The following is a 67,209-nucleotide window of genomic DNA, read 5'->3' as shown; positions in this document are numbered from 1 at the left end:
AGTCTAGTCTATAGTCTAGTCTCTAGTCTAGTCTATAGTCTAGTCTATAGTCTAGTCTATAGTCTAGTCTATAGTCTAGTCTATAGTCTAGTCTATAGTCTAGTCTATAGTCTAGTCTATAGTCTAGTCTATAGTCTAGTCTATAGTCTAGTCTATAGTCTAGTCTATAGTCTAGTCTATAGTGTAGTCTATAGTCTAGTCTATAGTCTAGTCTATAGTCTAGTCTATAGTCTAGTCTATAGTCTAGTCTATAGTCTAGGTCTATAGTCTATCTATAGTCAAGTCTATAGTCTAGTCTATAGTCTAGTCTATAGTCTAGTCTATAGTCTAAGTCTATAGTCTAGTCTATAGTCTAGTCTATAGTCTAGTCTATAGTCTAGTCTATTGTTAGTCTATAATCTAGTCTATATTCTAGCCTATAGTGTAGTCTACAGTCTACTCTATGGACTAGTCTATAGTCCGGTCTAAATTCTTAGTTTAGTCTAAAGTCAAGTCTATATTCTAGTCTATTGTCTTAATTAATTTAGTACTTTTTACTTCAATTTTCCATGACTGATTCATATATTATTATTGTTGTTATTGGTTTATTTTGTACTTATTTTTCTAAAGAGTTTAAGTAGGTATTTCTTTTACTCTCTGTCGCTTGCTTTGCTCTTACTTTGTTGTTTGATAAGATAAGGTTTCATGAAAGTGAATGAATTTAATGCTATAACAAAAATAACGTATTTTTTATTGATTATTTTCTGATGATCTATAAAATTTTATAAAAGTGATTGGACTCATGGTAACTTAAAAGTCAAATAGAAATGAACAAAGTTTGGCCAAGATATAAAGAATTTAATCATTTAATGAAATATTTTCTGGCAAAACTATCAATTTAAAACGAAATTGCTCTTTGGATTATTGGATCATTTTTCAAATATATAATAAAATTTATTAACAATTGCAAAATATTAAACGCTTTAGTATTGAGTAATAATAAAATGGAACTAAAGGAATTTCTTAAAAAAAAAAAAATTAAAAACTTGTAATCACAACCTTTTGCATAACATAATAATTAATATTGGTTTCATTGAGTCTGTAAGAATCCCCTTTCATTTAAAATCTAAATTTTAGATACATATCGTAGCTTTTATTCCTAAGTTTTAGTATATTTTTGTGGAATTTTTATTTAAGTTAAATTTAAAAATTATGAATGCACTCATTTTCGCAGTTTAGCAATGTCCAATGTACAAAATAAACTGGATTCTTTTTGACAGCCCACGCTTGAAATAAAATATCACATGTAAATGAAAAACCCAAGTTTCCCCAAATGAAGTTTTGTCGTTTGTTGTTTAATATTTCTGAAATGAAAGCAAATATGAAAACATCAACAATGGTGGAGCAAACAAAAAAGTGTTGGCAGAGTACATTGTTTGAATACACTGAGCTTTTATATAGTCAAATCTATAGTCTAATGTCTAGTCTAGATTATTGTCTAGTCTATAGTCTAGTCTATAGTCTAGTCTATAGTCTAGTCTATAGTCTAGTCTATAGTCTAGTCTATAGTCTAGTCTAGTCTATAGTCTAGTCTAGTCTAGTCTAGTCTAGTCTAGTCTAGTCTAGTCTAGTCTAGTCTAGTCTAGTCTAGTCTAGTCTATAGTCTAGTCTAGTCTATAGTCTAGTCTAGTCTAGTCTAGTCTAGTCTAGTCTAGTCTAGTCTAGTCTAGTCTAGTCTAGTCTAGTCTAGTCTAGTCTAGTCTAGTCTAGTCTAGTCTAGTCTAGTCTAGTCTAGTCTATTCTATAGTCTAGTCTAGTCTATAGTCTAGTCTATAGTCTAGTCTAGTCTATAGTCCAGTCTAGTCTATAGTCTAGTCTAGTCTATAGTCCAGTCTAGTCTATAGTCTAGTCTAGTCTAGTCTAGTCTAGTCTATAGTCTAGTCTATAGTCTAGTCTATAGTCTAGTCTATAGTCTAGTCTATAGTTTAGTCTATAGTCTAGTCTATAGTCTAGTCTATAGTCTAGTCTATAGTCTAGTCTATAGTCTAGTCTATAGTCTAGTCTATAGTCTAGTCTATAGTCTAGCCTATAGTCTAGCCTATAGTCTAGTCTATAGTCTAGTCTATAGTCTAGTCTATAGTCTAGTCTATAGTCTAGTCTATAGTCTAGTCTATAGTCTAGTCTACAGTCTAGTCTATGGTCTATAGTCTAGTCTATAGTCTAGTCTATAGTTTAGTCTATAGTCTAGTCTATAGTCTAGCCTATAGTCTAGTCTATAGTCTAGTCCTATAGTCTAGTCTATAGTCTAGTCTATAGTCTAGTCTATAGTCTAGTCTATAGTCTAGTCTATAGTCTAGTCTATAGTCTAGTCATAGTCTAGTCTATAGTCTAGTCTATAGTCTAGTCTTTAGTCTAGTCTACAGTCTAGTCTATAGTATAGTCTATAGTCTAGTCTAGTCTATAGTTTAGTCTATAGTATAGCTATAGTATAGTCTATAGTCTAGTCTATAGTCTAGTCTATAGTTTAGTCTATAGTCTAGTCTATAGTCTAGTCTATAGTCTAGTCTATAGTCTAGTCTATAGTCTAGTCTATAATCTAGTCTATAGTCTAGTCTATAGTCTAGTCTATAGTCTAGTCTATAGTCTAGTCTCTAGTCTAGCCTATAGTCTAGTATATAGTCTAGCCTATAGTCTATTTAGTCTAGTCTATAGTCTAGTCTATAGTCTAGTCCCCTATAGTCTAGTCTATAGTCTAGTCTATAGTCTAGTCTATAGTCTAGTCTATAGTCTAGTCTTAGTCTAGTCTAGTCTATAGTCTAGTCTATAGTCTAGTCTATAGTCTAGTCTATAGTCTAGTCTATAGTCTAGTCTATAGTCTAGTCTATAGTCTAGTCTATAGTCTAGTCTATAGTCTAGTCTATAGTCTAGTCTATAGTCTAGTCTATAGTCTAGTCTATAGTCTAGTCTATAGTCTAGTCTATAGTCTAGTCTATAGTCTAGTCTATAGTCTAGTCTATAGTCTAGTCTATAGTCTAGTTCTATAGTCTAGTCTATAGTCTAGTCTATAGTCTAGTCTATAGTCTAGTCTATAGTCTAGTCTATAGTCTAGTCTATAGTCTAGTCTATAGTCTAGTCTATAGTCTAGTCTATAGTCTAGTCTATAGTCTAGTCTATAGTCTAGTCTATAGTCTAGTCTATAGTCTAGTCTATAGTCTAGTCTATAGTCTAGTCTATAGTCTAGTCTATAGTCTAGTCTATAGTCTAGTCTATAGTCTAGTCTATGTAGTCTAGTCTACAGTCTAGTCTATAGTCTAGTCTATAGTCTAGTCTACAGTCTAGTCTATAGTCTAGTCTATAGTCTAGTCTATAGTATAGTCTATAGTCTAGTCTATAGTATTAGTCTATAGTCTAGTCTATAGTCTAGTCTATAGTCTAGTCTATAGTCTAGTCTATAGTCTAGTCTATAGTCTAGTCTATAGTCTAGTCTATAGTATAGTCTATAGTATAGTCTATAGTCTAGTCTATAGTCTAGTCTATAGTCTAGTCTATAGTCTAGTCTATAGTCTAGTCTATAGTCTAGTCTATAGTCTAGTCTATAGTCTAGTCTATAGTCTAGTCTATGTCTAGTCTATAGTCTAGTCTATAGTCTAGTCTATAGTCTAGTCTATAGTCTAGTCTATAGTCTAGTCTATAGTCTAGTCTATAGTCTAGTCTGTAGTCTAGTCTATAGTCTAGTCTATAGTCTAGTCTATAGTCTAGTATATAGCCTAGCCTACAGTCTAGTCTATAGTCTAGTCTAGTCTATAGTCTTGTTTATAGTCTAGTCTATAATCTAGTCTATAGTCTAGTCTATAGTCTAGTCTATAGTCTAGTCTATAGTCTAGTCTATAGTCTAGTCTATAGTCTAGTCTATAGTCTAGTCTATAGTCTAGTCTATAGTCTAGTCTATAGTCTAGTATATAGCCTAGTCTATAGTCTAGTCTATAGTCTAGTCTACAGTTTAGTCTACAGTCTAGTCTATAGTCTAGTCTATAGTCTAGTCTATAGTCTAGTCTATAGTCTAGTCTATAGTCTAGTCTATAGTCTAGTCTATAGTCTAGTCTATAGTCTAGTCTATAGTCTAGTATATAGTCTAGTCTATAGTCTAGTCTATAGTCTAGTCTATAGTCTAGTCTATAGTCTAGTCTATAGTCTAGTCTATAGTCTAGTCTATAGTCTAGTCTATAGTCTAGTCTATAGTCTAGTCTATAGTCTAGTATAGCCTAGTCTATCAGTCTATAGTCTATAGTCTAGTCTACAGTTTAGTCTACAGTCTAGTCTATAGTCTAGTCTATAGTCTAGTCATAGTCTAGTCTATAGTCTAGTCATAGTCTAGTCTATAGTCTTAGTCTATAGTCTAGTCTATAGTCTAGATCTATAGTCTAGTCTATAGTCTAGTCTATAGTCTAGTCTATAGTCTAGTCTATAGTCTAGTCTATAGTCTAGTCTATAGTCTAGTCTATAGTCTAGTCTATAGTCTAGTCTATAGTCTAGTCTATAGTCTAGTCTATAGTCTAGTCTATAGTTAGTCTATAGTCTAGTCTATAGGTCTAGTCTATAGTCTAGTATATAGCCTAGTCTATAGTCTAGTCTATAGTCTAGTCTACAGTTTAGTCTACAGTCTAGTCTATAGTCTAGTCTATAGTCTAGTCTATAGTTCTAGTCTATAGTCTAGTCTTATAGTCTAGTCTATAGTCTAGTCTATAGTCTAGTCTATAGTCTAGTCTATAGTCTAGTCTATAGTCTAGTCTATAGTCTAGTCTATAGTCTAGTCTATAGTCTAGTCTATAGTCTAGTCTATAGTCTAGTCTATAGTCTAGTCTATAGTCTAGTCTATAGTCTAGTATATAGTCTAGTCCGTATAGTCTAGTCTATAGTCTAGTCTATAGTCTAGTCTATAGTCTAGTATATAGCCTAGCCTACAGTCTAGTCTATAGTCTAGTCTATAGTCTAGTCTATAGTCTAGTCTAGTCTATAGTCTTGTTTATAGTCTAGTCTATAATCTAGTCTATAGTCTAGTCTATAGTCTAGTCTATAGTCTAGTCTATAGTCTAGTCTATAGTCTAGTCTATAGTCTAGTCTATAGTCTAGTCTATAGTCTAGTCTATAGTCTAGTCTATAGTCTAGTCTATAGTCTAGTCTATAGTCTAGTCTAGTCTAGTCTATAGTCTATAGCCTAGTCTATAGTCTAGTCTATAGTCTAGTCTATAGTTTAGTCTATAGTCTAGTCTATAGTCTAGTCTATAGTCTAGTCTATAGTCTAGTCTATAGTCTAGTCTATAGTCTAGTCTATAGTCTAGTCTATAGTCTAGTTTATAGTCTAGTCTATAGTATAGTCTATACTATAGTCTATACTATAGTCTATAGTATAGTCTATAGTATAGTCTATAGTATAGTCTATAGTATAGTCTATAGTATAGTCTATAGTATAGTCTATAGTATAGTCTATAGTATAGTCTATAGTATAGTCTATAGACTAGACTATAGACTAGGAAAGCACACATTTTATTTAAAAGTTTGACGTGTAGATTTTTATAAATTATGTATGCATATCAAAAAAAAAAAGCGTGTGAATAAATATTAGTATGCACGTTTTTCAAAGAACCCACTTCACCTATTTATGTACCTATGTATATAAAAACGTGTAAATAGTAAACCAATAGTGGTTTTCTTTAAGTGTAAAACCAAACTATTTTTATTACTAGCTAAATTGCGATAGTTTTTTTTTCTACTCCACTACTACTTTTCCATAACAAAGAAATGAAGTTGAAAAAATTTGTTCAAACCACAATTGGCAATTTTTTTAAGTGCGGTTTAAAAAAAAAAAACAACAATAGTTTTGAACGGGTTGAGTATAAACGACTTTTGAGTACGTAAACGTCAAGTATAAAGAAAAAGAGTAGTTATGCGAATGTACATATTTGAATCCGTAAATAAGTAAATGCGAGCTACGCTAACTATGTATTTCCAAATGTAGATATTTTTATACATATTTATGTATATAGAGTAATAGTTGTTGGAAATACAATCAACTCTCTATTTTATTACAGACAAATATTTTTTCTATTTTTTTATAATTTTATTATTGTTAATGTTTTTTTAGCAAATTGTATGTGTGTGCTGCTAAACAACGTGTTTGCCATACAAATGTTTAATGACAACAATTTTGACTGGTTTCATTTGTTTGGTTTGATAGTTAGAATGATAGAATAGAAAATGAGCTTAGAAATGCTTTTAACAATGATATCGATTAAATAGCTTTTTTAGAATATTTCTTTTAAGGAAAATTAATTATCTTATTAACAGATAAAACCAAGAAGAAATTAAATTAACACTTCTCGACAAGTATTGACATATGACAACTGCTGTAAATGGTTTAATGGGTTAAAGAAGTTTTTATAGAAAAAAAGTGCTAAAACCTGCAAAAAAAGATTTATTTAACTTTATGGTTAAAACAAGAAAATTATAAAGAACTAAGAACTAACTGCTAATAAATCTTGCTCAATTCCTTTAAGAAAAAAAGCGCAAACAAACATTAAATAAAAATATTTCTCATTTTGCCTCTAAACTTAAATAAATAATAATAAAAAACTGTAGTTTTAACTATTGACAGTTAATTTGCAAACATAAAAAAGTAAAACATGATGGTTATTTTTTTTTTTTAATTTTAATAGATTCTTCCGTTAGTTAATATCTGTTTAATTCTTAGAAACTTCTATGTCAAAATTACCTGGCGCTTGTTTTCATTTTGAGTATCTTTTTACAATATTTGGGTTTTTTCTTTCTTTAAACTTTATGGCTTCTTTCTTAATTGTCATCCTGTTTCATGTTATTTTTCTTTGAAAGTTTTAGTAGAAAAGAAATCTCGTTTACAACATTTTTACTTCAAAGTTTAAACTAGGGATGCCAAACGGGACTGGCTTTTACAAATCCCGGGATTCGGGATTTTGAAAATTGCAATCCCGGGATCCCGGGATATTTCGGGATCCCGGGATTTTTCGGGATCCCGGGATTTTTCGGTATTTCGGGATTTTACGGGATTACATGAATTTAATTATTTTATATATGAAAATCTTTAAATCATCATATTTGTAAAGAAAATTGTTTAATTTTGTGGAAATTTAACAGACAGAAGATATATTTAAATTAAAACAATCCAATTAATTCCAATTTTTAAATAAAAACTTTCAGAATTGCATAATTTCTGAAACTTTTTAAATACATACTTACTTCCTAAATAAAAATAAATATCAAGTTCCGAAATTAGACATAAGCACTTTTTAAAACCTCATACTGTTTCATGTGAACTAATAATTATAACAGATACCAATTCAATTATTCGAACATCAATTTAGAACCTATTCTTTGAAAAATATTTGGAATTTTACTCAAAATACATATTAGTTTTGGAACATATTATTATATTCGTAGTATTAATTTAAAATTTTAGGTGCATTCAGAACAAGGTAATTTACCTTTACCGGTATCATTCAGATTTGTAGAAAGTTAGAAATGTAAAATCCTCTAGTATTGAAAAATAAAGTTTGTATTCAACTGTGCCGAAATTAAATACCCACCATCAAAATATTGTAATGTATTGATATTAATATCAGCATCAATGTGATTTTCAGAGGAGGTCCAATTAGGTTTTTTTGTGTCAATTTTGGTCCAAATTTGCAGCCCAAATAGAATGAGTCTTCTAACTCGTGTTTTCAGCTTACAGACACAGAATGTGTATACTTTTTGGGTCGGTCTACGACCAACATTGCAATGTGCTAACAAGTAAAAAGTTATAGTTGGGCGAAGCCTACCATATAATACCCTACACCAGTTATAAAAATAAAATGTGATTTATTGTTCATAATAAAGCATCTAAGTTGAATTGTACCTTGCCTCAGATATAATTTAGCTATTTTTTGTTGAATAAAATTGTGTACATTTAAGTCATATTTCGAAGGGGGCTTTGCATAGGGGCTAGCGTCAAATGAGGCCGCATCATCAAAAAATACATCAGGGTCATGAAGGCTAGTATAGAACTTGGTTTTGCAGCATTTTGTCGAGTTACGAGTATATTGAACATAATTATGAACTTAAAAACCCAATTTGGGGGGTTCAGTTGTATGGGGGCTAGGTCAAATATTGGACCGATGTTATCCATTTTCAATAGGATCCGTCTCTAGTACAATAGAAGATCATGCAAAATTTCATTGAATTATCTTCAAAATTGCTGTAGTTTGATTACAAGGTTTACACGGACGGACGGACAGACGGACGGACATAGCTAAATCGACTCAGAAAATGATTCTGAGCCGATTGGTATACTTTAAGGTATAGGACCAATATTATTGTGTGTAACAAACATCAGCACAAACCCAATATACCCTCCCCACTAAAGTGGTGTAAGGTATAAAAACGAAGTGAATAAATAAATTTATATGTGCTATGTGTATGGACTCATACCACTTTAAAAAATAAAAGGTTCAAATATGTATAAAATTAGCTCTGCGGAATTTTGTTTTGCATGAGTCAAAAATAAAATAAGATCGTAATTTTCAAATTAATTAAAATTATGGCTCAAAAAAAGAAAATAAAAACAGTTTTTTGAAACAAATCCTAATCCCGAAAAAATCCCGGGATTTATTTTCCAAATCCCGGGATTCGGGATTTACCAATCCCGAAAAATCCCGGGATTTTCGGGATCGGGATTTCGGGATTGGCATCCCTAGTTTAAACGCATTTAAACATGTTTCAATTTACAGTTGTTGTGTTTATAGAATTGTAAAAGTGTGTTTTTCCATTCTATTCATTTTAATGGAACTTTTTTTTCGTCGTTTGTCTATATTTTTATAACTTTTCCGCAAATTACAGATTTTTGAAATGTTTTGTTGACGCATAAATCAAATGTTTAAATGATTAACCCGTTCAGAGGGTTTGTACTTTTAGCATTAAATTGCAGTTTTGGCTTAAAAGTGCAGTTTTAGTATAAAAGTGGATTTTTAGTATAAAAGGTGCATTTTTTGCATGATATTGCATTTGCAGTATAAAATTGCTTAAAGTTGCATTTTTAGTATAAAATTTTATTTTTAGCACAAAAGTGCATAATAATGCATAAAAGTGCATTTTTAACATAAGCGTTTTTATGTTAAAAATGCACTTTTATTGCCTTTTAGTATAAAATTGCATTTTTAGTCTAAAATTGCATTTTTAGTATAAAATCGCATTTTTAGTATAAAATTGCCTTTTTAGTATAAAATTGCATTTTTAGTATAAAATTGCATTTTTAGTACAAAATTGCCTTTTAATTTTAGTATAAAATTGCATTTTAAACATAAAATTGCCTTTTTAGTATAAAATTGCATTTTTAGTATAAAATTGCATTTTTAATACAAAATTGCATTTAAGTGTAAATTTGCATTTTAAATATAAAATTGCATTTTTAGTATAAAATTTCATTTTTAACATAAAATTGCATTTTTAACATAAAATTGCATTTTAAGTATAAAATTGCATTTTTAGTACAAAATTTCATTTTTATTATAAAATTGCATTTTTAATACTAAATTGCGTTTCATTTTACGTAAAAATTTGCTTTTCAAATATAAAATTGCATTTTTATTACAAAATTGCATTTTAAGTATAAAATTGCATTTTTTGTACAAAATTGCATTTTCAGTATAATATTGCTTTGAGTATAGACTGCATTTTTAGTAAAATATTGCATTTTTAGTATAAAATAAATTTTAGTATAAAATAGAATTTTAGGTATAAAATTGCATTTTTAGTATAAAACGCATTTTTAGTAGAAAATTGCAATTTAAGTGTTGCATTTTGAGGATAAAATTTTTTATGAAAAAGTGCTTTTTTTGCATTAAAATTTTTGCATAAAAAGCTTTTTTGCATAAAAAGCTTTTTTGCATAAAAAGCATTACATTTTCAACATAAAAACGCATTTTAGTATACATTTTTAGCAAATCAGTGCATTTTTTGCAAAATACTGCTTTTTTGCATAAAAAATTCATATAAAAGTGCATTTTTAGTAAAAATTTAACTTTTAGCATAAAATTACATTTAATAATAAAATAAAATTTTTGGAATAAAATCGCTTTACTAAACTAAACTTATATTTATGCTAAAAATTTTGCATTTTTTTTAAATTTATGTATAAAATCGCATTTCCATAGAGTAGAACAATTCTAACACAAACGAAGTGATTAAAGAGTAAAATTTTTTTAACATAAAATTTATTTTCAGATTTTAACATAAATTGGTTGGTTTTTTGCCATTTGCCCCCACAATAGCTTAATCATTATTAAATTGCGTTTAATCACTTGTTTTCTTTTTTTTTTCTTAAACAAAATATCTTACATTTCAAATAGTTTAGCAAACATACAAAAACCGATAGATAAATGTGTGGCCAACTTGGCGAGTAAATAGTTAAAGACGTTTTTAATTTTCATCTAGTCTTGACTTTTTTGAATAATGTTTGTGGCCCATTAATAACAAACTGCCTAGACGGGTTTTCTAATTTATGCCTCAAACAATGGAAAGAAGAAAAGAAGACTGAAAGGAAAGAAAATAACAACAACAACAAAAAGAAAAGAAATGTTTAATTTATTTACTTTAATTTTGTTAAACGGTATGTCTAGTCATCACTCATGTTTGAAACTTGAAAACAATTTTGAATACTTGTCTGTAGTAAACATTTGAAAATACAAAGTAAATCTTTTTTTATTGTTAATTTTTTTCAACAACCACATTTTTAATAACATTTCTAAACCTGAACTAAAAATATACATATATACTATAAACCACTAGTTTCTCCAGGTTAGTTTAACCTACAAAATTTTTGAAAAAGAAAAGAAAATTAGGTTTTCGGTGTAATTTTAAATGAGCAATTTGTGATAGACTCGAGAGCTCGTAAGGTTAATTAAAAATTGTAATTTTTTAATTATGATTAATTTGTCTTAAGAAGTTTAAAAATTAAAATTTAATGGTTGGTATAATTTTTAATTTATTTTAACATAACTTCATTAACTATTTATTACAGAATTTTTATAAAATTTAAAAATTATTTGTTTAACAAATTCTACACAAATTTTGTTATTTATAAGCATAATTATTAAAATCTATTTTCAAAATCATATAAATTCAATCTATCATCTCGTCCATTATCTATATGTCAAAGAACTAATAAAAGAAATCCATAAAATTTATACATCAAAAAAATATTTAAATTGTGCTGGTTTCGAAGATATTTTTTTAATTAATTTTGTTTTGCTAACATAGAAAAAAATCCATTTAGTACCACGTGATTAAAATAACACGTATAAACCTGTTCACTTTCATAGAAAATTTAAATAAAACTAATTTGCTACAAATTTAACTTTTATCTTTTGTTAAGATGTTTTTTTATTTTTTTTTTAATAACTTTATTTTAAAATGCATTAAATATTAAAATTATGCAATAATTCTTTTTAATACTAACTGTATTTTGTATGTCATTTCTATATTTAAATATATTTTTTTATTTGTTTTCAAATGATATCAACTGTCTTCTTATCTTATAAAGAAATTGGAACGAAAGTGAGAAATTTATATCAGAAAGTTGTTAAGAAATGTTTGCTATAAACCCTAAAAGAAGCTACTAGTAGATAAACAAAAATTGCCATACAATCTAAAAAGCTTTAAAATCGATATTCCAGCATAAATAATATAAAATTCAGATTTTACCATGAATTAGAAATTTTATTAAGAAATTTTAATTTCTAGCAGTGCTACAAAAATTTCTCTTCAGCAATGTAAAGTTAAAAAAAAAAAAAATTTTTTTTCTTTTTATTTATATTTTTTTAATCATTGTAAACACTTTGTAATCACATTCTAAAATTTATTTTAATGATTCGTATCATATTGTTCTTGATAATTGTCTGACTTATTTTTTGGGTTTGATATAATTGTTATCTTGAGATTGATAATAAATAAAATATTATATTGACTTAATTTGTTTATATACACCGGTAAAATATTTATTTATAGAAATGAGTCATTAAACTCTGAAATACAATTAAAGATAAAGAAAGGTATAGGGTCTATAAACTAAAAGAAATTAACAGCAGATCGATATTAATACAGTTTAGTTAAGTTAAGTTCTAGATTATATATCAGTTCTGAACTAGAATTAAACTATAACTGTACTAGAATTAAACTATAACTGAACTAAAACTGAACTAGAACTGAACTAGAACTGAACTAGAATTGGACTAGAACTGAACTAGAACTGAACTAGAACTGAACTAGAACTGAACTAGAACTGAACTAGAAACTGAACTAGAACTGAACTAGAACTGAACTAGAACTGAACTAGAACTGAACTAGAACTGAACTAGAACTGAACTAGAACTGAACTAGAACTGAACTAGAACTGAACTAGAACTGAACTAGAACTGAACTAGAACTGAACTAGAACTGAACTAGAACTGAACTAGAACAGAACTAGAACTGAACTAGAACTGAACTAGAACAGAACTAGAACTGAACTAGAAATGAACTAGAAATGAACTAGAACTAGAACTGAACTGAACTAGAACTGAACTAGAACTGAACTAGAACTGAACTAGAACTGAACTAGAACTGAACTAGAACTGAACTAGAACTGAACTAGAACTGAACTAGAACTGAACTAGAACTGAACTAGAACTGAACTAGAACTGAACTAGAACTGAACTAGAACTGAACTAGAACTGAACTAGAAACTGAAACTAGAACTGAACTAGAACTGAACTAGAACTGAACTAGACTAACTGAACTAGAACTGAACTAGAACTGAACTAGAACTGAACTAGAACTGAACTAGAACTGAACTAGAACTGAACTAGAACTGAACTAGAACTGAACTAGAACTGAACTAGAACTGAACTAGAACTGAACTAGAACTGAACTAGAACTGAACTAGAACTGAACTAGAACAGATCTAGAACTGTTCAGTTCTACTTTACTTTTAGTTCAGTTCACTTCTACTATAATTCTAGTTCAGTTCTAGTTTCAAAAGCTGTTCTAAATTAATCAGTGTTATCTAACATATTAAAAACCAATCAAGTGACAAGTAGTAGGGGAATTGAAGACTTTGGACTGATTACCACGCTGTTATTAAATAACCTATGAAAAGTATAGCGCTGGAAAGTAGTGACTAATTGCTAATTTAATTATGACAAATATCACTATAGTAAATAAAGAAATAAGAGACTCTCAAAAATATAGGTCAAATATACAGACTTTCTTCCAAAGAATAATTCAAAATAAAGTTTTCACCGTTAAACTCTGGCATCAACGACAAAAAGAAACAATAAATATTAATGATTTCAGAGATTTTTTATTGCAAAGCTTTTGTTTAACAATTTATCTTTTTTTGTACAAAATCAAAAAAAAAGTGCAATTGTAAATAATAAAATATTAAGAGGGGCAAATGACTAATTGCATTAAAAACATGTTAATAAAACGTGTTGAACAAAAAAAGCTAAATGAATAACTGAAATTGTAAAACATTATTAACAAAACAACAAAACATTTTGCGATAAAATAAGTATAATTTTTTAATAACAAAAAAACACAACTCAAGCTCAAATGAAAGTAAAAACTTTGAAACCTCTAAAAAACAAATGATGTCATATTTTGCTAACGAAAATAAAACTGTCAAACAGAAACAAAATACACAAACAGCGAACGAGTAAATATCTACATTCATAAATATTTAAAAAAATGAATTTAAGAAATTCTGTTTGTCAAATTTTTTTTAAATCCAATCATGTTGGGAATGCATGCTTATGGAGACCCAAAATTCTAAGCTTAAGTCAAACTTAACAGAACCACAAGCATAAAAACATTATTATACAAGTTTAGCCTTGAAAAAAATCAGAAAATTTGTTTATCGGTTTAAAAAAAAAATACAAAATTTAACTTAAATATGATTTATAACAAAGGGGTCTGGGCAAGAATTTTAATGTTGTTGTTTTTTTCATTAAGGTTTTTCAGAAATTCTTGAGAATTTTAAAATTTAAACTAAAATTATGCAACAACAAAAAAATTTATCATTCAATAAAGGGGCAAAAAAGCACTCAATGTGAAATTTATATAAAATTTTTTTATCAATGAATTGTGAATATTAATTCTAAAATTAACGGAAATTTTAATGGCGTAATATTTATTTATTAAAAAACCATTAATAAGAAAAACTTCAATGACGTTTCTTTAAAGTTGAAAAATGTGTTTGTATAATGACAAATTGTATGACCTAAATAATAACTTTATTGACAACTCCCTATAATATACAAAAAACACACATTCTGATCACTTCCCCCTTTTTTATTATCAATAATCTATAAATTTCCCTTAAATTTTTAGTTTCTTATATTTTCTACTTATTTCCAAAAAAAATTAAAATTTCATAAAATTCTCTTTCACTTACCAATATTAACAATTTTAATACCCTCATCTTCGAGGAATTTCAATGCTACGGAAACATTTTCCAATTTTTGTGAACGGAATGTTGGTCTTTTATTATATTTGGGCATACGTTTTTGTGACAACACCTCGATTAAAGCGATTAAACGCAAACCATCGGAGAGATCACTCTCTAAACTGTTGATCGAACGATCGATGGTCTTGAGATGTTCATTGGCCCAACGGGTGAATGTGTTCTGTTGGATTTTCTTCCATTGGGCATCTTCGGCGAGATCACGTTCAGCCTCCATGTCTTCGTCAAAGTTTTCGTCGTAGGGATCCTAAGGAATATAGAATGGAAATAGAATGTAAGTAATTTGTTTAACATAATTGCCTTTTCGGATGGCAAGTTTTACTCTTAATCCTTAATTGGCCATAAATAATAAATTGTAATTTATTTTAAATATAGTCAGTTTCCCCGATATTATTCATCTCAAATAACTCATACTACGATATTAATTACTATAGCAATTAATGAGAAACAATTAGTTCTAGTTCATATATAGTTACGAAAATAGTTATACTTATATTAATATTTATAGCAGTATTTATATTTATAGTTATATTAATAGCAACATTCATCTTTTTAGTTCATTCCCCGTTCATTATTAGTTCTTGTTCTGTTTTAGTTTAATTCCAGATCAGTTTTAGTTCAATTCTAGTTTTGATGCTCGTTCAGTTCTAGTTCAGTTCTTAATCAGTTGTAGTTCAGTTCTAGGTCAGTTCTAGTTCAGTTCTAGTTCAGTTCTAGTTCAGTTCTAGTTCAGTTCTAGTTCAGTTCTAGTTCAGTTCTAGTTCAGTTCTAGTTAAGTTCTAGTTCAGTTCTAGTTCAGTTCTAGTTCAGTTCTAGTTCAGTTCTAGTTCAGTTCTAGTTCAGTTCTAGTTCAGTTCTAGTTCAGTTCTAGTTCAGTTCTAGTTCAGTTCTAGTTCAGTTCTAGTTCAGTTCTAGTTCAGTTCTAGTTCAGTTCTAGTTCAGTTCTAGTTCAGTTCTAGTTCAGTTCTAGTTCAGTTCTAGTTCAGTTCTAGTTCAGTTCTAGTTCAGTTCTAGTTCAGTTCTAGTTCAGTTCTAGTTCAGTTCTAGTTCAGTTCTAGTTCAGTTCTAGTTCAGTTCTAGTTCATTTCATTGTGCAAATATTTGATGATCAATTTATATTTTTTTCGAATTGTATTTAAGATTTCCTTTAAAATTGCTATATGTATTTTTTTAAACCAAATTTCCAAAATATTTTTATTCTTCCCCTTTATTTGAACAAGTGTTTCATTACAATAAATATTATTGTTTGTTTCATTAATTTTCATCTCATCCGAAGAAGTATAAATCACATTAAATTCCATTAATAAAAATTAATTTTAATGCAAATATAGAAAAATTAAAGAAATGTCTCGTTATGTTGTTTGGAATCCCACTTACAAGCAGAAACACACACAACTGATGACGTTTGTATCTTGAACTCCGCTTATGCGGATCACGCAAAACGCCCTTATTTCTCTGGATTTTTTGTTGTCTTTCAGTTTATCTTATGGTGTTTTTATGATAAAATTACAAGCAAATAAATAAATACTGAAAATTTTAACAATTAATATGACAGAGGGGGCAGGAGACAGACAGATATAAGAGACCTACATACAGTCTGTCATTCATTCATTTAATCAATCAGTTAGTCTATCATTAATTTACTCATGTATGAATCTATTCAATAGTTAGAAACTTAAAGCAGAGCTGGTAAATTAAAGTTTTAAAGTAGTGAACAAGATTTCTGGATTTAACATTATTAAATTTCCTACTGAGAATAATTTATTTAATTTGCTGAAGGACTTTTTCAAGGAAATTTTTAATAAAAATTGCGTAACTTTTCAACATTTGCTTAATATTTAATTATCCAACTCTGATTTGAAAACCAACTCATACGCATTAAAACGCATAGAGGAAAAAACACAATTGTTGTGTGATTTCATTACATTTGCTTTTCGAGTGACATTGGGTTGACAAAACAACAACAACAACGTCATATGATAGAGTTCAGTTTCTTTTTTTCAATTTCTATCTTTATCAGATTTCTTCTCTTTATTCAATTATTAACATATAAGAAAAACAAACAACTTAAAAAAACATGACAGACTGTGGTTTTTTGGTTAAAAACACAAAAAAAATAAATAAATTGAAATTTAAAATGATCTTCATGTTAAGCTTTATTCTCACTGCTCCACCTCCCCCCTTTTCTTAGAAACAGCTGTTTTTTATCTTCATTATTAAATCTCTTTTATCTATTACAGTAAATTTTCAATGTTTGTTTTTGTCTGTTTGTGGTTGGTGTGTGTGTGTGTGTGTGACTTTTCCTCTGCTAGACAGACAGACTCTGCTGAAAAAAATATTTTAAAGATTTATTGTAGATTTTTTCGTACTTTATGATCCAGAAAATTTTGTGCAAATGATGGAAAAAAGAAACGGAATTTATTTTAATGAAAATTCTGAAATAAGAAATGAACTCTTTGGTGGAATTGCATGAAATTTGAAATTCCCACCAAATGTGATAACAGTTTTTCTTTTTGCTTAAAGGTAATTTGGTGTTTTTTTTTAATTTTTATTTTACAACTTTGTGAAACAAATAAAAACAAAGGAAGGAGGAAGACAAACACACAGTTTAGGGGGAAGGTCAACTAAGGGAAATAGGTTGAAATTGTATAAATTAAAATGGAAAACACCAGGTGTTTTTGGAAAGTTTTTGTACATTGAGATCTTGGTCATAGGCCAACAAAAATATAAATATTTTGAGTCTTTAATAGAATTTATGACAATCTAGACATGTTCATCAGTCTGTCTGTTGAAAACACTTTAGGACCTAAACGGTTGCAGCTACTGTGCTAAATTTTCCATAATATTGGTCTAGACATGTTCGTCCGTCTGTAAGTTGAAAACACATTATGATCTAAACGGTAGGACTATGGGGCAAATATTGGCTATTGATGCAGTTTGTTGGGTATTGAAATTGACCCATATTTGTCCCTTGACTCCATTAAAAATTCACGGTTGAAAAATACCGTTGAACTCCCACGACATTTTAGGTACTTTTTCTAACTTAGGTATAACCTTTTCATAAGTAGTAAATTGACTAGTCTATAGACTGGGGTATAGTCTATTCTATGATCTATACTCTAGTCTATAGTCCAGTCTTTGGTCTAGTCTATAATATAGTATTTAGTCTACTCTGTTGTCTAGTCTAGTCTATATTCTAGTATATAGTCTAGGCTATAGTTTATAATCTAGTCTAAAATCTAGTCTATAGTCTAGTCTGTATTCTACTCTAAAATCTAAAATCTAGTCTATAGTCCAGTCTATACTCTAGTCTTTCAAAATTTAAGTTATTAAAAACTTGAACAAAGAATTATTCATTTAATATTTTATTCGAAAATTAGTCACTCTAACGATTTGTGAAAAGTTTGATCTGTAATTGACTCAATTCCCCATATAAGGGACTCTTACAAAAATGTTTAATATTATGTTAAAAATGTGGGGAAGTTTTCTAGTATAATCCCAAAAATGTTTTTTGTAAAACTAGTTTTTGTTAATTAGGTCGTAAGGGTATATAATGGGGGTAAATATTTTTATAAAAAATTTTTATCAAGACTCTCTTATTGGCATTTGTAATTTATATTTAAAAAAAGTACCACGAGCCACCCTTAACATTTATTTAGTTAAAAGCTAAGGAGGGGTTAAAAAAGGGAGCGACTTTTGGTTAATAATAAATCCAAATAAAGAAGATCATTTTTCATGGAATTTAAAAGCGACATTTAGCGATATGTTGCTGTCAAATTATTAGAAGGACTCTAATGAGTTTTCCCTTAATTTTTCATAGAAAATATTTTAGTTTTATAGAGAATTAATTATTAGATTTCCATCAAATATCCAGAATAAGATTACACTTAAATAAATGCATTATTATTAAAAAGAGTTTTTACAAATAGTTTTGAGAATGATTTCGTGGAGTTATTTAAAAAAAAATTCTATTTTCATTAAAAAGAGTTGATAATTCAACGTCAATTTATTTTTATTAAATCACAGGTCTGATTATGACTAATTTTATATTCATAGGAATCATGTTGAAATAACGCGTTATTCATCGAGGTTGGGTGTTTAAACATTCGATCAGTATTCGATGACGTACAAAATAATTCAATATAATTTCACTTTACCAAAATTCGTATTGGATACCATAGTGCATTTGTGATTCTCGATGTCCAGAATACATACATAGAACTCTTCTTGAATCATTAATCGTTTCCACTACTTTTCAGATAATAATAGTCAAAAGTCCATAATGTTGTATGTAGTCCAGTCTATAGTCTAGTCTATAGTCCAGTCTATAGTCTAGTCTATAGTCTAGTCTATAGTCTAGTCTATAGTCTAGTCTATAGTCTAGTCTATAGTCTAGTCTATAGTCTAGTCTATAGTCTAGTCTATAGTCTAGTCTATAGTCTAGTCTATAGTCTAGTCTATAGTCTAGTCTATAGTCTAGTCTATAGTCTAGTCTATAGTCTAGTCTATAGTCTAGTCTATAGTCTAGTCTATAGTCTAGTCTATAGTCTAGTCTATAGTCTAGTCTATAGTCTAGTCTATAGTCTAGTCTATAGTCTAGTCTATAGTCTATTCTATAGTCTAGTCTATAGTCTAGTCTATAGTCTAGTCTATAGTCTAGTCTATAGTCTAGTCTATAGTCTAGTCTATAGTCTAGTCTATAGTCTAGTCTATAGTCTAGTCTATAGTCTAGTCTATAGTCTAGTCTATAGTCTAGTCTATAGTCTAGTCTATAGTCTAGTCTATAGTCTAGTCTATAGTCTAGTCTATAGTCTAGTCTATAGTCTAGTCTATAGTCTAGTCTATAGTCTAGTCTATAGTCTAGTCTATAGTCTAGTCTACAGTCTAGTCTATAGTCTAGTCTATAGTCTAGTCTATAGTCTAGTCTGTAGTCTAGTCTGTAGTCTAGTCAATAGTCTAGTCAATAGTCTAGTCTATAGTCTAGTCTATAGTCTAGTCTATAGTCTAGTCTATAGTCTAGTCTAGTCTATAGTCTAGTCTATAGTCTAGTCTATAGTCTAGTCTATAGTCTAGTCTATAGTCTAGTCTATAGTCTAGTCTATAGTCTAGTCTATAGTCTAGTCTATAGTCTAGTCTATAGTCTAGTCTATAGTCTAGTCTATAGTCTAGTCTATAGTCTAGTCTATAGTCTAGTCTATAGTCTAGTCTATAGTCTATAGTCTAGTCTATAGTCTAGTCTATAGTCTATAGTCTAGTCTATAGTCTAGTCTATAGACTAGTCTATAGTCTAGTCTATAGTCTAGTCTATAGTATACTCTAGTCTATAGTATACTCTAGTCTATAGTCTTGTCTATAGTTTATGGTCTAGTCTATAATCTAGTCTAATGTCTAATCTATAGTCTAGTATATAGCCTAGTCTATAGTCTAGTCTAGCCTACAGCCATGTCTATTGCGTAGTCTATAATCTATAACCAGTCTATAATCTATTCCATAGTCTAATATATAGTGTAGTCTATAGCCTAGTCAATAGTCTAGTCTATAGCCTAGTCTATAGTCTGGTCTATAGCCTAGCCTATAGCCAAGTCTATAGTCTAGTCTATAGGCTAGTCTATAGTCTAGAGTACATCTGTAACGAAAGACGAATTAGAACCAACCAGGCGGTTAGACGTTAGTGGAAATTATTGTCTTTTTCTGATGCATTAACTCTTTGTCGAACTTCTGGGTAAAACTATTTCTCCCCTTTTTCCCTAAAATTCTCTTTTAGCTATACTTCCCTTACTAAATTTCTTTTGTTATTTTTTCCTGTCAACTCTCGCGAGAATTACACTTTTGGCAAATAATAAAAACAGAAATAAAAAGATTAGAACTTGAACTCTGTTTACTTAACATTACATGTTAAACACCTTTACATATGTATGAAAGCATGTGTAAGTAAAATTTGCAAAACCAACAACATGATCCAACAAAAAGAAAGTCACAGAGAAAAGGGAATGCTAAAAAAATACAGAAAGAGACACACAAACAATTGGGGAAAAAATGTCGGCTAGTAAAATGTTGTTTGTGTGGTAAACGTGTGTGTGCAATTTATAGTTTAGTGTTTTTTTTATTTGCAGACGTGCGAGTTTTTCTGTTAAAAAATAAACTTTAAAGTAGAAGTTCATTAACATTTTTGTTAAAGTGAAATAAAAATAAGATTTTTTTGGAACAGATTTTTAAAAAATATAAAAAATATAAAAAAATTAAGAAAATGTGAAAAAAAGAAATTTAGTTTAAGTGGTTACAAAACACACACCTGCGGATTAAAAGTATAAACGTAGTTGTCGTTTAAAGTGTTGTTGTCGTTGGTGTAATAAATTTGTTCAACAGGATATTGTTGCTGTTGTTGTTGCTGTGGCTGCTGAGATAAGGCGTATGATGTCACAGGTAAATTTAATGTTGTAGTTTTTATGACACTTGAAGGATTTGTATTGTTGTTATTGGTATTTATGTTATTAAAATCACTTGTTTTCACTTGCGTTTGAAAGGGATTTGTGTAATTTTGTATTTGTTGTTGTTGTTGTTGTTGACCAGCAACAATTGCACAATTATTATTTGTTAAATTAGTATTTGTATTGCAATTAATGAAATTTTGATTAATTGGCAAATTATTACGATTATTAAAATAGGTTTGTTGTTGTTGTGGCACTGTTGCAACACTGTTTTGTTGTCGTTGTTGTGTCGTATTCAAATTAATTTGTTCAAATTTATCGTTTAATTGATTTGATGACGTTAAATATTCGGGCGTTTTTAAAATAATTTTTTGATTTTTATTACTACTATTATTATTGTTGTTGTTACTGTTGTGTGTACGATTTTCAAAATTATAATTAGTCGCTTGACTATCAACCGTCTGCGCACGCGATCCACCTTCAACTGAATGCGTTTGTCCAACGATCGGGGAATTTACTGGTTTTACTTTGCTGCTACTGCCAGCCGTGGAAGAAATATTAACAGCTCCACCACAGCCAACAATATTAGTAGAGTGGTGGTGTTGTTGTTGTTGCCGCTGAGCTGCTCCCATAAAACCAACACTAGCACCACCAATACTATTACTATTATTTGTTGTAGAGTTGATAAACGATGGCTGATAGAGTTGTTGTTGTTGTAGATTATTTGAATTTGCATTAATTCTATTTCCACCACTCATTGTTGCTATTGTATTCACTGCTGCTGCTGTTGTTGTTGTTCCTGCTGTCGTATTAATGTCACCAACACCATAACGACCGGCTTTCTTGTCATTAGCATTACTCATGTTGTTGTTGCTGTTATTTTTATTAATAATATTGCTCTGTAAAGAGCTGTTTGCTCCCAAATTATGTGAACCAAACATAATGGCTCTCTTTTAATCTTAAACTCTTTCGTTGAAAAAACACAAGATCTCTCTATTTCGTTCTTTTGTTTTTGTAAGAAAAAAAAATTACTTTGTTTTGTTTTTGTTTGGTTTGTTTACTCTTGCTTTTAAATAGCTGTTTTTTCTCTCTATGTATGTTTAGCTTTCTCTGTTTACACTGTAAATAATTTTATATGTTTCGTTATACAGGGATGGTAGTGTTAACATTATAAGAAAAATTTAGTAATTAAATAATGACTTTAAATGAAGTCGTTATTAATTACAAATTTAAACGGTTGATTAAACAACATTATTTAGCTTTTAACAAATTGTCTATAGAATTATTAATTTTTTGTCATCCCTTATCATAAACTTAAGGAAATACATACATACTACATATGTATATTTTGTCTTATTGTTATAGCTTGTTTATTTTCTCTTATTAATTATATTTTTTTAATTTATCGTTTTTTTTTTTCTTCTGATAAGCAATTTCTTATTAAAAGATTGTTTTCAAATATTTGGTCATCTAAAGATAAAATGTTTTTTTTTTCGGTTATTTGCATTGGCTTAGTCATTTCATAAACGCTTGAATACATAATATGCTGTTTTCTACCTGTCTTATATTTATTTTTTATTAAAAAAACATATTTCTTATTAGCTAAATTGTTTTTTAATTAAGACAAATATCTCTACATTAGTACTATAAATAAAACCAACAATTCTTAAAGCAAAAAAAAATTCCATTAAAAGAAATTAAAGTAAACATTTTATACATAATTATTTGATCCATATTTTTATTGCCAATAAATTTATATCTTAACTAGGGCATCTAATTTTGCGAACTTTTTTCATTCCTGGGAATAATTAAAACAAATTCCCCAGAAACTAACTGAATATTTAATAAAACTAGTAAATAGTCATAATAAAGTAATATTTTTTAAGTTATGGCCCTTTAGTTACAAATATTTTAAAATATTTGTTTAACGTTTTTTAATATAAAATTGGAATCGGAGATGATGTTCATAATCACAGCGATCGTTATAACAAGGGAAACCAAAATATGCAAATGCATGTTTCAGACCAATTTAAGAAATTTGGCATTGATTTATTTGCGCATATTTTTGCATATTTTACCCATAAAAGCATAATTTTGCATGGTTTGACTTTAGTAGCTTATTTAAGGTATATTTTCGAGTTTTTAAAGCATATTTTACTCTTTTAGTGAATATTTTGAAGGTTAGTGCATATTTGTTCATTTTTGTAAAATTAAATAAGAAATCGTTAAAGGAAATTCACAATAGTTGAACACTAAAGCTATATATACACGATTGTCAGATCTTACAACGTTGGCAGATCTGGCAAAAATTGTTCGTTCAGACCAAAGAATAAACAAGAAGTGAAACGCTGTCATTTTTTTACAACAATAACATTACGCTCTTCTCACAGACGAGTGGTGTGTAAATCCAACACATATGTAAAAATTTATTCTCTCTCCAAACTTCAAAACTTTTTCGCGAAAATTTGAGGATAATAGCACTTTGAAATATTTTTTATCACTTAACATTATATTTTATAATTTTTTTGCACAATTTAAACACATTTAATAGCCCGAAAATAATATATTTTTTACAAACGAAAAAAAATATTTTTTATTTTTGGACATTGAATTTTTGTTGGTTGAAATTAAAACTAAAAAAACAATGTTGTAAATTTTCGTATGGTAAACGAAAAAGATATTTCAAATAAATAATTTATTTTTTCAATATTATAGATTAAAAAACAAATAGACGTGTTTATAAAATGTTTGTAGATAAAATATGTGGAAAATATCTTAAGAAACCTTTCAAAGTATAAATTGAAATGTAATATTTTTTTTTTCAATATTTTTCAATACGATTTTTTGCAACTATGTTGACTTGAGAATTCTACTAATACATTCTTAGAGTTAGGTACCGGATGACAGTAGACTTAGGTACTTTTGACAACAGTTTCATTTCTTATTTATTCTTTGGTTCAGACGCTTGTAGGAAAACCATAAATTTCATTTCCAACTGCCAACAAAAATTGTCAGTTTACAATGTTGTCAGTTTGTTGTATGGCAAAAGTTGCCATATCTTATTTTAGCTGAATATGTTGCCATGTTGCCAATAGAAAACATTTATCTGGCAATAGTTCCATTGCCAGATCCATAAAATTCGAACATCTGACAATAAAAATTGTCAGACAATTATTTGGCAATGACAACGTAATATATTTACACGATTGTTAGATGTCTGGCAATATTATTGTCAACGTTGCAGACAAAAATTTTAAGTTCACACGGTTGTCAGACATTTTCTGAACATTTTTCTGTCAACGTTGTTGGATCTGAGAAACGCGTATACATAGCTAAGCATAATTTCGTAAGTGAAGTGCTGTTGGAAATTTACTTCGGTGGTATTTCTAAATCCAGGAGTTTATGTGAAAAACCAATTTGAGTTAATATCTTTGTTTGATAAATTTTTTCTTTCATTAACACCAAATCTCACGAAAAACACTCAAAAATAATAAGAAACTCCGTGATTTTCTTACAAAAACAGGGTCGGTGACAAAATCCTATTGAATCTGTGTTCAAAATTTTACATTGCAAATTAAGTTTTACAGTAATATTAGTGTTTGAAAGATTTTCCACTTTTTAAAAATTTTTCATCCCAATGAGGTTCTTGAAAATAATACACAGAGGGAAAATAGACGTTTTAAAATTATACACGCCTGGTACCAAATTGATACAAAAGTGGTTATAATTTTTCAATAACAAAAAGTTGTGATGAATTTCGATCAAGAAATGGTTCATTATTTTCATGCAAAATACTACACACTCTCTTTCCATTTTAGAGAAATAATTTAAAAAAATATGATAAATTGTATGAAAAACCGTAGAAATTTAATATTAAATAATACAAAGCGTAATCGAAATGACAACAATGTATTGTTACAATGACAACGATGCATAGTCAAAATGATAACTGGGTTTTATTTAAATTTTATACACATCCGTTGTCTAAATGTTAACAAACGTGGTAAGCTCCCTTTTGACAAAAGATTGTATCAATTTTGGTACTTTTCTATCGGTTTTTTCCCTCTATGTCCATATTTCATACGAAAAGGTTTGATTCAATAATATTCTTGAAATTATTTGTTGACAATAAAATTTTAAATCGTTTGTTATGCTCACCCATTTCATATTAATTTATTTCAAAAAAATCTAGCCTATTGGCCATAATCGTTTACAAATTTCTACTTAAAAATTAAGTTTGTCTATTTAAATACGATGAATTATTGATTAAAAATGTAATACTAATTTCCTATTAAATATGTAGTTTATTATTTTTGCTAAGTGTAATGCAGTAAAACTCTTCAAATTTCAATAGCGATGATGAATTAATTTTCATTATAATAATTTTATCTTAAAAAAGACACAATTTTGTCAACGTTATTTATAATTCTCATAAAAATTACTCAGAATTTTTTAAATTAATACTTACTACTTTTAAAGAATTTATGAAATTTATTTTATTTGAAATTTAATAATTTTACTGGAAAAATTATTGTTTGGCTTTTCATTTATTTATTGACTAGTCTTTTGGGAAGTTTAACCTACGGACTTCCGTTTTGACTAGCCCATTGTCTTGTCTATGAATTAGAAAATGTAATAGAATATGAAGTTGTCTATTGACAAGTCTATGGCCTAGCCGAAAACTGGTATATTGAATAATCTTTCGACTTGTCTACTATATAGTATATGGACTTTTGGTCTATAACACTTTGTAGACTGATCTAGTGAATAGGCTAATAGATAGTCAAAAGATAAGTCTGCATACTAGTCTATATACTAGTCAATATACATATGTAGGTCTCAATGCCATAGTAAATTGATAAGTCTATGGAATATTCTACTGATACGCTAACATACACGGGCTACTTAGAAACATTTTTTGCTAAAGATACGTTCATACCTATCAAATATGTACTTGACATAACCACAAAACAATGTTGAAATGAATAATAAAGATGTTCTAAAGTGATATCTTCAAAGACAAATAACGTTTCTGTAAATTAATAAATATTTAAAGGTAATCAAAATATCGATTTTAATTTTGTCAAAGATTTGTGGTTTGTTTTCGTTGTCAACGATTGTATTTTAGTACTAAACTTCTCCATGCCCGGTAAAAATAGTACCAAACTAAGTACTTGTGTACTAAAGTTCACATCTCTGTTTGTTAATAACATTAAAAGAGAATTTTGAACTCTCTGTTAAATATTCTCTTCTTTTTCTTTTTTCTATACTCTTTTATTTTTACACTTTGATTTTTGAGAGCTTTTCTCTTATCATCCATGTCTTTTATATTAATTTATTCATGCATACTTTGTTGTTTTATTACATTTTACCTGTTTGTTTTCATTTTTACATTTGGTCTTTGACGTACTATTTGTTTTTGTTTCTATAACGTGATCATCAACATCACTTTGACACTAATTTTGTTGAAAAATTTTCTTTGAATAGTTTTTTTTTTTTTTTGAGAATATTCTTTTGTGATCTTGCAACAGTGATGGGCTTAAATTAGTACCTTTTAGAAATGTGGGAGGAAGTTGATTATGAAAAATACAAAAAAAATGTCATAAACTTAGTCGAAACTTATTTAATTAAATTGTTATTATGAAAATAAAAACCAATTAAAAATTGTAACTCTTACAAAAATATTATAAAGTACCAAATTGTACCAAAAATACACAAATTTTATGAAATTGTACCAAATCTGTCTGCATACTAGAAGTCACCAAAGCTACAAGTCAGATGGACAGACAGACATTCTTTTCAATAAGAAATTCTTCTTAAATTTTATGCTTGTGTGTGTGTGTATGCGTAACAAATTATGACGATATTATTTTATCTATTCTATTTTGTTTTTCCCTTTCGTAACAGGTTTTTTAATGCTCTTTTAATGGTTATAAGTTTTGTTCTTACATTCTTAGCGGAAAAAACCAGAAAGTCAGTCAATAAGTCGCAACGCCACATAACTTCTTTTTTTTTTGCCAGTGATGGAAAATATTGAATTTTCAATGCATAAAGTACTCAGTACTAGTGTTGCTATTTTAAAGAAATTTGTGATAAGTACTGCTTTGGATTTTAAAAGTCCATAGACGCTAATGAACTTTTGTATTAGAATCTATTTCCCATAGCGAAATGAATCTACAAAATTTGCTCACGAATGTAGCAAAAGTTTCCCCAAGTAAAAAGCTCAAATAACTTCCAACGAAGTTAAAAAGTAATGGAAAGTTAATATGAATAACATTTTGGTTATAATTTCTTTTTTATAAATAACTTTAAAATTAATTTGTTAAACAGTAAAAAAATGTCACGATATTTTTTATGTTCCATAGAAAAACGTTGTTGTCTGACACTTAACTATTGTTGCACCACTAAACTAAATGTTTCCAGAATGTTAATGTTATTCGGAAGATCTTAAAAGTAACAAAAAATAACTTGTTCTGTTTGTAACCTGTTACCAATGATTAATTAAATACCAACATTTAATTTTTATGGCTTGTAAAAGAGCAATAGAAACTAAATGGTTTATATTTAAAAAAAAAAAAAATTAATTTCTTTTAAATGCCTATAAAAAAATTTGTATAAACTATTTTTATACAAAACAGGTGGATAGAATTTAAATTTTGAAATAGGTAGTTTAATCTTTAAATAGAGCAGTTGAATTTTCTGCATAATTATAATTTAGAAAAACTTCAATCTAAAAAGAATTTGAAAGAGGTAATACTGAATTATTGCCCATTGATTTTTCCAATTAAATTTTATGAAAACATAAAAAAATGGACATACATATTTAAACAAGTTTAAAAGCTATGAAGAGACGGTTGTCAGATCTTACAATGTTGTCAGATATGCTAATGAAAAATTGTGACAATGAAAAATTGTTAAGCTATGTATACACGATTGTCAGATCGTACAATGTAGGCAGAAAAATGTTCAAAAAATGTCTAACAACCGTAGGAACTTACAATTTTTGTCTTGCAACGTTGTTAGAAAAGGCAATGTCAGTAAATTGTATAAAAAATATTGTCAGACATCTAACGATCGTGTAACAACATTACGTTACCATTGCCAGATAATAGTCTGACAATTTTTACTGTCAGATGTGCGAATTTTATGCATCTGACAATGGCATCAGTGTCAGATAAATGTTTTCTATTGGCAATACAGTGCATTAAAAGAACATATGCAGCTAAATTAAGATCTGGCAACTTTTGCCATACAACAATCTATATGAACTGACAATTTTTGTTGACAGATAAATCTATTGTTTGACAATTGTCTGGCAATGAAATTGTAAGGTTTTCTTACAACCGTCTGAACTGACAATTTACTTGTTGCCAACGTTGTAAACGCAGACAACCGTGTATATAAAGCTTTAGCAACGGGTAAATTGTCAGTTCAGACGATTGTAAGAAAATCTTAAATTTATCCGCAAAAAAAAATTCTCAGTTATCACTGCTGTCAGATTATTGTATGACAAAATTTGCCAGATTAGTGGTTAGACATTGCTAGAACTGCTTCATTTTTGTTTGATTTTTAATGCACAGTGCTGCCAATAGAAATATTTTATTTGTCAATTGTGCAACTGTCAGATGTATCTAACAATAATAATAATTGTAAGACAATTATCTTACAACATCAATATGGCGACGGCAATGTAATGTGTTTACACAATTGTCAGATGTATGACAATATTATTGTTTTACAATGTACTGACAATAAATTATCTGACGTTTCAAGACAAAAATTGTAACTTCACACTATTGAATTTTGTGATAATTTTTTTGACAACATTGTAAGATCTTACAATCGTGTATTAGCTTAAGCTAATTAATTAATTAACTTATTATTTCCGCTGCTTACTCTGAATGAAGTAATTTTAATATGTAGTACTGTATTATCCATCCCTGCTTTAAAATGATCTTATTGTTTCTGTGAGTTTTGAGTCATTGCTATTTTGTTTAAGCCTTAAAGTAGACTTTACATTTTTGTTACTAAATATAAATATTTTTCAATAAACCAAAAATGTCGTTATTTAAAGAAGTTTCTTAATGTATGACTAACTGAACTTCTAAAGAAAAAGTTAATAAAAATGTATACTGCAATCGTGGTAAAAGTTTAAGCAGAGTTTTAAACTATGCAGAATCGTGTGTCGTAAGTTTAAGGTTAATTTCTTATAGTGGTCCAGTATTTGGGCATACATACATAGGTCATTTTCAACCAATTTTTATTACTCGATATACATACTTATTTATTGAATATATGCAATTTTATGGGGTCTTGAGTCAAATATGTATTTGACTATATCAAGTGATGAACTATATAAAGTGATTAATTTCATAGATCGACATTTATTGGTACTTTTTCGATCTTTATATTGATTTTTAGACTGTTCATTAAAAAAAACTGAAATGCTCTAAAAAAATCTAGTATGTAGTATTTTGTCGAGTGTAGAGTCGAAGGCAATCCGTTTCGACAGGATAACTGCAATCGTCTGATGTCGTCTGTATTGTATAGTATTAGCTCTTGTAGCCGTGAGAAATCTCAAGATATCATTAAGTTTAGACCCAGATATATCACCAAGGTTGGATATGAAGTAACTGCTAATAATGGAAGACCGTTACTTTCTTTTCCCTGTCTTTACAACTGCTACAGTATTCATTGAAGGGAAGCCAAAGCTGTGTCCTGTTATTACTGCTATCAACCTCGATATATCTCGCCTTTTTCGGCCACAATAACTTTTCCCCTTTACATATGACTAGGTTATTCCATCTTGGTAATCCCATGGTATAGAGGTGCTACCAGTACCTCTAGTCTGTCGGGACTATAAACTGGTGATTTGACAAGGCGTCGAACCAGAGTACCACATAATCTGGTACTACGGGTGGCCAGTTGCCCGCAGGACTTTGTCCTGGCTGGTCAGTTGCTTGAGTTTCCTTCTGGATCCACGTAAAGGCTGTGGTTTTAACCCAAATTCGTGGGAAGGGGTGGTTGATTATAAGATTGATACATGGTGAAATATACATTTTTGGGATAAGTTTCTGTTAGGAGCGCTACAAGATTGTGGACTAATAAAATGTTGGATTTGAAGTGATAATGCCAAGATTGGATAAGCGTTGTCGTGCTGTGTACAATCGGATACTTGTGGATGAGGGGGATTCTGAGTTGTATCTGTGGAGATGTTGGAATGACGGATGGAGTGACGGTCGAGACGGTCTGACAAATTAAATACAGATCTGTGTTTAATTACGTCCCTACACAGAGGGAAAAAGAAATATATATGATATCAAATTGACACCAAACTGTTTAAAATTTTTCAATAACATCCGTTGTCAAAGTATATACATACGTACGACAACACTATGTAATGTTGACAACATTGGAACAATTCATTGTCGAAATCTAAATTTTATACACATCCGTTGTCTAAATGTTAACAAACGTGATAAGCTCACTATTGACAAACAATCCGTTGCCATGTTGACAACGCTGCGACATATTGTTGTCGTACGTATGTATATACTTTGACAAAGGATGTTATTGAAACATTATAAACTCTTTGGTGTCAATTTGGTACCAGGCGTGTATATTTCTTTTTCCCTCTGTGTAGGTGCTGTTGCCGAAACAACAGTGCCATCTCAGTAGTGTGGTTGGACGATTTTAAGAGGTTCAGGAATGCACTGGGGTGATTCTTTAAATGAGTAACATGGCATTTCTCATAAGATCAATAGGGCGTTTTTAGCTGATGTTGGGTCCGCCCCTTCTATCGAATCTAACCAGTGATTGCCACCTGCGTGTAAGATATATAAAGGGGGTGGTGAGTCGTCAAAGAAGCTCAGGTGTTCACGTAAAGCACTTCGACATTCATCCATTTAACTATATTTCATCACAAACATCTTACTACAGGTATAGTAGGCGACCATTGCCTTCTTGACTCTGTGTTGGATGTTAAGTTTCCATGATAATTTGGAGTTTAGGATAATTCCAAGATATTTGATAATCAAGGTCTAATATATAGGGGGTATTTAAACCCAAGTTAAGGTTCAATGTATTATTATTATTATTTTTTCCAAATTTTAAACCCAGTAGCAGAACGTGTTTTTAAACTCGAGTAATTCCACAACAAATCTTTATGAAAGCTGAACTCCTCCTCTATATAACAACGATTACGGTTCACACTATTGTAATGTTAATATACATTTTTTTTATATAAAACAAATATTTGCAAAATTTTGTTGATAAAATAAATGTTTATATTTGGTAAAAAAAAAACAACAAAAATTTCTTTAAAACTGCTTAATTAATGGCGATGTATTGCCAACAAACAAAAAAAAATAAAGATTGCAAATAAAATGTAAAAAAGTTGAAAACTAAAGAAAACAACCATTAAAACGAATTCTTTCTACATTCAAATGCAAATGATTCATAACGAATAAACAATAAATGATAAATGATTTATTAAAATTAAAATTAAAAAAAAAAAAACAAAAAATTATAAAAGATTGTAGTGGTGTTAATAACAAAAAAAAAAAAAAAAAAGACTGGCAAAATTTCAATAAAAAATAAATTTAGAATTCATGAACTATTGATAAAAAAAAACTACAAACTTTATATGGTCATTTTAATAAATTTAACTAAATGATAAACAAAAACATTAGTAACGTTCAAGAGTAAGCTTAAAAATTAAGTCATCACTTCCAAATAATTGTTTATTTGGGGGAAACAAAACTTTAAAAGGATTTTCTACTTGATAATAGTGAAAAACTGAAAACTTTCATAAATGTTCTATATTTGTTTTATACTTGTTTTTTTTTCTGTTCATTTATGAAACATTTATTTTTTCCATTTAATAAGCCTTAATCACCTATTCCATAATTGAATGCATGCTGTGTTGTGCGGCATCAAGTTTGTTCAAGTTTTATTGTGTTGCATTTTGTTGCTCGTGCCATTTATGTCGCAGTTGTAAGTCAACCCCACCATTTAAACCCGGTTTTTTTTTTTTTGTTTCTAAGTAGACGATTCAACCTTAGTTGTCTGTCATTCCATTAAACGCGTCTATTTTCAATTGACTTTGTTTCTTTTTGTCCATATTTGGTAATTGCTATTTCAACAATTGTCTGTTTATTGTCAATATGTATTAGTTTTATTTTCTCTGCGTTTTTTTACAATTTCTTTTAATTGATTATTAATGTTGAAATTTATCTAATTTATTATCAGATTTAGAATTAATTTCTTAAGTTTATTTGTAGGCTGTGCTTATTAAATATTGTGTCCACGCATTGCAATAAAGTGTGGAAGAGAATTGGCACTAATAACTATTTTAACAACCATTTTATGAGAACTAATCTATAGCATTTCGTTTTGTAATGTCAGTTAAACTTGGGTTGAGAGGCTGTTTAGAAGTATGCGTCCCCGATAGTATACCGGTAATATAAATGATCGGGTACTGTGTGACATTGTTGCCAGATCGGAAATCTTGGACTTAAATGGGATCAATGTGGTCATATCTACAACTACCTAATCACAACACTAGCTTCCAAGTGCAATCCCGAAATGTATAACATGGATTGTATTAAATATGGCCCCGACATGGCTAATGATAGAGTAAATGTACTTGCTATAGGTAAGGGAGCTATAAGAAGTTAACCGGACGAGAGAAAAATTTAATACAAACCTCCAAAAAAGGTACAAACTAAATATAAAAATATTTGACTTTGACCCACAAAAGTATATACATATTCTGAGTCTTTATTAGATTTTAAAACGATCTAGTCAGATCCATCTATTATTAGATTTTAAAACGATCTAGTCAGATCCGTCTATCTGTCTTTTGAAAACTCCAAACGGAAAGTGCTAATTATACAATTAAGTATTGCAAACATCGGTCCACATTTTGCTACAGACCCCTATATAAAGTCCCCATTTTAGGAAATGGCCTAAAAATATCCAGTCTAATCGATAAAATTCTACCTAAACAAGTTTTTCCTAGAACTAAAATCTGTCTGAAAATTTCATTATAGGGCCCATAATTGACCCAATCTCCCATAAAAATCATTCCATTGACAATTAATTCCCCATACAAATGACAGCTTAGTTAATTAAAATATTTTGTTTTATTATACAACTAAGCATTGCTAACATCCGGTCCATATTTGACCCTAGACCCTTTTTCCATTCAAAAAATTACTTTAACGTTAATAAATGTCATAAAAATATGCAGTTTGATCGACAACATTTTACAAAAACAAGATTTTTTCAGAACCAAAAACTCTCGGAAAGTTTCATTATAGGGCCCACAAATGACCCTATTTACCACAAAACCCCTCCTACAGAAAATCAGACCATTATCAACAAATCCCCCATTTCATTATAGGGCCCATAATTGACCCTATCGCCCATAAAACCCCTCTTACAAAAAATCAGTTTATTATCAATAAATCGTTTAAAAATCGTGGTTTTAAGGTAAAATTCGACAAAAATGACTTGTTTCATAAAAATAGTCAATTTTTCAAATTCTGTAGAATTGGTTTCACAATTGACTCAAGCCCCTATTTAAGGGCATATCATGAAAATTTTGATTTGATGTTCAGATCATTATAATTTAGCATTTTTATAATAAACTATTAAACCGTTCTAATAAGTAACGATAGGATCGATGTTGTTGGTCCATAAGGGACCGCTTTCCGAAATTCACTTTTAATTTAGATCACTGCCGCATATAGCGTTCTGACTTGTTTCTATATGAAAAGTTGTCTTAATATTTTTGCACTAAAGTTCTTATAGCAGTTTGATAACTAAATCAGGATCTATGTTGTTGGTCCATAAGGGATCGCTTTCCGAATTTCACTTTTAGTACGCATACTTGTTTCTATATGAAAAGTTGCCTTAACATATTTGGTCTAAAGTTCTTATAGCAGCTTGATAAATAAATCAGGTCAAATACAAAGACGTTGTCACGTCATTTTCGTCAAATATTTGATAGATATGAATGTACCTTAAAGTTTCTTTCGGTTATAATGATATTTTGCTGATATTAAAAAAAACTGAACTAGGACTGAATAAAATTTAAACCATATCTGAAATGAAACTGAACTAGAACTGAACTGGAAAGGGTCACGTACTTCTCGTCAAATATTTGATAGATGTGAACGTGTTTCAACATTTCGTTTGGTATAAATGACTTTTTGCTGACATTTTATGAGAAACTTAAGAGTGTTTTGATGGCCGACAAATGGTTGATCAATTCCCTTTAAAATTTGTATAGTCTGAACACAGCTTAAGGACAATTAGCAATAAAAAAACTTTTGAGGTTTTGAAACTGAATTCGCCGCTATTCTATTAAATTACACTGCAAATAAACCACAAACAAAATCTGAATTTCTAGGTAATTTAATTGAGACATTTTTATACTGAAAGCATACAAATAAATCTCTAAACGCTATAAATAAAAGAAATTAATTTGAAAAATAAAACTGACACAACTTGTTACACTCAATCAGAAATAAATTAAACATTGAATAATTTTCTACAAACAAATAATTATAATAAAACATAAATAAATAACTATATTTTATTGAAAAAGCCACAAAAACCACAATTGTTAACAGCAATCATATTTAAGGTAAAAAAAAAATATGAATAAAATTTTTCAATAAATTTTCTTTTTAAAAGAAATTTTGTGGGAAATAAGAAAAATAATAGTAAATTAGAACCATCTGGTGTTTAGGGTCTTACACACTTTAGCAAAGAAAAAATTTAAAAATATTGTTTTTATTTTCATTCATGGCTTTTGGTGCATTTTTTTTGTACGTAAGCATTTACTAAATAAATTTAAAATTTTTTAATAATTTTTTTTAAGCATGTGAATTATGAAAAATTATATTTCCAAAAAACCACAAAAATATGTGTTTATAAGTATAAAAGCTACTAAACATACACTGAACAAAATATTAAACAAATTTCTCTAATTTTAAAATAATTCTCATTTAGTTAAGAATACTTTTTTGTTACAATTTATCACTTTTTTGAGTTTTTAAAACTTTTTTAAATCTCCTTTTTTTATAACCCAAGTGCCTTTTATAAATTACTTAAAGTGTAAGATCCCCCCTTCTGCTTTCAATGTCAATAACAACAAATATTTATTAAAACAAATTTAAAAACTCACATTTCTTGATGCCATTTTGTTTTGTAAAATTTAACTCCTTCTGTACTCTGGCAAAAAATTCAATAAATTACACAAATCGTTTTCAATATTTCTAATTAATTGTTCTTTCTTTTTCCAACAAATTTCAAAACACTTTCTTTAAGCAAATTTCAAAATTTAAATACTGTTTTTCTTTCTTATCAAAACGAACTCTCTTAAATTTAATATTTTTTTTTTTTTAATTTCGTTACGTGAAATTAAATTTTTATTTTTTCTAATGCAATATTTTTGCAAATATTGTGTTAAAATACTATTCGTTTGTTTCTGAAATATTTTGTATTGAAATCTATATATTTTTTTTTTAATTTTTTACTCGCGACAATAACTTAACTCAACTGTTTGGTTGAAATTCTAAAACTAAAAGTTTTTATGCGAAAAAATTATTGTATCCCAGTGTGTACTAGTATGATTCTGATGGTTCTGATTTTGGTTTGTTTTTGTTGTCGTTGATTTTTTTGTTTTGTTTTTGTTTTCGTGTCGATCGTTCGTATTTGTTGTGATTTTTTTTGTGTTTTGCTGCTGATGTTGCTATTGCTACTGCTGTTGTCGTGTATTTTTTTATAAAGGTTGTTGGTAGTAGCTTTGTTGCTGTTGCACTTTAAACAAAGTGACAAATCACTATGGGACAGAGTCGAATTTTTATAATAAGTGTGTAGTTTTGTCGGTAATTTTCGAATTTAAAAAAATTCTTGAAATATTGTACAGTGGTTTTTTCTTAACAGAACGAACTAATTTTAGAAATTTAGAACTAAAATAAAACTGAACTAGAACTCTATGAACTAGATATTTGTACAGTGAGTGAACTAGAACTAACTAGAACTGAACTAAACTGAACTAGAACTGACTAGAACTGAACTAGAAAACTGAACTAGAACTGAACTGAACTGAACTAGAACTGAACTAGAACTGAACTAGACGAACTAAGACTGAACTAGAAACTGAAACTAGAACTGAACTAGAACTGAACTAGAACTGAACTAGAACTGAACTAGAACTGAACTAGAACTGAACTAGAACTGAACTAGAACTGAACTAGAACTGAACTAGAACTGAACTAGAACTGAACTAGAACTGAACTAGAACTGAACTAGAACTGAACTAGAACTGAACTAGAACTGAACTAGAACTGAACTAGAACTGAACTAGAACTGAACTAGAACTGAACTAGAACTGAACTAGAACTGAACTAGAACTGAACTAGAACTGAACTAGAACTGAACTAGAACTGAACTAGAACTGAACTAGAACTGAACTAGAACTGAACTAGAATGAACTAGAACTGAACTAGAACTGAACTAGAACTGAACTAGAACTGAACTAGAACTGAACTAGAACTGAACTAGAACTGAACTGAACTAGAACTGAACTAGAACTGAACTAGAACTGAACTAGAACTGAACTAGAACTGAACTAGAACTGAACTAGAACTGAACTAGAACTGAACTAGAACTGAACTAGAACTGAACTAGAACTGACTAGAACTGACTAGAACTGAACTAGAACTGAACTAGAACTGAACTAGAACTGAACTAGAAACTGACTAGAACTGAACTAGAACTGAACTAGAACTGAACTAGAACTGAACTAGAACTGAACTAGAACTGAACTAGAACTGAACTAGAACTGAACTAGAACTGAACTAGAACTGAACTAGAACTGAACTAGAACTGAACTAGAACTGAACTAGAACTGAACTAGAACTGAACTAGAACTGAACTAGAACTGACTAGAACTGAACTAGAACTGACTAGAACTGAACTAGAACTGAACTAGAACTGAACTAGAACTGAACTAGAACTGAACTAGAACTGAACTAGACTGACTAGAACTGAACTAGAACTAACTAGAACTGAACTATAACTGAACTAGAACTGACTAGAACTGAACTAGAACTGAACTAGAACTGACTAGAACTGAACTAGAACTGAACTAGAACTGAACTAGAACTGAACTAGAACTGACTAGAACTGAACTAGAACTGAACTAGAACTGAACTAGAACTGAACTAGAACTGAACTAGAACTGAACTAGAACTGAACTAGAACTGAACTAGAACTGAACTAGAACTGAACTAGAACTGAACTAGAACTGAACTAGAACTGAACTAGAACTGAACTAGAACTGAACTAGAACTGAACTAGAACTGAACTAGAACTGAACTAAACTGAACTAGAACTGAACTAGAACTGAACTAGAACTGAACTAGAACTGAACTAGAACTGAACTAGAACTGAACTAGAACTGAACTAGAACTGAACTAGAACTGAACTAGAACTGAACTAGAACTGAACTAGAACTGAACTAGAACTGAACTAGAACTGAACGAACTGAACTAGAACTGAACTAGAACTGAACTAGAACTGAACTAGAACTGAACTAGAACTGAACTAGAACTGAACTAGAACTGAACTAGAACTGAACTAGAACTGAACTAGAACTGAACTAGAACTGAACTAGAACTGAACTAGAACTGAACTAGAACTGAACTAGAACTGAACTAGAACTGAACTAGAACTGAACTAGAACTGAACTAGAAAGAATTAGAACTGAACTAGAACTGAACCAGAACTGAACTGAACAAAAAAAATTCCTAAATATTAGAAAATCCTTTTTTAGAAAACTGTTACCCATAGTGCCAAACGACAACATTGTAGTTGTATTTGTGACTAAAATCGCATTTTGTTTATATTTTTTAGTGTATGTGAGTGAACATTAAGAAAACGTATACATTTTTGGTTTTTAAATTTTGAAAATAAAAAGTGCAAAAACAATTTCAAAAAACGAAATTCTGTTTGATATTTTTGTGGCCAATGTTGTCAGTTCGACGTTTAGACTGTCATTCAGGCTTTTAGCCAATAATATCAGCTGGTTTATTATGCTGTTGCTGGTATATTTTTGTTTTTTTGCTATTGTTGTTGTTATTCGTCATCACAAACAACAAATAATCAAATACATCATCTCAAAATATTGCAGTAGCAGCAGCAGCATCGTCATCCTGATGTGTATTTGAAATATTTTGGTAATTTGTATTTTTATGCATGAGAAGATTTTATGCAAAGATTTGTTTTGTTTGAAGAATTAGTTAATGAGGTAGAATTGTATTTATAAAAAACATATTTTTTTAGTCCTTGACCTTTCTGGGGTTTATATATAAGTGTTTTTACAAAGTATGAAATCATTAGAATTTAATTTGATCTTAGAATCTAAAGTGTATTAAATACCTAACATTTGAAACATATCTATCGTGTAGAGTTTTCACTCTAAATTATATCTGCTGATACTTATCTTCTCTGAGGAAAATGAAAAAGTTTGATCCGTGTTTAAATCATTCATATATGTAAATTTTATAAACAAATGTCAACAGTGACTTAAAGGAATGTGTTCTTTTGGGTCACTAAACACAAACAAAATTTGTTAAAATTTTTTTGTTTATGATTCAGTTCAGTGAACCCAAAAGAATACATTCCTTTGCATCGATTTAGACATTTGTTTATAAAACTACATATTTCATTTGTTTATTTATCTAACAATATTGATCATTTCTTTGCCGTTTTCTATCATTTGATTTTATTGGTTGCAACAGGTGATCTTGTATAATTAAAATATTTTCCTTTATAAATACAACAATTTCTTTATAATTCTTGGCAAAAAATAAAAAACCTTTTTTCTTTGAAATGCCTAAAAAATTACAAAGTATTTGTTATGATTTCATTTACATTGAGCATTTTTTATGTTACATGTTTTTTTTTTTTGACAGTGAAACACCTTAAAACATAAATGTTTTTATTTTTATAGTGTTGTTGACTCATCTTGAAAATAAAAATATATATATTTTTTAGCAGTTGGTTGGTGGCCCCAGTTGGTATTGTGGTTTGTTTTCAATACAGGTTTCTTAAAAATATATAAATTTTGTTAAAAGTGTTAAAAATAAAACTTTTGTGTTTTTTCTTCAATTTTTTATTATTGGCACTATGGCTTGGTATGCTCAAATAATGGCACGTTTTTTCTTTTTTCTTGTATTGAAACCAAAATAAAAGTATGACATGCTATTATGATTCAATTGTTTTAATTTAACTGTTTTAAATTTTTATTTTAAATAATGATTAATCTAAAATTAATTGAAATTGTTAAAAGATTGCTCTATGATTTTTGCTGACTCAGGAGATTTCAAATCTGCAATAATTTGCTACAATTTCTTTCAAAATTGTCTTTATGTTTTAAATCAAGGAACGAATCTAAGGACTCGTAATGAGATTATTATGATCAAATAGAACTAGAACAGAACTAGAACAGAACTAGAACAGAACTAGAACAGAACTAGAACAGAACTAGAACAGAACAGAACAGAACTAGAACAGAACTAGAACAGAACTAGAACAGAACTAGAACAACTAGAACAGAACTAGAACAGAACTAGAACAGAACTAGAACAGAACTAGAACAGAACTAGAACAGAACTAGAACAGAACTAGAACAGAACTAGAACAGAACTAGAGCAGAACTAGAACAGAACTAGAACAGAACTAGAACAGAACTAGAACAGAACTAGAACAGAACTAGAACAGAACTAGAACAGAACTAGAACAGAACTAGAACAGACTAGAACAGAACTAGAACAGAACTAGAACAGAACTAGAACAGAACTAGAACAGAACTAGAACAGAACTAGAACAGAACTAGAACAGAACTAGAACAGAACTAGAACAGAACTAGAACAGAACTAGAACAGAACTAGAACAGAACTAGAACAGAACTAGAACAGAACTAGAACAGAACTAGAACAGAACTAGAACAGAACTAGAACAGAACTAGAACAGAACTAGAACATACTAGAACAGAACTAAAACAGAACTAGAACAGAACTAGAACAGAACTAGAACAGAACTAGAACGGAACTAGAACAGAACTATAACAGAACTAGAACTGAACTAGAACTGAACTAGAACAGAACTAGAACAGAACTAGAACAGAACTAGAACAGAACTAGAACAGAACTAGAACAGAACTAGAACAGAACTAGAACAGAACTAGAACAGAACTAGAACAGAACTAGAACAGTACTAGAACAGAACTAAACAGAACTAGAACAGAACTAGAACAGAACTAGAACAGAACTAGAACAGCACTAGAACAGATCTAAAACAGAACTAGAACAGAACTAGAACAGAACTAGAACAGAACTAGAACAGAACTAGAACAGAATTAGAATAGAACTAGAATAGAACTAGAACAGAACTAGAACAGAACTAGAACAGAACTAGAACAGAACTAGAACAGAACTAGAACAGAACTAGAACAGAACTAGAACAGAACTAGAACAGAACTAGAACAGAACTAGAACAGAACTAGAACAGAACTAGAACAGAACTAAAACAGAACTAAAACAGAACTAGAACAGAACTAGAACAGAACTAGAACAGAACTAGAACAGAACTAGAACAGAACTAGAACAGAACTAGAACAGAACTAGAACAGAACTAGAACAGAACTAGAACAGAACTAGAACAGAACTAGAACAGAACTAGAACAGAACTAGAACAGAACTAGAACAGAACTAGAACAGAACTAGAACAGAACTAGAACAGAACTAGAACAGAACTAGAACAGAACTAGAACAGAAATAGAACAGAACTAGAACAGAACTAGAACAGAACTAGAACAGAACTAGAACAGAACTAGAACTAGAACAGAACTAGAACAGAACTAGAACAGAACTAGGACAGAACTAGAACAGAACTAGAACAGAACTAGAACAGAACTAGAACAGAGCTAGAACAGAACTAGAACAGAACTAGAACAAAACTAAAGCAGAACGATAGCAGAACGATATCAAAAGTAGAACAGAATTAGGTCGAATTGTTTGTCAAAACAATCTTTACTTTAGGCGAACTGGCCAAAAGCGGTTATAGGACACGTCATCAATGTATACTGGACACATTGGAAGATTATACACAATCATCGGACGTGCCTTATCGTATACCAGACATAGAATATGTCGGAAACTTTGAAACGGTGATCCCAGATAGAATGTCTTGGTCAAGCGGAACATTAGAGCAAATACCAGTAGGAATCCGTTGTTACACGGATGGCTTTAAGTTGGGGGACAAAGTGGGGCTAGGGTTCTATATTGAAGACCCAGAAACAGAAATATACCACCGTTTACCAAATCATAACACAAGCTTCCAGGCAGAAGTACGAGCAATAAATAGAATAAATATGGCGCCCACAGCGCTTAATATATTTACCGACAGCCAGAAGGCAATTAGGGCGATATCAGGTGATAGAACTAAATCTAAGACCGTATTGGATTGTAAGAAAGCTTTACCTCAATACTCTCCCAGAGGTAAGGTTCACATCATATGGGTACCAGCCCACTCGGGAGTAGTCGGTAACAAAAGGGCGAATGTAATAGCTTTAAAGGGAAGGGAGCTCGTGGCAGTTAACCTGACAAATGCAAAACCTTTCGACGCAACAAAAGCTGAACTAAAAATATGGGTGAGAGAATACCCATAAGGCCTCTTGGAACAATGAAAAGGGGGTAGAACCACGTAGATCCTATTGGGTCACCCTGATGAGAGCAAGACGAAAAATCTCCTCAAAATGAGCAAGTCATAGTAACCTCGGACTTGCTCATTTTGAGGAGATGGTACGAGCACATCTATGCAAAATTGGACGTGCGGATTCAGACGAATGTAGAGCATGTGGAGAGGACAGTGAAAAGTCTGGAGCACTTTCTTTGCCACTGCCAGACATTAGTCGAAGTTAGATCCAAGTATCTTGGAAGTTATGTTATTCCGGAAATAACATTCTTAACCAACACTGATTGGAAGATTCTTAGGAATTACATTCATTCAGTTCCTTTTTTTCCATGATAATGACCTAACCTATCCTAACCTTGTCAAAACAAGGTTCTTGGAGATTGCAGTTTTTCTCAAATATTATTTATGTATCGTTTTAGGGATATTGTACATTATGATTGCGAATATAAGCAAAATGTAATGTATAACGAATTCTTTAATTCTCAATAAAAATTTAAAACAAATATTTCTTCCTAATTACTAATTCTTCAAATTACAACGTATTTACAAGATCTACTTTTTAATTTCAATCACAACAATTATAAAAATAAATAAAAAATAAACGAAAACTTACTCATCTTTAAAATTAGATGTCAAATTAATTGGCATGAAAATAAATTATTTTTTGCAAAAAATAAAAAAAACATTTATACAAAATTGTTAAATAAAAATTTAAAAATATTCTTGGTAAACACCAGAAAAATCAATGTGAATAAAAAAATTATAAGTAACGCTAAAAATAAAAATAAAGAAAAAAATTTAATTAAAAAAAAAAACGAAAAACAATGTTTTCAGGTAATTGTGTGATGACAGACAGACAGCACAATTCTAGTAAATTCGTTTAAAAAAATACCTAAAATATTTAGACAAAAATTCCTTTTAAAACGATTTACTTTCTATACAATTGTTTCAAAAGCCAACGAAGGCGTCAATTTTTTTATTCTATTTGTTGTAGTAAAATTTTGAAATTTGAATTGAAACATCTGTTTCGGAAAATAATTTTATGTCAATTATGTACAGAATAAAATTTAATGGATTTTTGTCAAACGAGGAATTTAAGTAATTTAGATACTTAAAAACAATTGTTAAAAGACGAGAAAATGGAATATACATATTAATTAATTTCTTAAGGAAATCATATATTTTTTGTTTTAATTATAAATGAAATAAAATATATAATATTAATCATACGCCTAAATACAAAATAATCCTTAACAATCATACGCATCAGCTTACAATAATAAAATTATAAATATTAATAATACTCATACGTTTAGTAGGACTAATAAATTTCAATTTCATATTTTTATTAAATATAATATATTTTTGTAAAAATCTTATATTTAATTTCAAAATTATTTATAAAAGTTTGCGGCTTTTTTTACCATCTGAAAATATCATTTTTAAAATAAATAAAAGTGCGATTAAAAGCAGACACAAACAGATGGTAAAATAATAAATAAGTAAATAAATTAAATTTGTTTATATGTTTATTTTTGTATTTCAAAAATTAATGTAGAACTAGAAATAAACAAGCCTAACAATAAAAACTGCACTGAGAATCGTAACATTGTTCTCTCATTTTTTTCGTAAAGGTATGCAGGGATGGATCACTTTGCTTCAAAAATAGAATGTAGCATTAGTTCTTCTGTATTTAAATTACTAGATAAAAAACTGCTATACCTACATCGAATCATTTAGAGATAAATATTTGACAGAACTAGAACTGAACTAAACGACTGAACTGAACTAGAACTGAACTAGAACTGAACTAGAACTGAACTAGAACTGAACTAGAACTGAACTAGAAACTGAACTAGAACTGAACTAGAACTGAACTAGAACTGAACTAGAACTGAACTAGAACTGAACAGAACTGAACTAGAACTGAACTAGAACTGAACTAGAACTGAACTAGAACTGAACTAGAACTGAACTAGAACTGAACTAGAACTGAACTAGAACTGAACTAGAACTGAACTAGAACTGAACTAGAACTGAACTAGAACTGAACTAGAACTGCAACTAGAACTGAACTAGAACTGAACTAGAACTGAACTAGAACTGAACTAGAAACTGAACTAGAACTGAACTAGAACTGAACTAGAACTGAACTAGAACTGAACTAGAACTGAACTAGACACTGAACTAGAACTGAACTTAGAACTGAACTAGAACTGAACTAGAACTGAACTAGAACTGAACTAGAACTGAACTAGAACTGAACTAGAACTGAACTAGAACTGAACTAGAACTGAATTAGAAACTAGAAAGTTTTCCATCCCTGAAACAGTGTGTTGCAATATTTTTATAATTATTTAGTGATTGTTTACAACTTCACACTTTTTTCATCTCAAGGAAAATAAAATTTTTATATATTTTTTTTTTTAATTTATGTTTAGTGTCGAATTTTCTTGTTATTCTTAATTTTTTTGAGTGCATTTTTTTTTTTTCAAATGCTTTAGAGAGTTGTAAACATTTTCTCTCAATTTCTACATGTGTGTTGTAATATTTATCATTCACTTTTCTTTGTGTTTTTGTATTTTATATTTTGTTTTTATTTTATTTTTAAAAATTTCTATTATATATGTTATTTTTAGCTTCTTTTATTTTCAAAACTAATTATACAATTTTTCTTGTTTTTTTGTTCGTGTTTTTGGTTTCACAAAATTTTCTTTAACACACGTCAAAATAATTTTTCATAAATTTTGTAAACTTTTTGTTGTTTTTATGCCCATGTGTTTAATTTAATATTTTCCTCAAAATGATTCACTTCAAATCCACTTAGTATTCATTCTTTTTTTTTTTTGCTTTTTCATTTTGAATATGTTTTATTTTATATTTTATTATATTTTTTCTTTAATATTTTAAAATTTATTTTATATTCGTGTCCATATATTTTGTTTAAGAATTTATTATGACATACTGCCGTTGTTTAGCCAGAATCAGGTTAAACTTTTTTCATCTTGATGTCAAGTTATTTCACACAATTCCACACAAATTTTAAGGAAAAAAGCAATGTGTTAAAAGAGTTTTCCATATGTTTTAAAAATTACTCATCTTCTCAAGAAATATTAATAATTTTTTCCAAAATTTCGAGAGTTTTCTTGCAAAATTTCAAATTGAAATATGTTTTTGTTAAATAATTTATTGAAATAACATGATAATTATAGATAATTTATGACAGTAATTTATTTTGTTTAAATTATCATTTAGTTTTGAATATATTTTAATATTAATTTTTAGGCTTATAAAACTATTTTTAAACTTATTTATTATTAAATTATTATTTCATTACATTTTCTTTTTGTTTTATTTTTTTTTTTATCTAAGACACTGCACTATACTTTTTCTTTTTATTCAAAATTTTTTTAGAATATATTTTCAAAATTATGAATTTTTCTCTATATGTTTTTATATTATGTATATTTCTTTTCAAATTTTCTTTTTAATCACTTAGAAATGAAATTTTTCGCTTCAAGACCTTTTCACGTTGTAGCTCTTGCCACGACTAACGCGTTGCTTTTTCAAAAATAAATTTTTTCAAAAATTTTCTTTTAAAAATATTTTAATTTTTCCAATTTTCATATGTGTTTGGAGAGTGAGAACATTTTTCAAAAAGCACATCTGCTCTCAAAATTTTATATTTCCATTTTTCTTGTTGTCGTAATGTGTTGATGTTAAATGAAGAAAATTGGTCGGTGTTTTTCTGACTTAACAGTGAAGATGAATTTATAGCAGTAGAAGTTCAGAATTTTACACTATAAAAAATATTTTTTTTTAATTTTAATAAATAAAAAAAAATTTCCTTAAAAAAAGCTTGTTTTCACTCCGCAAATTTTTGGTAGAAAGAAAAGCTTTCACTGAAAAGTTAAGTTTTAATTTCAATGAACAGTTTTTATATAAGCTTTTTCCTATAAAAAAAAATAATTTTTCAAAAAGCTTTTTCCTTCAAAAGCTTTTCGGAAAGAACTAGAACTGAAGTAGAACTGACCTAGAACTGAAGTAGAAACTGAAGTAGAACTGAAGTAGAACTGAAGTAGAACTGAAGTAGAACTGAAGTAGAACTGAAGTAGAACTGAAGTGGAACTGAACTAGAACTGAACTAGAACTGAACTAGAACTGAACTAGAACTGAACTAGAACTAGAACTGAACTAGAACTGAACTAGAACTGAACTAGAACTGAACTAGAACTGAACTAGAACTGAACTAGAACTGAACTAGAACTGAACTAGAACTGAACTAGAACTGAACTAGAACTGACTAGAACTGAACTAGAACTGAACTAGAACTGAACTAGAACTGAACTAGAACTGAACTAGAACTGAACTAGAACTGAACTAGAACTGAACTAGAACTAGAACTAACTAGAACTGAACTAGAACTGAACTAGAACTGAACTAGAACTGAACTAGAACTGAACTAGAACTGAACTAGAACTGAACTAGAACTGAACTAGAACTGAACTAGAACTGAACTAGAACTGAACTAGAACTGAACTAGAACTGAACTAGAACTGAACTAGAACTGAACTAGAACTGAACTAGAACTGAACTAGAACTGAACTAGAACTGAACTAGAACTGAACTAGAACTGAACTAGAACTGAACTAGAACTGAACTAGAACTGAACTAGAACTGAACTAGAACTGAACTAGAACTGAACTAGAACTGAACTAGAACTGAACTAGAACTGAACTAGAACTGAACTAGAACTGAACTAGAACTGAACTAGAACTGAACTAGAACTGAACTAGAACTGAACTAGAACTGAACTAGAACTGAACTAGAACTGACTAGAACTGAACTAGAACTGAACTAGAACTGAACTAGAACTGAACTAGAACTGAACTAGAACTGAACTAGAACTGAACTGAACTAACTAGATGAACTAGTAACTGATACTAGAACTGAACTAGAACCTGAACTAATTAAGGAACTGATAACTGAATAGAACGAATAGAACTGAACGAACATGTAGAACTGAACTAGATGAACTAGAACTGAACTAGAACCCTAAAACTCTAACTGACTTGTAGAACGAACTACAATGAACTGAACGCCTGACTAGATTCATTCGAATTGAACTAGAAACTAGTGTGAACTAGAATGAACTATGAACTAGACTCAAACCAATTGATGAACTAGAACTTGTAATCAGTACTATATTCAAATTAGTGTTATAGGATAAACCATGTTGTATTCCCCTAAATCCTGTTTGTACATACATATGAACCGCCTTTTTCATTCGATTTTGAAATATGTGTTCTATTACCAATTGATCTCTTGAACCACTAATCATGTTCTTGTCATAACAAAAACAAAAAATGCGGCTAAAAAACCAATCGAACATAAAGAATTCTTTTTTTAATGATCTCAAGTCGTCATGCGGTCCAGACAACAATAGACAGCAGCAACAACCACCACTCTACACCTGAAACAAATGAAAGTATACATACAACAATAAGAAAATAAATAAATATTTTCCGTTGTGAAAAATAATTCGGGCGCGTGAAATTACGCACATTGCCCATACAGTAAGACTACTGTCATTGTGTATATGACTAACTGATTCTGGCGAAAAGACATTGTGCTGCCAAATGGAAAAAAATATATATTTTTTTTAAAAACTGGCCAAAAGCCAAATATTTGTCGCAAACATAAAAATCGAAAAGAAAAAAGTCATTAAGAGTATTTTAATTTTAATAATTTGAAAAATGTACATATTTTGTTAAACTAAATAGAATATTTACATTTCTTATGGCCGCTTTGTACTTGTCGAATCCAATCACGATAATACCAGATGTTGGTAAACATATCGGGATAACCATCGGCACACGGATAAGACCAGGAATGTATGCCTATAAGCGAGTTATTGTAAACCAAAGGACCACCATTATCACCATGACAGGCACCCTGATAACGTTTTACATAGGCACAGATGTGTGAAATATCCACCCGGACATCTGGAAATTCAGACTCTAATATTATAGTACATTCATTTTTGGATACTTGATACATTAGTAATTTTTGCAATTTCTCCGGATAAGGATCCCATAGGGAAATTAAACCCCAACCGGTAAACAGCAAGGGATCGGTAGTATTTAACATGGTATTGGTTAAAGTCAGCGGCTGCACTAAGTCATTAAATGTAATCGTGGTATTCACATGTAATAAAGCAATATCATTGTGATATATATAATACACCTCCAAAGGTTCCTGATAAAGATTACTACCGGCAGCAATTCTTAGAAATTCAGCTGGCCAACCTGTAACACAATGGGCTGCAGTTATGATCCATTGCTTGTCTATTATGGCTCCACCACATAAATGAGCTCCTGGTAGCGTTTGCAAAGAGATTTGATAAGGTGCCAGACCTTCTTCGGCATGTTGTCCTCCTATAATACGGTTTTTAGCGTGCGCTAACTGTTGTTTGTGGGTTGCAACTGCTATGACCGTTAGAATGATTAGCAGTTTTTGTATTTTGCCGATCATGTTGCAAAAGGTACTAATTTTAGAATTGAACCGTATTTATCGTTGGCTGATCAGACTATTGAATTTTTTATGATGTGTTTTTATTTTTTTTTGTCAGATATTTATTCTAATTCTTATCTTTATTTTTTACAATAAATGCTAAAACTTTTAACTTTTGTTAGAAAAATGTCGGCTGATTTTTAAGTTGGATCATTTGGAACTGCCATGAAAAAAAATATATTTTTATCTTTTAAAGCACTAAACTGATTTTCTGCTACAATATAGACTAGACTATAGGCTAGACTATAGACTAGACTATAGACTAGACTATAGGCTAGACTATAGACTAGACTATAGACTAGACTATAGACTAGACTATAGACTAGACTATAGACTAGACTATAGACTAGACTATAGACTAGACTATAGACTAGACTATAGACTAGACTATAGACTAGACTATAGACTAGACTATAGACTAGACTATAGACTAGACTATAGACTAGACTATAGACTAGACTATAGACTAGACTATAGACTAGACTATAGACTAGACTATAGACTAGACTATAGACTAGACTATAGACTAGACTATAGACTAGACTATAGACTAGACTATAGACTAGACTATAGACTAGACTATAGACTAGACTATAGACTAGACTATAGACTAGACTATAGACTAGACTATAGACTAGACTATAGACTAGACTATAGACTAGACTATAGACTAGACTATAGACTAGACTATAGACTAGACTATAGACTAGACTATAGACTAGACTATAGACTAGACTATAGAATATACTATAGACTAGACTATAGACTAGACTATAGAATATACTATAGACTAGACTATAGACTAGACTATAGAATAGACTATAGACTAGACTATAGACTAGACATAGTTGAATAAAACTGTTTGCAACTAGTAGGTCTTTACTACTGCAACTAGATCTTTGCTACTTTGCGATAAGAATCAGACGCGTTTTTCTATTGTAGGGCATAAATATGGCGTTTTATATCAGATATATTTTATTAAAAAGAAATTGATATTATCTTTACGATTTTCTGCTATAAAATTGATATAAATACTTATTAATTAATCAACCATAGAAAAAAAAAAAACATATTTGGACTTACCACTTCTCGCCAAACAAAAATTATATCTGAATTAGTCTTCAAAATGCAGAAAACCTCAACGGTTCTTATACTACTAATAGCGTCCTTATGTACTAACACTGTGGACGGAAAACGTATATCATCCTACCCTTATGTAGCTAAAGAAGGACGTGTAGTGGGTGGTTCTACGGCTGAAGAGGGTTTAGCTCCCTATCAAGTGTCTTTGCAAAATTTCTGGGGTCATAGTTGTGGTGGTGCTATTATTGATAAAGAATGGATTTTAACCGCCGCCCATTGTGTGCTAAATAAAGATGCTGCCGATATTTTGGTGTTAACCGGTACCCAAGATTTAACCGATTTAACGGGAGTATATTATTATGTAGAACGCATATATGTGCATTGCAACTATGATAGTCCTAGTATGCACAATGATATCGCTTTGCTGCGCCTAAATGCCAGTATTGTTTTGAATGATAAAACACAAATAATTCCCCTACAAACGAAGCCCATGAAAGATGGTGATAATGTTATATTAACCGGTTGGGGTTCAGAGGAATATTTTGGTGAATCTCCAGATCGTTTGAAGAAAGTCGATTTGAAGTATATGGAACATCATCGTTGCAAAGAAGCTCATGATAATAATCCAGATGTTGATGTTGGTCACATGTGTACGTTTACTAAAGTTGGTGAGGGCTCGTGTCATGGTGATTCGGGAGGTCCTTTAGTTAGTAATGGTTATCTGGTTGGTATTGTTAATTGGGGTCAACCTTGTGCTGTGGGTTATCCTGATGTTCATGCTAGTCCTTATTATTATTTGGATTGGATTCGCAAGATTATGAGTGGCAATACGCATTGTAAATTGAATGCTTTTATTAAGGATAGACGATGAAATTCGATTAGATATTTGAATAAAATAATTTTTTTAATTAAATAAAGTAAATAAAATTATTAGACACATATTTTGTACTTTTTTTAATTTCAGTACCAAAAGGAGAAAAACGGAAAATTTCTTTTTCTTCAAACTCACTGAACCAATGAAAATTTTTAACAATTAGTTAATTCACTCACACAACATAAACTATAAACTACACAGACAGAAAAAAATGTACACGCCTGGTACCAAATTGGCACCAAATTTTTCAATAACATCCGTTGTCAAGTATATACATACATACAACAACATGTAATGTTGACCACGCAAAGTTGTCAACATTGCAACAATTCGTTGTCGCAATATAAATTTTGTGCACATCCGTTGTCTAAAAGTTAACAAACGTGGTAAGCTCAAACTCCATTGTTAATAGTGAGCTTACCACGTTTGTTAACTTATACAACGAATGTGCATAAAATTTATATTGCGACAACGAATTGTTGCTTAGTTAGTTAGTTAGTTAGTTAGTTAGTTAGTTAGTTAGTTAGTTAGTTAGTTAGTTAGTTAGTTAGTTAGTTAGTTAGTTAGTTAGTTAGTTAGTTAGTTAGTTAGTTAGTTAGTTAGTTAGTTAGTTAGTTAGTTAGTTAGTTAGTTAGTTAGTTAGTTAGTTAGTTAGTTAGTTAGTTAGTTAGTTAGTTAGTTAGTTAGTTAGTTAGTTAGTTAGTTAGTTAGTTAGTTAGTTAGTTAGTTAGTTAGTTAGTTAGTTAGTTAGTTAGTTAGTTAGTTAGTTAGTTAGTTAGTTAGTTAGTTAGTTAGTTAGTTAGTTAGTTAGAGTTAGTAGTTAGTTAGTTAGTTAGTTAGTTAGTTAGTTAGTTAGTTAGTTAGTTAGTTAGTTAGTTAGTTAGTTAGTTAGTTAGTTAGTTAGTTAGTTAGTTAGTTAGTTAGTTAGTTAGTTAGTTAGTTAGTTAGTTAGTTAGTTAGTTAGTTAGTTAGTTAGTTAGTTAGTTAGTTAGTTAGTTAGTTAGTTAGTTAGTTAGTTAGTTAGTTAGTTAGTTAGTTAGTAGTTAGTTAGTTAGTTAGTTAGTTAGTTAGTTAGTTAGTTAGTTAGTTAGTTAGTTAGTTAGTTAGTTAGTTAGTTAGTTAGTTAGTTAGTTAGTTAGTTAGTTAGTTAGTTAGTTAGTTAGTTAGTTAGTTAGTTAGTTAGTTAGTTAGTTAGTTAGTTAGTTAGTTAGTTAGTTAGTTAGTTAGTTAGTTAGTTAGTTAGTTAGTTAGTTAGTTAGTTAGTTAGTTAGTTAGTTAGTTAGTTAGTTAGTTAGTTAGTTAGTTAGTTAGTGTTAGTTAGTTAGTTAGTTAGTTAGTTAGTTAGTTAGTTAGTTAGTTAGTTAGTTAGTTAGTTAGTAGTTAGTTAGTTAGTTAGTTAGTTAGTTAGTTAGTTAGTTAGTTAGTTAGTTAGTTAGTTAGTTAGTTAGTTAGTTAGTTAGTTAGTTAGTTAGTTAGTTAGTTAGTAGTTAGTTAGTTAGTTAGTTAGTTAGTTAGTTAGTTAGTTAGTTAGTTAGTTAGTTAGTTAGTTAGTTAGTTAGTTAGTTAGTTAGTTAGTTAGTTAGTAGTTAGTTAGTTAGTTAGTTAGTTAGTTAGTTAGTTAGTTAGTTAGTTAGTTAGTTAGTTAGTTAGTTAGTTAGTTAGTTAGTTAGTTAGTTAGTTAGTTAGTAGTTAGTTAGTTAGTTAGTTAGTTAGTTAGTTAGTTAGTTAGTTAGTTAGTTAGTTAGTTAGTTAGTTAGTTAGTTAGTTAGTTAGTTAGTTAGTTAGTTAGTTAGTTAGTTAGTTAGTTAGTTAGTTAGTTAGTTAGTTAGTTAGTTAGTAGTTAGTTAGTTAGTTAGTTAGTTAGTTAGTTAGTTAGTTAGTTAGTTAGTTAGTTAGTTAGTTAGTTAGTTAGTTAGTTAGTTAGTTAGTTAGTTAGTTAGTTAGTTAGTTAGTTAGTTAGTTAGTTAGATGATAGTTAGTTAGAACCGTTAGGTATGGAACAGAAAGACATTAAAATCGTTCATTATTAAATGGGTATTTTAAAAAGGGGGAATTCGGTAAGTTTTGTTTCATAGTTTGTAAAAGTTTATAACGACCCATAACTTTTGTGGTCTAAGACAAATATTTCGATGTGTTACGAACAAAATGATTCAAAAACATGGATTGTATATTGGATTGTATATAGGGAGTAATTTAGGCATACAACCTTTAAATCCTGAAAGAAAGATAACTGAAATCAACAAGTAAATAATAATACACAAAAGTAGTAAATATTACTTATATCATAAAAACTGCAGTCAGCAAATAAATACCTAATTTATATACCGACGCTATTAAATGATATTATCATTCCGTATCTAATCGAAGCAATTCGATTACCATTCCCCTCTTGAATTGAAAAAAATACTACTTAAATAGGACCATAGCTATAACAAAACTTTAGACATGAAGTTCAATACCAATATACTCTTGGCAGTAGTAGTCTACCTACTAGTTCTAACAAATGCTAAAGCTAAACGAATCAAACATATAAATCAAACACAAACATTTTCTGGACGTGTTGTGGGTGGTTCTACAGCCAAAGAAGGTTCTGTTCCTTATCAAGTTTCCTTGCAGGAAGGTGGTGGCCATTTGTGTGGAGGAGCCATAATAGATCAGGAATGGATTATAACAGCCGCTCATTGTGTATCCTATAGTGAACCTGAAGAACTCAGTATTTTAACTGGTACCCAAGATCTTACAAAACCCGGAGTGTTTTATCATGTCAAACGCATTTATGTACATTGCAATTACGACAATCCCAGTATGCATAATGATATAGCATTACTACATCTAAATACCAGTATCTATTTTAATGAAAAAACTCAAGCTGTCAAATTACCGACGAAACCCTTAAACGATGGCGATGAAGTTGTGCTCACCGGTTGGGGTACCGAAGAACCTTGGGGCAATGCACCAGAACGTTTGAAAAAAGTTGATTTGAAATTTTTAGAACATGAACGCTGTAAAGAAGCTCTGGAGTATGATCCCGACTTAGATGTCGGTCATATTTGTACTTTTACCAAATATGGTGAGGGAGCATGTCATGGTGATTCTGGTGGTCCATTAGTTAGTAATGGCAACTTGGTGGGTATAGTCAATTGGGGTTATCCCTGTGCCATTGGCTATCCTGATGCCTTTGCAAGTCCATATTTTTATTATGATTGGATCCGTAGTACTATGAGTGGTAATGCAAATTGTTTGAATAGAAAAATGAAGGAATTTTAAAGATTGAATTTTATTGGTTATATTCAGCAAAATAAATGCTAAAAAAAACTTTTATTTTATAAAAATTTATTTATCAATCTTGGGCGTTTGAATTTGAATCATAGATTTAAGATTTTAGGATTTAAATCCAAATTTCGATTCGGTATTATATACATACATTAAGAAAAGTCTAGACTCTAGAGTAAAAGCTATTATTAAGAGATGTTTTTAATATAAAATTAAATATAAAAAATTTTGAAAAATTTTAAAATCTCTTTTCTAATTTTTTGAATAAACGCTAATTATCTTTTTAATAGAAAATTTCCGAAAATTATATTTTTTATACAAATTTTTAGAAAAATTTTCTATTTTTATACAAAATTTTAGAAAAATTGTCTTTTTTCTAAAAAAATTTCGAAAAATTATCGTTTTTATAGAAAATTTTCGAAGAATTGTCTTTTATATAAGATTTTTGAAAAATTCTCTTTTAGAAAAAAACGCTTTTTATAGAATATTTTTGAAAAATAGTTTTTTTTTATAGAAAATATTCTTTTTTATAAAATATTTTCGAAAAATTGTCGTTTTTATAGAAAATTTTTGAAAAATTGTCTTTTATATAAAAAATTTTCGAAAAATTGCAATTTTTTATGGAAAATTTTCGAAAAATTGCCATTTTTTATAGAAAAATTGCAATTTTTTTAAAGAAAATTTTCTTAAAATTGACTTCTTTTTATAGAAAATTTTCGTAAAATTGTCTTCTTTTTATAAAAAATTTTCGTAAAATTGTCTTCTTTTTATAGAAATTTTTCGTAAAATTGTCTTCTTTTTATAAAAAATTTTCGTAAAATTGTCTTCTTTTTATAGATATTTTCGAAAAATCCTTTCTATTTATAGTAAATTTTTGAAAAAATCTCTTTTTTATAGAAAATTCTCCTTTTTATAGAAAATTTTTGAAAAATTCTCCTTTTTATAGAAAATTTTAAAAAAATTCTCTTTTATTATAGAAAATTTTCGAAAAATTCTCTTTTATTATAGAAAATTTTCGAAAAATTCCCTTTTATTATAGAAAATCTTCGAAAAATTCTCTTTTTTTATAAAAAATTTTCGAAAAATTCTCTTTTTTATAGAAAAATTTCGTAAAATTATCTTTTTTTATAGACAATTTTCGTAAAATTATCTTTTTTATAGAAAATTTCCGAAATTCTCTTTTTATAGATATTTTTCGGAAAATCCTCTCTATTTATAGAAATTTTTTTAAAATTTCTCCTTTTTATAGAAAATATTCGAAAAATTCTTATTTTTATAGAAAATTTTCGAAAATTCTCCTTTTTACAGAAAATTTTCGAAAAATTCTCTTTTATTAAAGAAATTTTCGAAAATTCTTTTCTTATAGAAATGTTACGAAACGTTCTATTTTTTCTATAAAAATAGAATTTTGTTTCGAAAAATTCTCTTTTTTTTAGAAAATTTTCGAAAAATTATCTTTTTTTATAGAATATTTTCGTAAAATTGTCTTTTTTTTATAGAATATTTTCGTAAAATTGTCTGTTTTACAGAAAATTTACGAAAAATTGTCTTTTTTTTAATTTTTAAAAACTTTTTATAGATATTTTTCGGAAAATCCTCTCTATTTATAGAAATTTTTTTAAAATTTCTCCTTTTTATAGAAAATATTCGAAAAATTCTTATTTTTATAGAAAATTTTCAAAAAATTTTCCTTTTTTATAAAAATTTTCGAAAAATTGTCTTTTTTAGAAAATTTTGTTAAGAATTGTCTTTTTTATAGAAAATTTTTGAAAAATTCTCCTTTTTAAGAAATTTTTTGAAAAATCCTCTCCATTTATACAAAATTTTCGAAAAATTCTCATTTTATAGAAAATTTTTTTAAAATTCTTTCTATTAATAGAACATTTTCGGAAGTATCTATTTTTTTATAGAAAATTTTCGAAAAGTTCTCTCTTTTTATAGTAAAATTTCAAAAATTTATCTTTTTTATAGAAAATTTCCGAAAATTTCTCTTTTTTTATAGAATACTTTCTAAAAATTCTCATTTTATGGTAAATTCTATAAAAAATTTTATTTTATACAAAAATTCTTAATTGATTTTTTTTTCAGAAAAATTGTTTTTATTAGAAATTAAAAAAATGTTTATCGATTTTTACATATATAACAGTAAAAACATTTTGAAATTATTACAATATCATATAATTATTATTTAATTCTCATGACTCGTTCTTACACAACTATTTAAAAAGGATAATTACTAGCACTACAATGACATGTTTTACATTTACCCTTCCAAGTACTCTGGGTCCTACGTATCCAATCTCTATAATAATAAACACTAGCATGAGCATCTGGAAGGCCAGTGGCACAAGGCATACCCCAATTGACCAGACCCACCAAGTAACCATTGCTTACTAAGGGGCCACCAGAATCACCATGACAAGAACCTTCACCTTCTCGGGTAAATGTACAGATGTGACCAACATCTAACATTTCTTGCATTTCGCCTTCATGCCTTTGGCTGCATTCTTGATAAGAAATGAATTTTGTAGACAATTTTTGTAATTCTTCAGGACCCTCGCCGCCAAACTCTAAATTACCCCAGCCAGTGAGTAAAACATTATCGCCCGGCTGCATAGGTTTCTCGGGCAATGGGACTGCTTGTGTTTTCTCATCAAATTTAATGGTGCCATTAATATGTATTAAGGCAATGTCATTGTGATACATGGGATTATTGTAGTTACAATGAGTCCAAAATTCATCTACTTCATACACAGCACCAGGTTCAAAATATTTATTTGTGCCAGTTATAATTCTTAGATAAGTGGGATTGTAACCATCTACACAATGAGCGGCGGTTAAAACCCATTCAGCTCCAATTATAGCACCACCACACATATGACCGCCATATATGCCCTGTAAAGAGATTTGATAGGGAGCCTCTCCTACTTTAGCCGCTTCTCCACCCACTACACGTCCTTCCCTGGAATGTTTTTGGCCTACAAAATGTACGGCATTCGTTAACGTTAATCCTAATAGGAACAATATTACCACTTGGGATTTCATGCTGGATACTAAATTTTGTGTGTTAAGTGTTAAATGGTCTTAAACTAATTGAAATACAATTCTTTCAGGAAAATGGTTTAAAGTCAAAATAAATCTTTTATCGCGAATATCTAACGATATAAACGATAACTTAATTTCCATGTTATAAAAACTGATTAATATATTTTTATTTTCGATTTTATGAATACAATGGTAAATGACCGATTTTCGATATAATCAGTAGATTTTTTTAATGACTAATTATAAAATTAGTGTTCATAAATTGTGTTTGTCATAACAAAACTTCGACCTACATAGTCGCGTGTAAAGAACACCGAAATGTTCGGTATTAATTGACTGCTATTCTATTTAATAGAACCTTTTTTTTAATTTCTTTTTCATAGAAAAGTTTTGAAAAATTATCTTTTTTAATAAAAAAAATTTGAAAAATTCTCTTTTTATTTATAGGAAAAATGTATCCTTTATTTATAGGGAAAATTCTCCTTTTATAAAAAATTTAAATTTTTTTTAAGAAAATTTTCATAAATTTTTTGATATTTTTTTTTAAGAAAATTTTCAAAAATTCTCGTTTTTATAGAAAATTAAAAAAGGCCATTTTTATAAATATTTTTTTTTTTTTGAAAAATTCTAATCTACAGAAAATTTTTAAAAAATTTTCTTTTTTATAGAAAATTTTCAAATTTTTTCAATATGTAAAATTCTCTTTGAAGTCTGTTTTATTAAAAATTTTCGACAAATTATCTTTTTAAATGAAAATAAATAACATATTTTATTTGAAACTTAAACAAAAATATAACTACATATAAACCACAGTATCAGGTCCCCTAAAATTCAGTCTCTCTGTATATGACATTGATTTAAAGCCCGTTGTATAAAATCATAATAGTAAACTGTACTGGCATGCATATCTGGTTTTCCAAGTGCGCAGGGAGCTCCCCAGTTTACTAGGCCCACCAGCTTTTCCTTGTGCACTAAAGGTCCTCCCGAATCGCCATTACAAGCCCCTTCTCCCTCTTGTGTAAGAGAACAAATATGTCCCACATCTACACCCTCATCATCGTCCCACAAACGTTTACATTCCGTATGAGGCACAAAATTCAATGAAATCTTTTGCAACATCTCAGGAGGTTCACCATTTAAGCGTGTAGCACCCCAACCGGTTAAGGTTAAAATATCTCCATCTTTTAAAACCTCTCGAGACAATTCGATTTTATTGGTTAAATTATCAAACTGTAGAGGTTCATTCAGTCTTGCAGCTGCTATATCATTGTGATAAAATATCGGTTTGTCATGCCTACAATGGGGTATGGCTAATACCATTTGACGTACAACACCCGGTTTATGCCAATTATTGGTTCCCGCGATAACACGTAAAACATCTAAAGGATAATCTTCAACACAATGGGCAGCCGTTAAAATCCACTGTTCATCGATAATGACACCACCACACAAATGTGAACCAAATATTGATTGTATTGACACTTGATAGGGTGCAAAACCCACTTCGGCCACTTCACCACCAACAATACGACCACCGTTTATGACTACATCTTCGGTATTTAGATAAGATTTATGGATACGTTTACCATAGGAAGATGGCCAATAATTGAACGATAAAAATATTATGACACTTAAATGATAAAATTTTATGACTTTAGCACAATGGAAAATCATTTTCTTTTCGTTGTTTAAAATTTTGTACTTTTTATATTATTGCTTTAATGGAAGCCATTAAATAAAATATAATTTAAACAGCTCATATTTATATGTTTTAGGTTCTTAGGAAAAAATGCCGACAATTGTTTTTATTATGACCCAATTATAAATTTTATCTTCTTGCAAATTATTAATATTTTAGCCAATATACTAACTATAATTATAATTAAATTAACACAAATTTCAAAAATTACTTGGTCATTGTTTTGGTCATTTCAACGTTTTGTTGGAATTTACTGCGCATTTTCTACGCATTTCTTAATTTTCAAATCTTTATGACTTACAGTAATTATTTTCGAATTATTATGATAATTTTTAAATGTAAACAAAGTAAAATAAAAAATAATTATTGGGGAAGAGAAGTTAGGAATGCATTCTAATTTGTCTAATAAACGATACTAACGATATCCTAAGTTTAAGTTTTACCTATATACTAACGGGCTCAAGGTGCACTTTTATGTTTTATTAAAATTGTAAGGAAATTAAATGGTCTGATTGTTTTTATGATCAGATTTTTCCACAAAAGTTTTCCACTGTTGACTACTGTAAGTAATAAACGCTTTAGGTGGAATCCAAATGGAAATTTCAATTTCTAATATCTTTATGATTCTTGGTAGACTATAGACTCGACTATAGACTAGACTATAGTCTAGACTATAGACTAGACTATTAGACTAGGACTATAGACTAGACTATAGACTAGACTAATAGACTAGACTATAGACTAGACTATAGACTAGGACTATAGACTAGACTATAGACTAGAACTATAGACTATGACTATAGACTAGACTATAGACTAGACTATAGACTAGACTATAGACTAGACTATAGACTAGACTATAGGACTAGACTACTAGGCCTAGACTATAGACTAGACTATAGACTAGACTATAGACTAGACTATAGAATAGACTATAGACTAGACTATAGACTGAGCCTATAGATAGACTATAGACTAGACTATAGACTAGACTATAGACTAGACTATAGACTAGACTATAGACTAGACTATAGACTAGACTATAGACTAGACTATAGACTAGACTATAGACTAGACTATAGACTAGACTATAGACTAGACTATAGACTAGACTATAGACTAGACTATAGACTAGACTATAGACTAGACTATAGACTAGACTATAGACTAGACTATAGACTAGACTATAGACTAGACTATAGACTAGACTATAGACTAGACTATAGACTAGACTATAGACTAGACTCTCGAATAGACTATAGACTAGACTAATAGACTAGACTATAGACTAGACTATAGACTAGACTATAGGACTAGACTAGACTAGAATAGACTATAGACTACTAGACTAGACTATAGACTAGACTATAGACTAGACTATAGACTAGACTATAGACTAGACTATAGACTAGAATATAGACTAGAATATAGAATAGACTATAGACTATACTATAGACTAGACTATAGACTAGACTATAGACTAGACTATAGACTAGACTATAGACTAGACTATAGACTAGACTATAGACTAGACTATAGACTAGACTATAGACTAGACTATAGACTAGACTATAGACTTGACTATAGACTAGACTATAGACTAGACTATAGACTAGACTATAGACTAGACTATAGACTAGACTATAGACTAGACTATAGACTAGACTATAGACTAGACTATAGACTAGACTATAGACTAGACTATAGACTAGACTATAGACTAGACTATAGACTAGACTATAGACTAGACTATAGACTAGACTATAGACTAGACTATAGACTAGACTATAGACTAGACTATAGACTAGACTATAGACTAGACTATAGACTAGACTATAGACTAGACTATAGACTAGACTATAGACTAGACTATAGCCTAGACTATAGACTAGACTAGACTAGACTATAGACTAGGACTATAGGACTAGACTATAGACTAGACTATAGACTAGACTATAGACTAGACTATAGACTAGACTATAGACTAGACTATAGGACTAGACTATAGACTAGACTATAGACTAGACTATAGACTAGGACTATAGCTAGACTATAGGACTAGACTATAGACAGACTATAGACTAGACTATAGACTAGGACCTATAGACTAGACTATAGACTAGACTATAGACTAGACTATAGACTAGACTATAGACTAGACTATAGACTAGACTATAGACTAGACTATAGACTAGACTATAGACTAGACTATAGACTAGACCTATAGACTAGACGATAGGACTAGACTATAGACTAGACTCTAGACTAGACTATAGACTAGACTATAGACTAGACTATAGACTAGACTATAGACTAGACTATAGACTAGACTATAGACTAGACTATAGACTAGACTATAGACTAGACTATAGACTAGACTATAGACTAGACTATCGACTAGACTATAGACTAGACTATAGACTAGACTATAGACTAGACTATAGACTAGACTATAGACTAGACTATAGACTAGACTATAGACTAGACTATAGACTAGACTATAGACTAGACTATAGACTAGACTATAGACTAGACTATAGACTAGACTATAGACTAGACTATAGACTAGACTATAGACTAGACTATAGACTAGACTATAGACTAGACTATAGACTAGACTATAGACTAGACTATAGACTAGACTATAGACTAGACTATAGACTAGACTATAGACTAGATTATAGACTAGACTATAGACTAGACTATAGACTAGTCTATAGACTAGACTATAGACTATATACTCATAGCAACTAATCAAACTGTATAGTTGCGCCACTAGATTTTAATACGACTTTCAAAGTACTACGACCCTAACCGTATGGGTACCTTTTTACTACTAAAGGATTGCACTATAATAAAGTACGAAAAATAAAACGGCAAAGACAATTAATAACTTATCGAAGTCATTATCAAAACGGGGCATTATTTAGCAGTAAATTTATTGAATGAAACGCTTAAGAGGCATAAACTTGCTTTTATTGATACGATAAAATTTTGAATCACATACCATAAATAAAGTCTGTCGATATCCAGTGAAAGATATTGAAATTTTAAAAAACCAAAGTAAAAACCTTTTATTTCGACAATAGTACGAACAGTCTAACAGAGAAGAGCTAACAATAATGAAGTCTTTAATTTTGGTCGTTTTATGCCTGGGTGCTTTACAATTTAGCCAGGCTTTGCGTTTGAGAGATGAAGCCTATCCGGGTATAAAAAATGTGGACACCAAGGTACCAGTTACTAAAACATATCAAAAACCTCAGTCACGTATAGTGGGAGGAGAAATAGCACCCGAAGCCTATGCTCCTTGGCAGGTGTTCTTGCAAAATAAATACGGCAATCACTTTTGTGGAGGCGCTATAATAGCTGATCAATATGTGCTTACCGCTGCTAGCTGTGTAGCTGGTTTGGATAAACGTTTTATTAAGGTGGTAACCAGCACCAATGATTGGATGGGTTTAGCTTGGGAATACTATGTAGAGGACATTATTGTACACTGTAATTTTGATAAGCCTTTGTATCACAATGATATCGCTCTTATAAAAACAACCACTCTATTTGCCTACGATGATAAGACTAAAATATTACTTAGCGGAATTGGATGAGCTGCAGGAGGGTGAAACTTTAACCATGACTGGCTGGGGTAGTTGGGAGTTGGGTCAATATTATCCGGAAGAATTAAAGAAATTGGATGCTATGCTGATAAGTAATGACCGATGTAAGAGTATGTATAACCAATATGCCGATGATGTTGACGATGGTCATTTGTGTATTTTACCTAAAAGTGGTAATGGTGCTTGTCATGGTGATACTGGTGGTCCTTTGGTTAATTCTAAAGGCCAATTAGTAGGTATTGGTAATTGGGGTGTTCCCTGTGCTCATGGTTTTCCCGATGTTTTCGCCAAGGTGTCATTTTACAACGATTGGATAAGAACTAGTATTAAGGGTTGTTCGTTGGTGCCTTGAGATAGGGATTAATGGAAGTTTATGCTGAATAGTTAATTTGTTAATTTTAGATAATAAAAATTTTCTTATGAAAAATTGTTGTTGGTGGTTTTATTACAGTTATGTAAATATTTGAATTTAATTAATTAAGAAAGTAAATTGATATGAATTTTATTGTAAGATATTATTTATTTTGTGTGATTTTTAACCAGAAAAATTTAATCGAGTAGATTTTATAGAGTAACTAAATTTATTAGGGTAATATCAAAAATACTTTTGTTAAAATTTCAGTCTATGACGAACCTTCATATGATGATAAAGCACAGCTAAAAGATTCCAATCTTCATATCAACGAGCTTGATCCATTCGCTGATCACTATCGTAAACATCATATCAGATCTCTAATGAATGACAAAATAAGTAAAGATCTTCCTACTACTTAATAGTAACATCGAAGTCTGGTATTAATAGTTCGCTATAATCTACAACGGGCCCTTTTAATAAAATCTTAAATTAGTAGTTTTTTAAGAGATGTACTGTCTATAATGGATTCCTTAGAACTTTAAAGATTCTAGTCCTTTATAACACTGTACTTGATCCGTTTATTGACCCCTTTCAGGGGTATTAGATCCCCAAGATGTTTTTCGTCAGGAATGTGATTTTCAAGGCTGTAACGTCTGATAGATTTTTAGAATGGGCATTATTGCCCCGACTATAAATATTTTTCATGTTGTTAATAAAAAAGTGATTTTCTGAAGGAGGGTTCAAAGATAAATATGGGCCTACCTTTATAAATTTTTGTAGAGGGATTAACGTTTACATTATAGTTATATATGAAAAATTTCATCGTTATACTAGTTATAAGTGATTTTATGAAGGGAAAAATACGGTCCGATCATAACGGAAATCGACAGTATCACTTAGACTTGTGTAAAATTCAGTTGTGCTGATAGAATATTTAATATAAGTATGAGCTCAAAAGGCCTATTTGGGGGGTACGGTTGTATGGGTTCTAGGTGAAATATTGGACCAATTCAAACCATCTTCAGTTGGCTTCGTCCTTCATCAAGGGAAGTGTACGTTCAAATTATCACAGAAGGACAGACAGATGGACAGACGGAAAATGGTTCCAAGCCGATTAATTTAAGGTGAGTCTAGCTAGGACCAATATTTTTGAGTGTTACAAACATCAGGACAAATGCATAATACCCTAACGACTATTTGTTGATATCCAAACAAATTAAACGTCTTAAAATCAGAAATTGATAAGCTTAAAGTAGAAGACCCTTCTTTCAAAGATAAACATTTTCGCTCTCTTTCGTTGGCGATCAAATAACCAAAATAAATAATTTCCAGGTCCAAATTTAGATCTTTGAGAATATGTTGTTTTTAATTCGTAATTATAAATCATGATTAGAGCTCGATTTTAAACTTTATCAAGAATTACTCTAATACAACTCTAATATTTAAGAACATTCAAAATCAATTTTTAGTACTATATAACTTCCTTAAATATAGCACTAACACTACTTCCATACTAACACTATGGAAATGTATGTATCGAATACAACTACATCGTTTCAAAAACGATACAAGCCGAAATATTGGGGTTTCGATCAAATAAACTGGTCAAATCAAAAATAAAAAATCTTATGTACAGTTTTATAATTATTCTTAAACATATTATTATAATTATTTTTGTAATAAAAATTTGTTCTTTGTATATAAAAATTTATAGAAAACTTAAAACTAAAAATTTGTTCGCTTTGGCTTTATAGTTTAAATTCAAATTCTCCGTTTTAAATAAAATACTCCTCCTAACAAGGCATCACCACCAGCCAATATACCACGAATCCAATCATGATAATAGGCCACACTGGCAAAGACATCGGTCTGCCACAGCACAGGGTTCACCCCAATTGACAACACCAACCAAGACATTATTTTCATCTACTAAAGGGGCCACCAGAGTCACCATGACATGATCCCCTGACCCGAAGAGGTATCCCGTACAAATATGACCCTCACCCAACCAGTTCGGATTTCTTAACATTCTTGAACATTTATCATGTTCCATAAAACTTAATTGTACGGTATGTAAAATATCAGGAGTACGGCCCCATACTTTAATGCTGCCCCAACCAGAGAGGGTAAGTTTATCGCCTTCTTTCAGAGTATGCTGGTAGCCAGTTTAATGGGTTGAGTTTAGTTCATTATAGACAATAGGTTTGTTTAAGCGCACCAAGGCAATATCATTGTGATACATAGGCTTATCGTGCAAACATGTACCTTCATATCTTCTACCAAATATTCAGCATCGGGTTTAGTCCAATTAACGGTACCGGTAACCACTTTCAAATATTGTTTAGGCCCATTCCGAACAGTGAGCAGCAGTTAGAATCCATTCTGGGGCAATAATAGCGCCACCACAAACATGTTCACCAAAAGTATTTTGTATGGAACTTGATAGGGCAATAAACCCTCTGTAGCCTCAGAGCCGCCAATAATACGTGTCTCTATTAATTGGCGTTGCAGTTTTTTGCAATTGTTCTTGTGGTATACCGCGGCCTTCACAGCTCAATATAGCCGCACAACTCAATAAAATAGTAATAAACACTTTCATTTTGATTATTTTAATTCTGTTTGATACACTTGTGTTCTAGTTAATTATTTTTGGTTAATTTCAATCTAAATTACTTTTCACTTGAAGGTTTTCTTGCAAAATGTTTATTGATTCTTTAAAAACTTTTACTTTTATAGACTCTTTCAAAATTTCTCACTACTTAAATGGGCTACCGAAATTATTGATAAACCCCGAACTAATGATAAAGTAGATCGTAAAAAAAGAACCGTTAATCAGTTATTTTTTTCCCGAATAATACCAACTAATACCAATACATTACAAACGGTAGCTGCTAAAAGTCAGCATGCGGTAGCAATTTTCTGATAATTTTTCACAGAATTTTTAATACCGAGTATTGTTTAGAACTCTACGGTCGTTTAGTCTAGTGAAAACTTCCAAAGTAGTTTAAAGTATTGTGATTAGATAATATTTCTTTAACAGTTGTTGTTGGTGTGTTTTAAGTTCTAATGAAATGTTTACTAATTTATATTTCTTATTTTTGCAAAATGTTTGTTATTGAAAAGACAACAATAAATTAGTCATTTTTTTAGAATTAAAGATTATGATTAATACACTAGTCGTACTATTATTAAGTAATCTAGGGGGAAACCAAACAATGCGTGTGTTATGGGCAGACTGTTTAAAGTCCAAGCAAAAATTTGGTCATACTTTGCAATTGTCACGTTAATGTTATAAATAATAATTTTTAATTAAATAATAATAAGTATTGAATTAGATTTCTTAATCTTATGGCAGCGTCTAGACATTTATAATTAGGATCTAAATTAAGACCTAGAAACCAATAGATTTTATTTAATGATATTATTAATGTCTGTGGTTAGGGTAGGAGTAGATTTGCTATTGATTTTAGTTGGATGAAATAATTTTTAGGACATTTATTTTAATGACTTTGAATTTGATTTGAAGCCATAAAAAGATCACTAAGCAGATCACAAGAGTCTTTCACTTCTAATCAATAAAGCTCCCTGGGATTTGATCCATACGGTATGAAGATTTCTTCTTCCTAAAAACATCATGTTTGTGGACGTTGTATTCTCCTAAAAACTGTTCGTTTAATAATAGATCACTGATCTGCCTACAAAGGTCGGTTAATTTTGATTCATACGCTTCTAAGAATTCCTTTTCATAATCTAATCATAATTATGCATCGTGGCATCTCGATTCTGGATACGATTAAGTTTAACTAACTAACTAACAACTAACTAACTAACTAACTAACTAACTAACTAACTAACTAACTAACTAACTAACTAAACTAACTAACTAACTAACTAACTAACTAACTACTACTAACTAACTAACTAACTAACTAACTAACTAACTAACGAACTAACTAACTAACTAACTAACTAACTAACTAACTAACTAACTAACTAACTAACTAACTAACTAACTAACTAACGAACTAACTAACTAACTAACTAACTAACTAACTAACTAACTAACTAACTAACTAACTAACTAATAACTAACTAACTAACTAACTAACTAACTAACTAATAACGAACTAACTAACTAACTAACTAACTAACTAACTAACTAACTAACTAACTAACTAACTAACTAACTAACTAACTAACGAACGAAACGAACGAACGAACGAACGAACGAACGAACGAACAAAAGAACGAAACGAACGAACGAACGAAAACGAACGAAACACAACGAACGAACGAACGAACGAACGAACGAAGAACAACGAAAACGAACGAACGAAAACTAACTAACGAACGAACGAACGAACGAAAACGAACGAACGAACGAACTACTAACGAACTAACGAAACGAAGAACTAACTAACTAAAACTAAACTAACTAACTAACTAACTAACTAAACTAACTAACTAAATAACTAACTAACTAACTAACTAACTAACTAACTAACTAACTAACTAACTAACTAACCAACTAACTAACTATCTTACTAACTAACTAAATTTGTATGATCAGCTTCGACATCCATATGAACAAAAGTTGGCAAAATGGGCACCCTACCTATAGTGGGCGTGCCACTACCAATAGAGGGAGTGATACCTCCTATAGGAATTAAATATTAAAATTCGTTTATCTGAAAAACTATTACAGCTAAAATTCTACAATTTTGGTCGAAATACTTTGATGTCTTATGAACATTTGGGTTATACATTGGTTGGCTTGATTTTAGGGGCGTGGTACTTTCCATATGAACATTTGGGAAAAAATGTGCGGCCTGTCATTAGGGAGGATTGGCACCTCCTAACTAATTAAGTACAAAAATTCTCGTATATCTGGGAAACTGTTAGAGCTAGAATCCTTAAATTTTGCACGAAAAACTCTGACATAATGTGC

General features: G+C 29.7%; 6 protein-coding genes and 2 pseudogenes across 6 annotated transcripts; 3 read left to right on the top strand and 5 right to left on the bottom strand.

Annotated features, from left to right (window-relative positions):
• Positions 1-14,443: 14,443 nt before the first annotated feature.
• LOC119613658 (putative mediator of RNA polymerase II transcription subunit 29) lies at positions 14,444-22,090 on the bottom strand. Its single transcript, XM_037969683.1, has 2 exons — positions 20,838-22,090; positions 14,444-14,792 (listed from the first exon to the last, which is right to left on the bottom strand). The coding sequence occupies exons 1-2, from the start codon at positions 21,912-21,914 to the stop codon at positions 14,469-14,471; spliced, it is 1,401 nt and encodes a 466-aa protein (XP_037825611.1). The 5' UTR covers positions 21,915-22,090; the 3' UTR covers positions 14,444-14,468.
• A 25,382-nt stretch (positions 22,091-47,472) lies between these two features.
• LOC119613657 (chymotrypsin-1-like) lies at positions 47,473-48,373 on the bottom strand. The gene has a single exon (XM_037969682.1). It carries the CDS (start codon positions 48,280-48,282, stop codon positions 47,524-47,526), a length of 759 nt encoding a protein of 252 aa, XP_037825610.1. The 5' UTR covers positions 48,283-48,373; the 3' UTR covers positions 47,473-47,523.
• Positions 48,374-49,414: 1,041 nt separating this feature from the next.
• LOC119613659 (chymotrypsin-2-like) lies at positions 49,415-50,342 on the top strand. Its single transcript, XM_037969684.1, has one exon. The coding sequence runs from the start codon at positions 49,448-49,450 to the stop codon at positions 50,270-50,272; it is 825 nt and encodes a 274-aa protein (XP_037825612.1). The 5' UTR covers positions 49,415-49,447; the 3' UTR covers positions 50,273-50,342.
• A 2,378-nt stretch (positions 50,343-52,720) lies between these two features.
• On the top strand, positions 52,721-53,590 carry LOC119613656 (chymotrypsin-2-like). Its single transcript, XM_037969681.1, has one exon. The coding sequence runs from the start codon at positions 52,721-52,723 to the stop codon at positions 53,540-53,542; it is 822 nt and encodes a 273-aa protein (XP_037825609.1). The 3' UTR covers positions 53,543-53,590.
• Positions 53,591-55,631: 2,041 nt separating this feature from the next.
• Positions 55,632-56,631, bottom strand: LOC119613661 (chymotrypsin-1-like). Its single transcript, XM_037969685.1, has one exon. It carries the CDS (start codon positions 56,591-56,593, stop codon positions 55,769-55,771), a length of 825 nt encoding a protein of 274 aa, XP_037825613.1. The 5' UTR covers positions 56,594-56,631; the 3' UTR covers positions 55,632-55,768.
• A 712-nt stretch (positions 56,632-57,343) lies between these two features.
• On the bottom strand, positions 57,344-58,268 carry LOC119613655 (chymotrypsin-2-like). Its single transcript, XM_037969680.1, has one exon. The coding sequence runs from the start codon at positions 58,265-58,267 to the stop codon at positions 57,425-57,427; it is 843 nt and encodes a 280-aa protein (XP_037825608.1). The 5' UTR covers position 58,268; the 3' UTR covers positions 57,344-57,424.
• A 3,110-nt stretch (positions 58,269-61,378) lies between these two features.
• LOC119613660 lies at positions 61,379-62,333 on the top strand (annotated as a pseudogene).
• A 1,689-nt stretch (positions 62,334-64,022) lies between these two features.
• On the bottom strand, positions 64,023-64,960 carry LOC119613654 (annotated as a pseudogene).
• Between the last annotated feature and the right edge of the window lie 2,249 nt (positions 64,961-67,209).

Source organism: Lucilia sericata, unplaced genomic scaffold (assembly GCF_015586225.1).
Source record: "Lucilia sericata isolate MDLA Ls3-8-SP2 unplaced genomic scaffold, ASM1558622v1 Contig002235F_arrow, whole genome shotgun sequence".
Classification (NCBI taxonomy): Eukaryota; Metazoa; Arthropoda; class Insecta; order Diptera; family Calliphoridae; genus Lucilia; species Lucilia sericata.
Note: the sequence above shows the minus strand (reverse complement) of the source record. Positions and strands in the feature narration are given on the sequence as shown.

Bases quoted from the DNA above. Each gene is read 5' to 3' on its own strand.
- LOC119613658 (XM_037969683.1), bottom strand. From the start codon at position 21,914: ATGTTTGGTTCACATAATTTGGGAGCAAACAGCTCTTTACAGAGCAAT. The intron at 14,793-20,837 runs GTGTGTGTTTTG...TATATTCCTTAG, and splicing joins TTTATACTTTTAATCCGCAG to GATCCCTACGACGAAAACTT.
- LOC119613657 (XM_037969682.1), bottom strand. From the start codon at position 48,282: ATGATCGGCAAAATACAAAAACTGCTAATCATTCTAACGGTCATAGCA.
- LOC119613659 (XM_037969684.1), top strand. From the start codon at position 49,448: ATGCAGAAAACCTCAACGGTTCTTATACTACTAATAGCGTCCTTATGT.
- LOC119613656 (XM_037969681.1), top strand. From the start codon at position 52,721: ATGAAGTTCAATACCAATATACTCTTGGCAGTAGTAGTCTACCTACTA.
- LOC119613661 (XM_037969685.1), bottom strand. From the start codon at position 56,593: ATGAAATCCCAAGTGGTAATATTGTTCCTATTAGGATTAACGTTAACG.
- LOC119613655 (XM_037969680.1), bottom strand. From the start codon at position 58,267: ATGATTTTCCATTGTGCTAAAGTCATAAAATTTTATCATTTAAGTGTC.